We start from the raw sequence: 72,089 nt of genomic DNA, 5'->3' as shown, positions 1-72,089 counted from the left end.
GCTTCAAGTATTTCAAAACACCAAAACCCCCCATTTTATTTTTATCGTTATTTTACAAGTATTTTTACAAAGAGATTTTTCATAGAGTTAGAAATTGAACCAGTCTCCGTGGATTCGATCCCTTTACCACTATACACTATTTTAGTGTGTAATAATTAGGGTTATTATTTGTGTTGGCCTCGACAACCACCAAATTTTTGTTGGGATTATCAAATTATCCTATTGTTGTTGTTGAAACCATTTTACATTGTCAAAAGTCGGGTGTCATTATTTCTTGGATTTTTTTTTGTGTTCGGTCTAAAGATAGTTGCATTGATTTGAGAGTGGTGAGGTGAGGGATTACGTTGGTGAAGTTGTTTTTGATATTGTAGGTTTCGAAAATGGGCAAAACCACGGCTCGGACACGCACCCATGGATCATCGATCGATCCTAACCCGCAAAAGGATACCGGCGGTCCATCACGCAAAGCAGCCGGTAAACGAAAAAAAAGAGGAGAAGAGGGAAGCGATCCTTCCCTTACAAATGCTGAGATCAAAACCTATCGCTCCAATCTTCGGGGTCGTGCAATCCAGCCGACAAAATTCTACCACAAAAAGTCCATGAAAAAGCTTGGGGTGCATGATGGTGTATACCATTTGTTCATAAAACTCGGTTGGCGTGGTTTTCTTCGACTTTGTGACAGAACTTACGAAGAACCCACAATGGAATTTCTTAGCACATATGCACGAGATGATGACACGGAAATCCTCACATTCCAGTTGAAAGGGGAGCATCATTTTTTTTTTTTGAACAAATTTCCAAACAAATTAACCAATCTCAACCTTTCTCATATCAATGTTTCCAAATAAACCGGGCAACAACTAACGATCTTAGGCAATTTCCAAAGCACAATTGAATGCAATTACTGAATTGAAACAATGCAATGTAATAAAAACCAAGGAAAGAGAATACCCGTTTTATTCCAAAATTGAACTTGAACCCGGAATCCGCTACCGTGTACCCCAAGCTTTGGTTATTCGTGGGTGCCTAAATGCAAGTCTTGTTCATTGAAGGGATATTTTCAACTTGATTTGTGTGAAAAATCCGGCGGCGGCTCGTGGTGGCTCAACAATTATGGGAAATTTTTTTTTGTGAGGTTTTGAGGTTTTGTTTGGTTAGACGTAAAGATCCCCGAAAAAGAAACACTTTGGTGGTGTCGGAATTGCGAGAGGTGGTGGGAGTTGGCCGGAAAATGGCCGGAAAGCCGCGAGTTGGGTGGTGGTGGCGCCCCTAGATCCGGCGATGGATCGGAGTAAACTTTAGGTGGGGTTTGTAGAGCACGGAAAATGGTGAAGAATGGTGGTGGTCTCGTCGTATTCCGACCGGTGGAACTCCGGGAAATCAAATTTTTGTGAAAAGTGGGTGTATGTGTTCTTGAGAGTTTGAGAGAGAATGAGAGGGTTTTGAGAGAATGAAATGAAGAAGGAGAGTTGCTGGAGGTTTTCAATCCATATTCAAGTGTGGTCAACACCCGGTTAATGTTGGTCAACTCATTAAACCACCTGGTCAACGAAAGTCAAAGCTGGTCAACAAAATAGGGGATAGTCGTCAAAGCAGCACGCGGGCCGCGCAGAGGGGGCGCGCGGGTCGCGCACACGTTGCAGTTTGGATTTGATCTTTGTTGCATGCTGAAGACCGGCCGCGCACACCAGCCGCGCACCCGTGCGCGGGTCGCGCAGACTCCTGCTCCCGGAAATCGATTTTTCTCTGTTTTCTTCCGTTTATTCACTAGTTCTTGATCCCAAATGCCCCAAACACCTAGAAACTCTTGATTTCCTCAAAAATGACTTCAAAAGACGTATCAAAACATTTTCAAAACTTCTTTATTCGAACGTATAAACATGAAAGCATAAAGCTTTTCCAAAAATGCCTCTCTTTAACGTCTTAGGCGAGACGTCCTTCTAGCTTGGTTCGACACTCCGGTGCATCCAAGTGGATGACTTCAATAACACTTGCATTAAAACTTTCATAGAATGGCTTTAATCGGTGCCCGTTAACTTTGAAAATATGTCCCGTTTCTTCACTTTGGATTTCCACCGCTCCATGGTCAAAAGTCTTTATTACAACAAATGGGCCAATCCACCTTGATCTTAATTTGCCCGGGAATAACTTCAACCGTGAATGGTAAAGTAAGACCCTATGTCCCGGTTCAAAATTCTTTCGGGTGATGGACTTGTCGTGGAAGAGCTTCGTTTTCTCTTTATAAATCCTTGCGTTTTCCTAGGATTCGTTTCTCAATTCGTCTAGCTCTTGGAGTTGAAGTTTCATATGCCTTCCAGCCTCGTCAATGTCGAAGTTGCATTTCTTGACCGCCCAAAATGCTCGGTGCTCTAACTCGACGGGAAGATGACAAGGTTTTCCGAAAACTAATCTGAAGGGCGACATTCCAATCGGGGTCTTATAAGCGGTCTGATATGCCCATAAGGCATCGTCAAGTCTCAAACTCCAATCCTTCTTTGTCGGATTCACCGTTTTCTCTAGAATAGACTTCACTTCACGATTCGAGACCTCTGCTTGACCATTCGTTTGAGGGTGATAGGCAGTGGAGATACGATGAGTCACGTGGTACTTCTTCAATAGAGCCTCCATCATTTTGTTGCAAAAGTGCGTCCCTCTATCACTAATCAAAGCCCTAGGCACACCAAATCTCGCAAAAACATTAGACTTTAAAAACTCGATAACCTTTTTGGCATCGTCCGATCTTGTGGCTTTGGCTTCAACCCATTTAGAAACATAGTCAACCGCGAGTAAAATATAAACGTTGCCAAATGATACGGGAAATGGGCCCATAAAATCAATCCCCCATACGTCGAAAATTTCACAAACAAGGATTGCATTTTGGGGCATTTGGTTCTTTTGCGAAATGTTTCCTGTCTTTTGGCACCGCTCACAACTTTTGCAAAACATATAACTATCGCGTGACATGGTTGGCCAAAATAATCCACATTCAAGGACTTTTCTCAAAGTCCGGCTAGGTCCGAAGTGTCCCCCACAAGCAAATTCATGACAAAATTGCAAAATGGATTGGTGCTCTTGTTGGGGCACACATTGCCTAATGATTTGATCGGGACAATGTTTCCACAAATAAGGTTCATCCCACACATAATATTTTGCATCACTTTTCAACTTGTCTTTTTGAGAACGCGTGAATGTGTCGGGATACCTTTTTGTGACCAAAAAGTTAACGATATCGGCATACCAAGGAATAGATTGGGTAAGGGAAAAGAGATGCTCATCCGGAAACTCGTCCCGCAATGGGAGAGGAGTTTCATTTGAAGTGATCCGACTTAGATGATCGGCAACGAGGTTCTCGCATCCGCTCTTATCCCAGATTTCCAAGTCAAATTCTTGTAACAGTAGGATCCACCGGATGAGTCTCGGCTTTGCATCCTTCTTCTTCATCAAGTACTTAAGAGCTGCGTGATCCGAATACACTATGACCTTGGTACCAAGTAGGTATTGTCTAAATTTCTCCAAGGCGAACACTATGGCCAATAGCTCCTTCTCCGTGGTAGAGTAGTTGCTTTGGGCATTGTCTAGTGTCCTTGATGCATAACAAATCACATGGGAGGCCCTCCCATTCTTTTGACCCAAAACGGCGCCAATCGCATAGTTGCTTGCATCACACATGATCTCAAAAGGGAGATCCCAATTTGGTGCTTGCATGATGGGAGCGGATGTAAGCAACTCTTTGAGCTTGTCAAAAGCTTCTTTGCACGCCTCATTGAACTCGAAATCGACCTCCTTTTGCAAGAGTTGGCACATTGGTCTTGTTATCTTTGAAAAATCCTTGATGAATCTTCGGTAGAAACCTACATGGCCCAGAAAAGAACGAACTTCCCGAACACAAGTCGGGTAAGGTAAGCTTTGAATAACATCAATTTTTGCCTTATCTACCTCAATTCCTTTTTTAGACACAATGTGACCCAAAATGAGACCTTGACTCACCATGAAATGACATTTCTCAAAATTCAAAACCAAGTTTGTTTCAATGCATCTTTTTAAAATTTTTGTGAGATTAGTCAAACATTCTTGAAAAGAGTTGCCATGTACCGTGAAATCATCCATAAAAACCTCAATTATGTTTTCAACATAATCCGAAAAGATACTAACCATACAACGTTGGAAAGTGGCCGGGGCGTTACACAATCCAAATGGCATTCTCCGGTATGCAAAAGTACCAAATGGGCATGTAAATGTTGTCTTTTCTTGGTCCTCCGGAGCCACCGGGATTTGGTGAAAACCAGAGTACCCGTCTAGACAACAATAATGGGATTTCCCAGCCAACCTTTCTAACATTTGATCAATGAAAGGCAATGGGAAATGATCTTTTCGTGTGCTCGCATTGAGTTTGAGGTAGTCAATACATACTCTCCACCCGTTTTGCACACGGGTGGGAACCATCATACCTTTGTTGTTCTCGACCACCGTGATTCCCGTCTTCTTTGGAACGACTTGCACCGGACTCACCCACTTGCTATCCGAGATTGGATAGATCATCCCCGCATCAAGAAGCTTTAATATCTCTTTCTTCACGACTTCCATCATTGGTGGATTTAGCTTTCTTTGCGCGTCTCTACTTGGCTTGCATTCATCCTCCATTAAGATCTTGTGCATACAAGTGGAGGGGCTCAAACCCTTGATATCCACAATCGTCCAACCCATAGCTTCTTTATGCTCCTTCAACACCTTGAGGAGTAGCTCTTCTTCAAATTCGGTTAAATGAGTTGAGATGATAACCGGGAGGGTTTCATTCTTTCCCAAGTAGGCATACTTCAAGTGTTGAGGTAAGACCTTTAATTCCAATTCGGGTGGTTGAACAAGGGATGGAGACAATTTTGTATGAGTTTGGGACAATTCAATTTGCTTGACATCTAATCTTGTGGATTTTTTCATTTCCATTTTATTTACCAACTTCTCAACTTCCGGATCCAAAGAATAAAACTTTAATTGCTCGGCTAGCTTCCCACAATCGAATCCTTTGCTTAAGATCATCTCCAACATATCACCGTTAGATAACTCAAACAATTCTTGAGTAATTGGCTCAACAACATCAACAAAGTACAAAGATGAAACATCACTAGTGAGCGGCACTGCTATCTTGGAGAAGTCCTGAATAAATCTCCGATAATACCCTGCCAACCCCAGGAAGCTCCGAATCTCAGATGGAGACCTCGGGACCTCCCACTGCATCACGGCCTCAATCTTGGCCGGATCTACCAAAATACCCTTCTGGTTGACGAGATGACCAAGAAACTGCACCTCGCGCAACCAGAACTCACACTTGGAGAACTTTGCGAAAAGTCTCTCCCTCCTCAAAGTCTCCAACACCTCCCGCAGGTGCTCCTCATGCTGCCCCTGGGTCTTGGAATACACCAAGATGTCATCTATAAACACTATCACTGACCGATCCAGCATCGGTCTGCACACGCGGTTCATGAGATCCATGAATGCGGCTGGGGCATTGGTGAGCCCAAATGGCATCACCACGAACTCATAATGACCATACCGGGTCCTGAAAGCAGTCTTCTGTACATCCTCATCTCTAACCCTCATCTGATGATATCCAGAGCGTAGATCGATCTTGGAGAACCAAGACGCTCCCTGAAGCTGATCAAACAAATCGTCTATCCTTGGAAGTGGGTAACGGTTCTTCACCGTTACTTTGTTCAACTCCCGATAATCAATGCACATCCGATGCGACCCATCCTTCTTCCTCACAAATAAGATCGGCGCTCCCCAAGGCGAACTGCTCGGCCGAATGAAACCCTTGTCTAACAGCTCCTGAAGTTGTGTAGACAACTCTTGCATCTCAGGGGGAGCAAGTCGATACGGTGCTTTGGCTATCGGAGCCGCACCAGGAACTAGGTCGATCCCGAACTCAACCTGCCTCTCTGGAGGTATCCCCGGCAAATCCTCAGGAAACACATCCGGGTAGTCACGAACAATAGGAACATCATCAATCACCGTCTTGCCCTTCTCCCGGGCATCCAAGACGTAAGCTACAAAACCGGCGCAACCCTGCTGAACATAGCGCCTCGCCCTCGCGGCGGAACAAAAGATCGGTCCTCGCTGGGGCCTCTCGCCCTGAATCACTATCTCTCCCCCACTGGGGGTGCGAACCCTCACTAGCTGTAGCTCACAATCAATCACCGCCCCATTGGGGCTCAGCCAATCCATGCCCACAATAACTTTATTCCCACGCAGGGGAATAGGAACCAGGTCCACTGAAAACTGCTCATCAAATATCTGAAGGGAACACCCTCTATGTACTCTGTCAACCCTCACGGTCCTATCATCTGCTATCTCAACCTCTAGTGGGCAATCCAGCTCCTCGGGAGCTCTGCTAAGTCTCTTGCTAAGCGCAAGCGATACAAATGATCGGGTAGCCCCCGAATCGAACAATACCAAAGCAGGGATGCCGTTCACCGAGAACGACCTCGTCACCACATCAGGAGTCGCTCGCGCCTCCTCTGCTGTCATCTGAAATGCCCTGCTCTTCGCCACCGGCGCATCAGCTCGGCCCTGCCGGCCATCCGTAATCCTCAGGGTGGCAGGGGCAGGTGCAACCACCTTCCCTGCTGCAGCTAAACTGGGACACTGGGACCTTTTGTGTCCCCTCTGATTGCACTGAAAGCAAATCAGATCCGATGCTGTAACCGTAGTAGCAGGGGCCGTACAATCCCTACTCATATGCCCAGTCCGACCGCACTTGTAGCAGCCGGAACTCCCTGCCTTGCACGCCCCCTCGTGCAATCTCCCACACTTGCCACACCGACCGTGGCTCTGCTGACCCCTGGACCTATGATCTGAAACCTTGGGCTTTTTGCCCACACTGCCTGAACCCGAAACCGCCTCCGGTTTCCTCTTCCTCTCCATCTCGAGATCAATCTCCCTCTCTCTGGCTCTAGCAATCATGTCGTCCAGCGTTTTACAACTGGATCGGCTCACAAACATGCGGATATCACTCCGCAACATCTCATGATAACGGGCCTTCTTCATCTCCTCATCGGCTGCATACTGAGGAACAAGAAGAGCCCTCTCCCTGAACTTGGCGGTGATCTCTGCCACTGTCTCTGTAGTCTGGGTAAGATCCTGGAACTCCCTAGCTAACTGTTGCACCTCGATGACCGGTGCAAACTCCGCCCTGAACCTGGTAGAGAAATCAGTCCAGGTCATAGCATCCAACGCCGCATCATCCCCAATGGCGTGTCCGACCTCCTCCCACCAATCCCGTGCCCTGTCCTTCAGAAGACAGGACGCCAATCTGACCTTGTCCCCCTCGGGACATCTGCTAGAGCGGAATGCGTTGGCCACATCCGCCAACCACCTGGTACTCGCTATGGGGTCCCGTGCCCCATGATAGTCAGGAGCCCCGCATGCCCTGAACTCCCTGAACGTAAGTGTGCGCGACCCCATCACGGCCGCCATCTCGGCATGGAAAGTACTCAATCTCTCATCTATCAGCTCTAAAATACCCTCCTTGATCGAACCGAAGATCACAGGAGTCTGCTCTAGTATGATGCGGGTAACCTCAGAAGAAAGGAACTCCCTAGTCTGCTCATCCATCTGCCCGGCCTCCGGGCCTGATCCCGATCCTGATCCCCCTCCGGCATCTGAACTGCCGGCTGCTGGCCTCGGACGCTTACCATTCTGAAACATATCATAACAACATCAGAACACTGAAATATCTCAAGGGATCATGATACTACTACTAGCTTCCTGGTCTTGTCTTGGCCTTCCTTAATTCAAGTACGGATCCTCTGCTTTCAGTAGTATGGGCCCCTACTACCTTACACATCTATCCGTACTTTCCTCAAGAACTGCCTTGACTCCACCAAGTCACTTCTACTACTGCCATTCTCTGCTACTCTCATCCTAGGCTTGCCCTAGGGAAACTTCAAGCTCAACGCGACTGGTCCTCAGCTGCTGTAGGTATCCTCATAATGCCAGTTAGCCACCACCTAAACACCATCACATGTGATGAGGATCAGGTAATCCTTCAAGTAAAAGATCCGTCCCTACAACGGTTGGACTCAAACAAGAGCTGCGCAATAGGGCCAGTTCCAGCACTCTGGGATTATTCAAACCTGATCACATGTGGTGTGACGTGTTCACCTAATGGCTAACTCCCACTACTCAGAACCCCACCAAGCACGAAGCAAGCAGCATTCAGACAAGGGAAACAGACTCAGGCAAAACTATTCTTATAACAAGAAACTGCACTAACATAGGATGCTAAGCTCATACTATCAGGCATAACCTAAACAGGCTATCCTACTGCTGTCTACTCAATTCTAGCATGCAATACTCATAAAGCTGTAACACATAAGCAGGCACATAAGGCATTCTCCTAGATCCTTAGCCCTATACTAGCATGTTGTTCTACTGAAACTGAAACTGAACATATAACTTGTATGGGTAATTTGGGAGTACTTACTTGAGCTCGGCTGACCGCATGCACACACACCTCTACCTTGTTCAAAACAATTCTTTCTTTCTAAGTGCTTTCAAAATTCTTTTTGTAAAACGTTTTTATCTTACTAAAATCTTTTATTTCCCTTAGTTTGAGTTCAGATACACCCGGAAGTGTATCCGAATCCCTCAAACCAGGGCTCTGATACCAACTTGAAACGACCCAAAAACACGACCCAAAAATTTTCGTTTTTCCATATAATCAAAACCATAATATAAGTATCATAACATAAACACATGCGATGTATCCCCAAAACATAATAAAATATTGTGCGGAAAACTGTATCATACTACATCGATCCAAAACATCAAGAGACATCCCTAGGATAAAAGTTATGCTGCGGTGTGTGCGATGCTGTCACCCCGAGCTCTTCCCTTTGCTTGCGGAAGTACCTGAAACCAAAACTGAAACTGTAAGCACGAAGCTTAGTGAGCTCCCCCAAACTACCACATACCATACAATAACATATAAACACATATTGGGCCTTGCCCACTGCATCGGGCCGAAGCCCGGAAACTGCATCGGACCGAAGTCCGAAACTGACTGGGACCTTGTCCCCTGCATCGGACCGAAGTCCGGAGCTAACTGCATCGGACCGAAGTCCGGAACTGACTGGGACCTTGTCCCCTGCATCGGACCGAAGTCCGGAACTAACTGCATCGGACCGAAGTCCGGAACTGACTGAACATGGCATAGCATAGCACATCAACTAGCATAACACATATACGACATGCTACATCGGCCCGTGGCCCGGAACACATAATACTTAACACATAAAACAAGCACACAAATCCTGTTCGAACCACGAAGGCATCGAACATACTAACTGCTGCATCGGACCTAAATCCGGAAACTACTGCTAACTGAACGGGCCGGCATTGTGGCCTTAGACCCGTTCCTACTGGAAGGAAACTCACCTCGTAAGCTGGCTGCTGAGTGTGTGGCTTGGAAAGCTAACGGCGGCTGCTCCTGAATCTCCTCGGCTACAAGTCCATAAACACACTCAATCAAATACTAAACACTGCACTTGGGGTAAAATGACTCTTTTACCCTTGGTCAAAGTCAACTCTCTTTTGGGCTGACTCGCCGAGTTGGCCACCCAACTCGCCGAGTCCTACTCTCACTTTTCACTTCTACTCACTGCTACTCGTCGAGTCTGGCATCGACTCGACGAGTACCCTCTTGATCCAAGAACTCAGACAATCTTCATCCGACTCGCCGAGTCATATGAACAGACTCGACGAGTTGTTCTTGATCCCAAGAAGATTGCCTTGGACTCGCCGAGTTGTATGAACAAACTCGTCAAGTCCCTCCACCACTGAGTCCACTCTCAACTCGCTGAGTCCACTTCCTGACTCACTTCGTCCACTCGACACTGATAAAACTGAAAGACTCGGGACTCGCGACCCGACTCGTCGAGTCGTTCTTCCGACTCGCCGAGTCGCCGCCATGCAACTGATTTTTACTTGATTTTGTTTCAATCCAATGCATACAATTGATAGATCTGAGTCCAATAAGCTGTTTTACCACGTAAAGTTTCCAACTTTACGTGCACAACCCCATGAATAAGGGAAATAAGGCTAAAAGATGCACAAAATGAGTAGATCCATGGCTATTATGCAATGTAACTCCAAAAAGACAGTAGATTTGGGCTCTACAACACCCCAACATTCAGATCCAAAGGTATTTCGACTTATTAAGACATTCATGCAAACATAAGGCTTGGAACAAACATCAAATAGCTCTTAGAAGAGCTCTAATGGAAGTTTAAAGCATATAACAAGAAGGGAACTCCGAAAATACCTCAATAAACTCAGATTTGCCCTTGGATCTTTGCACTACAACTCGTTTCCTTGCTTCTTTCTTCTTCTCCTTCTTCACACCTTCGCAAAAATGGCACCAAATCACTTATAAGCTCTCAAGGGAGGATTAGGGTTCTCTCACTGTGTTCACAGGGTGAGGGATATAAATAGTGGGCAACCCGGGGATTTTAGGGTTTCACCCAAACAGATGGACTCGCCGATTTTAGGGTTTCACGCGACCCGACTCGGCGAGTCAGGCTAGAACTCGCCGAGTCCCTCTAGAAAACTCACTATAATTACCAATAAATCAACATACCAGGAACGGGTCGTTACAAATGGGGTCCTTCGCCCCGTGAAAGTCTGGTGCGCCACTCCCCTAGAAGTCCTTGAAGACAATGTGCGCGTACCCGACTTGCTGGACGCCAAGTCACTCCTAAATGCTCGGAGGCGATCCTCCATCAACTCAACAATCCCCTCCTTCATCGACCCAAAAATAGTCGGGGTCTCCTCAAGAATACCACTCGTGATCTCAGACGAGATGAACTCACATAGCCCGTCATCAACATGCTCAGATCCTGCACCCGAGCCTGATCCTGATCCTGACCCAGATCCTGCTCCATGTCGCGTAATAGCCATACTGAAAATAAACACAAAGACGTCAGAGTCATGCATACTCTCGAGAGGTCTTACACATTCTCTAAGTTTCCTGGTCCTTTCTCAACCCTCCTTGATTCGAGTATGGATCCTTTGCTTCCAGTAGTACGGGCCCATACTACCTTCCACGTCTATCCGTACTTTCCTCAAGAATTGCCTCGTCTTCACCAAGTCCCTTTTTACTAATACAACTTTCCAACTAATCCCATCATAGGCTTGTCCTAGGGCACTCTCCGACCTACTCTCTGCCATCAGTTGTACAATGAGTCCCTACCATCTTTCCCTAACTAGCTTGCAGATACTATTACATATCCACTTACTAGTTAGTTAACGCTAGCCGGAACCCCTATCAGCACAAAGCAAGCAACATTCATGCATTGAGTAACCATTACCAAGCATAACCTAATCAGGCTATCGTACTGCTGTCTAACCAGCCCTAGAATATAGCTCAATAAACTCATACAACAGGCATATAAGGCATCCTTCCTAGATCCTTAGCCCTAATCTAGCATGCAGTTCTCATAATCACATAACAGACATACAAGGAATCCTCCCTAGATCCTTAGCCCTAGTTTAGCATGCAGTTCTCATAATCACATCATATAACATAATATAACATGTATGGGTATCTTGGGGAAAACTTACTTGAGCTCGGTTGGTCGCACGCATCACACACCTTGTTCTTTCTCAAAACTCTTTATTTTAAATTTTAGAAAACTATTTTTCTTGTAAAAATCCTTCAAGCCCTTGATTTGAGTTCATACAACCCCGAAGGTGTGCCCGAATCCCTCAAACCAAGGCTCTGATACCAACTTGAAACATCACAAAATCGAGACCCGAATTTTTTTGTTTGTATATTACTTGTAAAAATAGTTTACGGAAAACATCATTGTTATCACTTCAAACATCAAGTTACAAATGATAAGTCTCAAAATCATATCATCAAATAGTAAAATGTTAGAGTAGAATCCCAGGGTTCTCAAATCGGAATTCATGTGTGTGCGATGCGCTGCTACCCTACCGGCTCCTTCCCCTTAGCTGAAGAGGTACCCGAAACAAAAACTAAAACTGTAAGCACGAAGCTTAGTGAGTTCCCCCATCATTCCACATACCATACAATCATACATACTTCCGGGCAATTTTGGGGTGCCCGACCTACCCATGTCAAGACATTATGGGGTGTTGACTACTCGTATGAAGCCATTTCGGGGTGCTGAATACCCGTGCAGACCATTATGGGGTGCCTGCCTACCCTCTGGTCTATCTCACCTGGTCATGGGGACTATTTCACCCCTATTACTATGACATAATAAAATATCATAAACATGCTGTCAGACATCTCTGGGGTGTCCGACCTACCCTTCGGTCCTAACAACCGATCGGGGGACTATTCCCCTCCTACTACCACAATCACATAGAACATAACATACTAGAACATAGAACATATCAAGTAATAGTAAACCATAAAATTATCACAAAGACAATCATCTTAACTGTAATCAACTACTAGTGGGTCGGCCTTGGTGCCTTAGACCCACTTCTACTGGAAGGTAACTCACCTCGATGTCGTGTAGTGTTTATACTGTCCTCGGTGTGAAAATCGACTCTCCCCGACTCCTCAATCCCTACACGACAACATTTCTAAGTTATCAACTCATACTCATAACCCTTACAAGGGTCACTCAATTCCAAGTCAAAGTCAAGGTCAACACCTTGGTCAATGGTTAATCATCTGGTCAAAGTCAACATCTGGTTGACTCGACTCGCCGAGTTGGTTCACCAACTCGCCGAGTCTCCACATGCACAAAATGCCATAATCCCATCCCTACTCATCGAGTCTATCAAGAGCTCGACGAGTTCGCCTTCAACAACACATTAGACTATCTTCAATTGACTCGCCAAGTTCCTCCTTGAACTCATCGATTTCATTTTCATCCATATGAAGGTGTTCAGTCTATGGTTCGCCGAGTTCTCCTTGAACTCGTCGAGCCCATCTTCATGTGGTTGGGACATTGCCTTGAACATGTCGAGTCTGTTCATACACTCGCCGAGTTCTATGATTTCCAGGTCCCTAATGATCCTAAACAACTGAGGGACCTTCAATCTTAACTTCTGGTCCATAATAGAAAGGATTTGGTGGAAAATACACCCCGAATCGCAGACTCCCATGAACGACTCGCCGAGTCCATCTTTGTCCAAAACTATACATTCGATTATAATGGTTCTTAATGCATTCAAATCATAGGTCCGGCCTCCTAGGGCCCCTTTTATACATAAAGTTGCAAATTTTACGTTCATGCATGGGCCATTCAACTCAAAAGGCCCTAAAATGGAGTCTTCAATATGCATGGGCTCTTATGGCAGTAAAGTTGACATCTTTATGCCATGAGAGCCACCCTATGATCCTGATCTGAAGCTATTTCTCCATATAATGCCCCAAACCTGAAGGTGACTTAAAATTCCCCCAAAATGACAAGATTCAAGCCCTAAGGAGGATCTATCAAATGGAAAAACCAAGGTTGGAGGTTTTTACCTTAAATGAACTGGAAATGGAACACAACCTCTGGATCTACTAGCTTCAACTCGATCTCTCAAGCTCCTTCCTTCTTCTCAAGCTTCACAACCACCAAAAATGCACAAAATGGCTTAATAACACTCAAACAATGCTAGGGTTTCGGTTTAGGGCCATCTAGAAGTAAGAGGGACGATGGAGGCTGGTTGGGAGAAGATAAGTTGTTTAAATAGGGTGCAAACCCTAAATTTTAGGGTTTCATCTGGACACCTCCTACTCGTCGAGTCGTTGTCGTTTCCCCGACTCGTCGAGTAGGTCACTTAAACTCCCCATGGATGTTGAGTCTACTCGACGAGTTGATCCTCCAACTCGCTGAGTCTCAGGGAAAAACATGAAATTACTAGAATTTAAGTACGTAATAGGAACCGGGTGTTACATGCGTGGAAGACCAAGAGGTGGCTCTTGGCACTTTTCCTTGAGACCGAGGGGGTGGCCCCAGCTTGGCAAGAAAGACCACGTGGTGGCCCGTGGCATAATGGAAAGACTATGTTTGGCACATAACATCTTTACTGATTATGATATATGTATGGCTCATGGTTATGTATGATAGTATGCGAGTTATGTGCTTATATGCTAGCTAGTATCCGGTTGAAAGAGACCGAAGGGGTAGGCCAGCACCCTGATATGTTAAACAGTATGGTGATATGTATGGTATGTGGTATTTGGGAAACTCACTAAGATTCGTGATTACAGTTTTTAGTTTGGTTTCACGTGCTTTGTTTTCAAAGGAAAGGAGTTGACTTGATCGCAGCGCATCACACTATGTTTTCCGCACATGAGATCTTTGGTATTACACTCTGATATTATTTCATGATAAGATGTTTCACTATTGACACTTATTTAAAAATGAAATTTTTGGCATTGGATTTTAGGATGTTACATGAATATATGTTTACTTCATTTTATTGAGTGTATGTTGTTCAATATAAAATCTAACTTAACAATAATTTACATTAAAACTGATAAGTACTCCAAACCACTCAAATCTTAATCCTACTTACTTATAAAAATTCAAGATTATGTTAAAAAGAAAATGTTAAAAACAAGTCACCTAACAATTAGAGTTCAATGTAAATGTCTGTTAAGAGATTTGTAGTCGAATATATTGAAATATATACGTTCAGCTTCATATATGTATAAAACTAAACACATGATTTAAATACACATTGAAACATATAAATAGATAACTTAATATAGTTTATGTTTTAGTGACATCCGGCGCAAGGTGCACAGGACAATACTATATATATATATATATATATATATATATATATATATATATATATATATATATATATATATATATATATATATATATATATATATATATTCGTTACATATTACCATTTTTTTGTGTGTCGTGTCCATTTGAATTCTCAGGATTTGCCCTGTAAAAAACCATGACACTAAATTAAAAAACCAAACAATTCATTAAATAAAAAAACTTAAAAATTAAATAACTAGGAAATACAAATGATATTTAGGAAATTAAAAACTATAGATGACATTTAAACAATTAAAAAATTAAAAAATAAAAAATGTTGTACCACCTATTTGCAAATTCTTTCTCTACACTCACATTACTCAAATAGTTTTGATCCTTCATTTCTCATGGTATTGTTGTGTCTTGGGTTTGGGTTCGGACTTGAACTCGGACTCAGGATCAGGTTGGGTAATGGTTGGTGTTTGGATTGGGTTGGTACTGAAATTAGGTTAGGTTTGTATTGGATTGATCTGTGTATTTATAGTTTTTTCTTTAAAATAATAATAATAAAAATCTCAAAGGCTAGTTGAGTGGTAATGCCAAATTGCCAACCATTTTTTCAATAATAAGCCTTTGATGTTCATGCATGTCATTGACACCGACTATTAGAGCTGTAAACGAACACGAAAAATAGGTTGTTCATGTCTGTTCGTTTAAGTTAACCGAACAAACAAACGAATAAACGAACATATTTTATTGTTCATGTTTGTTCGTTTAACAAATTGTCTTGTTAATATTCATTCGTTTATGTTCATTAAGATGTTAAATGAACATAAACAAATGAAATTAAATGATCATGGATAAATAAACACATATATCATAATATGTAGATTGTGAAGAAGACTATTTCACTTCATCCCTTGTTTATTTGCTTTTGTTTGTTGTTGATGTTTTTTTTAATAAAAGTTTGGATGATGTTATTATGTTGCTATTAGCATGTTAAAATGTTATAAAATGCATTTCAGTATAATAAAATTGAATTTGGCTAGATACTATACAAAAAGTAAACGCAAAATATATTTCTATGTTGGGTTAGTCAATTTCCTAGTATTCGACACAGGAGAGGGGTGTAGAAATTATTTTTCTTATGTCAAAATAACAATGATTCTTATTATTGTTCGTCAAACATTCTTAATGTTAGTTTCGATATTTTGCAGCAGATACAAGAACATATTTTAGAGTTATTATGTATAATGTAATATAATAACTAAATATAAACGAAGTTAAACGAATAACATGAACCAACGTTAATGAACATATATGAACGAATAAAAGCATTGTTCATGTTCATTCATTTATTAAATAAACACATATACGAAATTCTCGCTGAACAGTTCATTGAACGTTTGATGATTCATTTACAGTCTTATTAACTTCTTTTTATTTTCGACACATTTAATAAACACTTTTAATGTTTTGGGTTGCAAAACATTTTTTTTCTTATTTAGATGTGATCAAAACAATTGTTTATAACTTTGTTTTGTTTTAGCTTATCAAAAACATTTTCTTAAAGCTAAATTACACTTTTACACTTAATTTAAAGAAACAAATCCAGTCATTTTACACGTATTAAAAAATTTTGACAAATTAAAAAAATAACTTATCAATTTATTATATTTGATACGAGATAAAAACTAATTGATTTTTTTTCTTTCCAAAACTCTATTTTCAAAACATATAAACTAATCAAGATATTACGTTTTAAATAAACAATCAAACACTCCTAAAGATTATATTTAATTAATTGTTAAAATTATAATAAAAATACTATAAAAAATTCAAGTAAATAACATGGATGGATGATTGAAATATGAACACAGCCAAATATATTTAATTCATAGTTGACATGGGTAACAATATATACCTAAAGTCCAAGTAGAGTCGATAATTTTGTTTTTAGGAGAATTGAACTCATCTCCCCAACTGTTACAATACAAGTCCCCATATCACAAATTTGCCACACGCGCTAACTTCCACCGTGAAACGCTGACACTTCTCTCTAATCACAAAACCCAACTTCACCTCCACGTGTCGTCTATACACCGCGAGTACCATTAACACGGTTTCCGTGTAAACTAAACCACCCTTTTCTGCTTTTTCCAGCACATTGATTTGGCATCTATATGCCAGAACCGTAACTCACAAACCATTATTTGGCATATATATATATATATATATATATATATATATATATATATATATATATATATATATATATATATATATATATATATATATATATATATATATATATATATATATTATACAAACCTTAATATTTCTAAAAATATATTTAAGACCTTCAAGTGTTTAAAGTACTAGTACAACAAATCAACATTAAAATAATATAATAATTTAAATTCTACAAAATACAATGCTTGAAACATTCAAACATCATATCCTTATCTTTCCAGATATATAGGACATCAACAACTTTGACTTGGCTCTTCTTTTTCCTTCTTTTACTCTTTATCTCTTTTTATCTTAACATTTGAATTCCGTATCAATTCTCCTAATTTGAAATTTAAAAATGTGAATGAGGAATCATCAATTGTCATAACTTGATAATAACCCCTTAGGTCTACACGTTTTAAATTTTTATAAACTTTAATTGATAATGGACGTTATATCATAAAAATGATTTCTAATTAAATATGGGGCCTATAGAAAAAAAAATACCATATTAATATAAATTTGTTCCACTAACAAACTCGTTGATGTATTATGTCACAAATAACGTTAAAATATAATTATATTGTTCTTAGAGAATTAGACTTTACTTTCTATGGAACATAACATTTTTATAAAATAAACGTATCGCCGAAAAAAAAATTATTCGTGAGCCCAATATAAACAAAAATGACAAATACATCAAAGAATACATTGTTTCTCGAAAAGAAAAAAAGAATCAATAAATTGAAAATAATATGAAAAGAAACAATTTGCAGAAACAACCTATTTGTCACCGCCGCTTTGCGCGGGTAACGACTAGTATATGTGTGTGTGTGTGTGTATATATATATATATATATATATATATATATATATATATATATATATATATATATATATAGACGTAGGTTCAATTGAGAAAATAAAAAATGTTGAGAATGAGGGAATCATTCTCAGCCAATCGTTTATCTAACATGTGCAAATTAAAAAAAAATACGCGTGTCAATTTTCATTAAGGGTATCTTTGTAAATTAGCAACTTTTTTACATAGAACTTACATGTTCGTGTTATTAGGTTCCAATTTGATGATATCTTTATATCGTTTGAATCGGATATGAGGAATTCATTATCAAGATTATTTTCTTTATATAACTCGTTAGCAATTATACGTTTTCATTCCATTAATCGTGAAGTTTTGCATCTGTGTTTCACTTTTCTACTTCTTTTTCATCTTCCGATTTGATCAGGTATGTATATCGTTTGAATCGGATTGATCGGAGTTATTTATATAACTCGTTAGCAATCATACGTTTTCATTCAATTAATCATGAAGTTTCGCATCTATGTTTCAGTTTTCTACTTCGTTTTGAGTTTCCGATTTGATCAGGTATGTATATCGTTTGAATCAGATAGATCGGAGTTCATTATCAAGATTATTGCTTTTTATAATTTATTTGGAATTACGCTTATTATATTCCTTTTGGAGTTGTTTCATCGGAGTTCATTATCAAGATTATCAAGTGTTGAATATGTATTGGAGTTATTTCATCGGATTTTTGTTAAGTGGTTTGAAATATTTATTTCATCAGTTATATCGTTGTAGTTTTTACGTTATGTACTGAGAGAGATTGCTTAATTACATCATATGATCATATATGATTTAAGTTTCTTTCATATATTTTGTACGTTGAGGTGAGATATATTCAAAATTAACCAGGTTTTCATCTTTACGACTTTTTTTTGTGAGATATATTCGATATATTCGATATTAAGATTGTTTTTGTTTATTTATATAGATCATTTGGTGTATTATATCGAATTCTAGTGTTATTGATGATGATTTGTATTCTTCTATGAGTGAGAATGAAGAAGAAGATGTTGAGAACTCGTTTTTTGAAGGTATCAGTTATTGAATTATTTTGTTGTTTTTAATTTTGTTGATTATCATTTATTTACATATGAATATGTTAATATGAATAAATTGTTGTCTTATTCATATATGAATAAACGTGTGATAATTGTAATTTCGAATTTATTATTTTTTTTTCGTTTTATTCATATATGAATAAGTTATGGTTTATTTACATATGAATATGTTAAAATGAATAAATTGTTTTCTTATTCATATATGAATAAACGTGTATTAATTGTAATTTCGAATTTATTATTTTTTTCGTTTTATTCATATATGAATAAGTTATGTTTTATTTTATATATTTTGAATCCTCATGAATTTTATGTATTCATATATGAATGTTTTATTCATATATGAATGTTTGTTGTTTTATTTATATAAGTTTTATGTATTCATATATATTATTGTTTTATTCATGCATTATTATTTTAGGTGGTGAATCTTCAAGTTCAGTACATGATGCACAATATTTTGATGATATAATTGGAGAACATGTCTATAAGTCAGATGTACCTGTTCAACTTATTCTTTTTAAGGGTTTAATCTTCAAATCATTAAAGTTGGCTATCAAAATGTATTCTGAGTATGCTGAAATTGGTGGTTTTGATGTTAGACTGAGCACACAATCAAGGTTTGATAACAAGATTATAAAGAAGAAACATGTTATATGTAATCGTGATGGTAAACAGAAAAAGAAATCTTGTGACACATTAGGTAAAAATGGTGTTAGGAGGAAACGAAATTCAAATTCAAGAGCTATTGGTTGTCAAGCAAAGATTATATTTGAATCTGTGTATGGAACTCCAGATTATAAAGTTTTTCAGTTTGATGAACTTTACAACCATCCACTTGAGAAGAGAAGCGATTTAAAAAAGGCGAGACAAATGTCATATTCAGAAAAAGAGTTTATTGTGCGTGCTTCCACATCAAAAATAGGTCCAACTATGGCTCATAAGTTGAGGGCAAGTCTGAGAGGTGGGTATGAGTTTGTAAAGCCCAAAGTAGTTGACTATAAAAATTTAAGGAGAGATATCAACAGGGTTATTGGTTATAAAGATGCCCAAATGATAGTGAACACAATGAATGACCATCGAGCTCACTATCCAAATTACTCATTTGAGTTTAATTGTCAAGATGATGTTTTGGACTGTATGTTTTGGGCTGATGAAATGGAGAAGGCATATTATGCTGAATTTGGTGATGTTATCTCGTTTGATGCGACTTTCCGAACAAACAAGTAAGTTATTTTCTCTACTTTTTTTTATAGCTTATTCATATATGAATATTTTTATATTCACTTATTAATACATCAAAATTTGACTCTAATGAACATTTTTTTGTGTGTTAGGTATCAAATGGTTTTTGTTCCGTTTACTGCTATTGACCATCATAAAAAATTGGAACTGTTGGATATGGGTTGCTAAGCAATGAAAGCATTGAGTCTTACTCTTGGTTTCTTAAAGCATTTCTTAAAACTCATGGGAAAGAACCAACACTTGTTTTAACTGATCAAGATGCTGCAATAAAACAAGTTGTTGAGAATGTGTTTCATAATTCAAAGCATCGATTATGTATGTGACATATAATGGAAAAGTTGAAAAAAAGTATTATTTTAATATATTTCAAATATATTACTTATTAGTATATTCATTTGTGAATATTGATTGTTATTTTACTTATTATTATTTATTCATTTATGAATATTTTTGTTTTAATACAGATATCAGATGATTTATTTACAAACATAGACTTTAGAAAAAGGTTTTCGAAGCTTGTTTGGGACATTAATATGAAACCTGATGTTTTTGAGGTGAAGTGGGGGTTGCTTATGAAGGAATTCAATCTTGAAGACACAAGATGGTTTAAAGACATGTTTACAATACATGATTCATGGATACCTGGATATTTTAGTGATATTCCAATGTGTGGTTTGATGAAGACTACATCGAGGTCAGAGAGTATGAATTCATTCTTTAATACATATTCAAAAAGTGGGAACTTAGTTTTGAATTTCATGATGAATTACGACACTGCCATTCAAAAGCAAAGGAATACTCAACGAGAGCTTGATAGGGCATCAAAGAAAGCATCATATAAAATGCAAACACCTCGAGAAATAGAACTGCAAGCATCAAAGGTTTATACAAGTACATTATTTTTTGAGGTGCAAAAAGAAATATATAAAGCATGTTTTTTCTGTACGTACTCAGATGTTGGTATTGAAGATGGTTGGGAAGTTTACATTATGCAGCACAACAACAGTAAAAGTGATTTTAAAAATGAATTTAAGGTAATTTTACTTGTTTTTTTATGAAAAATGTAATAATATTCATATATGAATATTATATGAATATATGAATATATATGAGTGTTGATATGAGTATTCTTATATGAATGTAAATGTGTAAATTTTGTTTTTGTATCAGGTTGAAATAAAAGCTGAAGAGAAAGAAATAAATTGCAGCTGTGAACATTTTAAGTGTATGAGTGTTTTATGCAGACATGCTTTTACAATAATGATGAGATGTGGTGTTAATGAAATTCCTGAAAGGTACATTTTGAAGAGATGGAGAAAGGATGTGATATCAAGAAATTATCATTTTAGTTCTGTTCAATCCGATTCAGGTGATCGTGAGAATATAAAGCTAGTCAATGATTCATATTATAGTTTTGAATCATGTTTGGATATTGTAAGAGATGAAAAAAAGAGATTGGCTTTGTTTGCAAAGAAACAACAAATGTTGTTGAAGGAATTAGAGAGTGATTATATTTCTCCTAGATTGAAAAGCAAGATAGATGGTGAAGTCGTATGCAAGATTTTGTGTGTTACTATTCCTATTCCAGAAGAGATTAATATTCATGTTCCTGAAGTTCAAAGCAATAAAGGTTCTGGAATCAAGAAAAGAATTCCAAGTGCAGGTGAAGTAGCATATGAAGATTCTAAAAAAGAACATAGAATGTATTTAGGGTGTGGAAAGCGAGTTCCACACAATTTACGTACTTGTCCAAAAAGAGTTGGAGCTGCTAAATCAGCAAAAGAAAGTTATGGATTTTTTTTAATTCATTTATGAATATATGCAGATAAAAACAATAAACAATAATATTCATGTATGAATAATACAAATTTATATTGATATGGTAAATTGATATGTTGATATTTGTTTTTTAAATTATTATAAAATAAGTTATATTGATATTGTAAATTATTTATAAATGAATATAAATATGTGAAATTTGTTATACTAATAAATAAGTAATATTCATATCTGAACTTTTTTATGTTAATATCTGAACTTTGTTATACTAACATATTACTTTGAACTTATTCATAAATGAATATATCATATTCGTATTCATTTATGAATAAATAAAAATAAAATTTGAAAATATTTGAATATAAAAAAATGACATAAATAAGCAAACTTGTTTCTACTAATAAGTTAGTTATATTCATATATGAAATTTGTTATATTCATATATGAACTTTGTTATACTGACATATTACTCCTAATTTAATCATAAATGAAGATATCATATTCGTATTCATTTATGAATAAACATAAATAAACTTTGAAAATATTTAAATATAAAAAACTGACAGAAATAAGCGAAGTTGTTTCTATTACATAATCATTCAACACAAGATAATAAAAGCTGTTCATAAGCATTTCACAAAATATTAAAACGATGTTCAACAATATTTAACAAACCATTTAAAACTTGTTTCGCATAATCATCTTACATGTACTTCGAATCCATTCATCTTCAACACAAACTGTTCTATAGCATCACACTTCAACATTCTTTCATCTTCACAAGCAATCATTAATATTCTTTTAACCTTTTTTGAATTGTTTGCATAGCCTTGTATGCATGATCAGTACGCACTTTGAATTCAACTTTTTGATATTTTTCAGCAAGATCCAACACCTTAGCCTTCAACATGTTAATTTCAGAAGTTAGCATTATGTATGCATATCTTTGCCTAAGCTTCTCTAAAATAGTTTGCTGAACTGCACTTTCTTTATGAAGACCTGGTTTCCACTTTGAGAGTGGTTTTCCCATATAGGTCTCCATATGTCTCATTGCAAAGACCCCACAATCAACTTTGTTTTTAACTGTTCTCCATGACATTTCAAGTCGTTGGGGTTTGATACTTTCTTTTGAGATTGCATTTGCTCTTGGATGGTTTATTTCTTCAAAATATCTCACAAACAAATTTTTCTGATCATTAAATAAAATAAAAGTTAAATATGTAATAAATTGGTTCTTTTATGTTGTTGTGAACTGGGTACATACCAAAGGTTTCATTATTACTCCGTATTTCCCTTCATAATCCCCCTCAACTGCACTATTGTCTAGAATTTCAATTGACGGTTTCTTTAAGTTGAAGACAATCACAAAAATGTGAGCACTTCTAACAACTGGAAAGAATACCTGTTTTTATGTATATAATGCTAAGTATTTTGTTGATAAAATATATATAAAAAAACAACTTTAATTAACATACCATGTCAATATCTTTTATGTTCAAGATTTTTTTGTACCCATTGGTACTGTCATGAAAGTTCTCCTTGAATTTTTCATACTTTCTTTCATCAGACAATGTTGAAGTTAGATAAGCAGTTTGTAACCAATATAATCATATGTGAATTTCGGTTGAATATATATAATTATGTTAAAGAATACATCATATTTGTATAATCATATGTGAATTTAAGTTGTGAAAAAATATAATATTCATAATGAATACATCATATTGGTGTATTCATTTATGAATAAGGAAGGAATTAAGGTTAGAACATAAACTTACAAAAACTCCAACTTTCAAGAAGAGTCTGTATGGTGAATTTCCAAAATCCCTTTCCAGTTCTTGGTGGTTAAGTAAATCAGACCAAGTGTCTAAAACTTCTCCAAAAATCTCTGTGTTTGCATATAGACTTTCCATAACTGGTCTTTCGGCTATCTGACCATATTTTGTTTGGACAGCCACATCTCTGCAAATATATAATCAAAATTTCATAAATTATTATTTATATAATAATCATATATGAATGTATATAAAATAAAGTTACTTACGGTGTATTGCCTTGTAAGTTGAACAACCATTCACAGACAATACTCTCCTGATGTGTCAGTTTGGGTTTTGTGTCTGTTATTCTGCATTTGAAAGGTGATTTGAAAGCATCAACAAGCTTCTTCTCTCTTGGTTGATCCAGATCATGCTTTGATGGTACTTCAGTAGGAATTGATACAGAGATTGGATTTGGATTAAGAACATTTTTCTTTGCTAATCTGATAACAACCTTCTGATGGTCGTCTTTGATTTGTTTCTTTGTAAGTGCTATTTTTGGTGAAGATTCATTAGATTTTTTACTTGAAGTTTGATCTGAATCTTGACTGAGACCTAGACTAAAGCTTGGATGAGTATATGCATGCCAGAAGATTTATCATATAAATAGTTGTAAGTTAATTATAATATTTGAGTTTATATTTTGAAATGTTTATCCAAATTGTTACCTCCTTTATTTCCTTTTGTCTTGTCAACTTTTTCTCCTTTCTTGTTTTGATTTTCTAACTTTTTCTTTCCTGAAAGATAAAGAAATGTGATTAAGTAATTCATATGTGAATAAGTAATGTATTCATTTATGAATAAGTAATACATATCATTATTTATGAATAAGTAATGCTATATTTTTTATTTATTCATATATTGTGTTATTCATTTATGAATAATAAAACTTACTATATTCATTTATTAGTGAATCAACTATTTACCTCTATCTTCTTCATTTCCTTTTTCAATTTCTGTTTGTTTTTCTTCACCTCCATCTTTCGTGTTCTTAGCTTCCGTTCCTCCTTCATTTCTATCTTCAGAGTTTTCCTTGCCTGAAACATATACATCATATATGAATATTTTTTATTTTTTATTCATTTATATAGTATATTATTCATTTATGAATAAACAATGTTATTAAAAAAATCAATATAAATATTGTAATATATTTTAAATCATTCATTTACCTGTATCATCTCCCTTTGTTTTTTCAACTTTTGTTCCTTATTCATGTACATCTTCTGATTTTTCCTTTTCTGCAAGAGTATTAGTTTTACCTGTACTCATTGGTGATCCTGGTCAAAATTTAACAAACAAAATTGTTATTGTGTATTGATATTTTTATATATTTTTTTAAAATAAAATTAAGACAAAATTTACCTATATCAATATTATCGAAAATAGCTTTCATTTCAGGGTGATTCCAGATTTCATCTTCTTGACTATTTAAGCTTGAAACTCCAATTCCAAGGACATTGTCCACAATGTTGTCAACAACTTTATCCAACAAATTTTGATTTTCAGTTTGTTGAATAGTCTCTTCATGATTATTTGTTTCCTCAGCACGATCATCTTTTTCTTCTTCATCATTCTGATTTTCATTCCTCTTTGCATCTTTCTCTTTTACTCTAATTTCACCTTCTTTTTTATTCTTATCTGCATCATTCTTTATTCCTTCATTATATGCTTCATTTGAATCAAGCAAATAATCTACTTCTGGTTGACTTGCACCATTATCACTGTCTTCTTCACCATTTCCCTCTTTATCTTCATTTTCTGTTTGATCATTTGTTTTTCGACCCATTATTGGTGTCAAATTGATTCCTTCAACTCCAATTTCATTAATTGGAAAATTAAAAAGTTTTGTGCTTTCAGTTTTTTCTTCAACAATCATATTTTTCATCTTTTCTTTGAAAATTCTAAAACTTTCCTTTTCAGGGAACTTTGTCATCGCATCATTAAGCTTTGAATTCAGCTTTTCCTTCATCCTCTCAAAACTATTAATCATTTTTGATATTTTTGATTCATATGCTTATGTAACAAAAAGAAGTATATGATTAGAATTTAATATAATAATTTAATGTAATAATATATTATTAACATGTTAAAACTAATTACCTCAACAGAATGATCTTCATCTTTATCAGAATCACTGTCTTCGAGATCTGTATCTCCTTCATTTTGTTCATTAACAAATTCTTCGTTTAGTTCTCCAACTCCAAATCTACCCTTTTCTTATTCAAATGTCTCTCGATATCTAATCCTCTCTGAACTCCAATAACAAATTGTTGGACGTTTACGTGTTACTGTTAAAGCTTCTGAGTGGATGTTATCAGCATAGAACAAATGCACGTAAATGATAACTAATTGATATTCATATATGAACAAGTAATATTATTTTTTACTTATTCATAAATGAATAAGTAATGTAAAGCATTACGTGTGAACAAATATATTTTTCTTATTCAGATATGAATATTTGCTATTAGATTATGAATAATCAATATTATTAAAAATTGAGTATAAATATTATAATAACTTACCACCAAGAAAGCTGAAGGTCTAAAAAAGAAGTTGTTATCTGAGTATGGTATGTATGGGTTTTTTGTTCTGACAAGACAATCCTAAACATAGTTGCACCAGTCTATGTTGCTGATATCTGTTTTTCTTGAAATATAACTCAAGGGAAACAGGTTGCATCTTCCCATTGATGTTGACTCGCAAAAAGTGTTGACAAAAAGAACTAAGAAGTTTAATTTGAAATTGAAATCAGTTTGTGTGGTAGAAACAATAACATTTTTGATTGCACTCAGTCGGATGATTGAATCTTTTTTAAATTGTTGCTTCCATTCATCATAACTTGTATCATCCTTAGGCCATTGATCCAGTAGTGTAAGTTTGGTTCCACCAATTGGTATGCCCAACATGTCATGAACAGACTCTGCTGTTACTTTCAATTCCTTTCCTTCATTATCTATCACCATTCTCTCAGAATTAATTTTTTGAAGAACATAAAATCCCAGCTTCAGTGGTATATCCGTGAAGTTCATTTTTAACAAAGCTCCAAAACCCATAGATCTTACAGATTCTTTTTGTTCTTTTCTCATCCCAAGGATTATAGATAGTAATGCCTCTGGTGAACATCTGTTTTTCATTGAGTAAATTTTTTTTTTTGCCTTCTTCGATGGATGACTACTTTCAAAATCAGAGTCTGAATCTTGTAGTTGTTGTTTTTCAGGAGTTTTCCTTTTTGATGGACTTTTCCTACTTTGATGCTTCATTTTCTTTGGTACTTTTGTTTCTTTTTTATCTGTGAAATGAAAACATATAATATTTGAATAAGTTACTGATATATGAATATGATATATGCTCGTTGATTTATTAATATTTATTTATTTCAAAAAAATAACTAATATATACAATTTTATTATATATGAATATATTAGATATGATAGGAATTTTGTACCTTTCGCATTTTTCCTCTTTTGCATTGATCTTGTTTCTCTCATTGTTGGTAAATCTTTATCGGAAATGTTAGTGTTCTTACATTCATTCAATAGTAAGTAGAAGATAAATGAGTTTGATATTTACGAATGAATATTCGAATAAAACATATGTATTCATATTTTTTTATTCACATATGAATATGTTTTGTTATATTCATATGTGAATAGAACATATGTAAGTGATTCTTGTTGTATTCACATTTGAATAATGTATGTATGACAACAAGCTATGTTCTATTCATATGTGAATATAACATACATATTCACGAATGAATATTCAAATAAAATATATGTATTCATGTTTTTTTATTCACGTATGAATATGTTTTGTTATATTCATATGTGAATAGAACATATGTAAGTGATTCTTGTTGTATTCACATTTGAATAATGTATGTATGGCATCAAGCTATGTTCTATTCATATGTGAATATAACATACATATTTACGAATGAATATTCGAATAAAACATATGTATTCATATTTTTTTATTCACGTATGAATATGTTTTGTTATATTCATATGTGAATAGAACATATGTAAGTGATTCTTGTTGTATTCACATTTGAATAATGTATGTATGGCAGCAAGCTATATTCTATTCATATGTGAATATAACATACATATTCACGAATGAATATTTGAATAAAACATATGTATTCATATTTTCTTTATTCACATATGAATGTGTTTTGTTATATTCATATGTGAATAGAACATATGTAAGTGATTCTTATTGTATTCACATTTGAATAATGTATGTATGACAGCAAGTTATGTTCTATGTGAATATAACATACATATTCATGAATGAATATTTGAATAAAACATATGTATTCATATTTTCTTTATTCACATATGAATATGTTTTGTTATATCCATATGTGAATAGAACATATGTAAGTGATTCTTGTTGTATTCACATTTGAATAATGTATGTATGGCAGCAAGCTATGTTCTATTCATATGTGAATATAACATACATATTCACGAATGAATATTCGAATAAAACATATGTATTCATATTTTTTTATTCACGTAAGAATATGTTTTGTTATATTCATATGTGAATAGAACATATGTAAGTGATTCTTGTTGTATTCACATTTGAATAATGTATGCATGGCAGCAAACTATGTTCTATTCATATGTGAATATAACATACATATTCACGAATGAATATTTGAATAAAATATATGTATTCATATTTTTTTATTCACGTATGAATATGTTTTGTTATATTCATATGTGAATAGAACATATGTAAGTGATTCTTGTTGTATTCACATTTGAATAATGTATGTATGGCAGCAAGCTATGTTCTATTTATATGTGAATATAACATACATATTCACGAATGAATATTTGAATAAAACATATGTATTCATATTCTTTTATTCACATATGAATATGTTTTGTTATATTCATATGTGAATAGAACATATGTAAGTAATTCTTGTTGTATTCACATATTAATAATGTATGTATGGCAGCAAGTTATGTTCTATGTGAATATAAGATATATATTCATGAATGAATATTTGAATAAAACATATGTATTCATATTTTCTTTATTCACATATGAATATGTTTTGTTATATTCATATGTGAATAGAACATACGTAAGTAGTTCTTGTTGAATACACATATTAATAATGTATGTATGGCAGCAAGCTATACATATTCACAAATGAATATTAGTTTTGCTTGTGTTCAGAAGTAAACAAAACATATTTTATTTACCTTTTTGATTTGTTCTTGGTTTTCGTTTATATGTATTCTTCACTGTTGGTGTCGTTTCTGTAAGGGTAAGTAGTTAATATTAGGAAAACATAAGCAAAATGTTAAGTAACGTTTGTATTTTGATAGAATAGTTTTCAATAAAGATGAAAATGAAGAGATGATGTAAAATCATTTATATATCAAATAATAATGGATGATTCTTACAAAAATTTCAAGTAAATAAAGTAATAACGAAGGAGGGTTACGAGAATGAACGAATATAATAAATTTCAAGTAAAATTGAAGTAAACAACCTTTTTTGAAGAATGAACAGTGTGAGAACAATGTTTTTAGTTCTAAATCAACTAACAATTTTCGAACATTACGAGAAATTTCAAGTAATCAAGTGATAATTTTAGAAATGATTCGAAATCGTTAAAAACTCGAGAAAAAACGTCGATGGTTACCTTTCATTGTCAAGAGTGAGGAAATGGTCTCGTTCATGTTTTCATCGGAAGACATTTTTCTTCGTTTATGTTATTTGGTGTTTCTACAAATGTGTTTCTTCTTGTCGATTGTTCTTTAGATGGTTTTCGAGTTATGGTGTATCGAAGAGGGAAATTGTGCTTTTCTGTCGAGATTTGACGTGATATCAAATTACTCAAGTGCCCTGATGGTTTAATGTTTTTTGATTATTTACAAATTTGCCACCGCTCATTAATGTATTTGGATTATTTACAAGTTTTCCACCATGCGTTTTTTAAGCTCATTAAATGATTGGCTGAGAATGGTTCCCCCATTCTCAACCTTTTTTTTTCTCAATTGACCCCTCTCTCTCTCTCTCTATATATAAATATATATATATATATATATATATATATATATATATATATATATATGGCATCTATATGCCAGAACCGTACCTCACAAACCATTATTTGGCATGTATATATATATATATATATATATATATATATATATATATATATATATATGTTCAGGTGTTTAAAGTAAGTATTGTGTTATTGTATGTATGATTAAGAACCAATCAAAATTTAATAGAAAAAACAATAATTAAATAAATCAATAAGGGTAACTAGGTAATTTGAGAAATAACTTCCACAAATACTCCCTATAATTTGACTAGTTACTTTTGATTTTAACCTAATCCCCCTTTTATATACGACGGATCTGATCAATTGTTGTCGAATCAATTTTAAGCTAATCCCTCTTTAAGTCATCTACTTACATCGCCTCAAACGATTGCAATTGGTCATCATCTTCCCGGTGGTTCAAAGATTGTTGTTGACGCCAAGCCTATTGTTGCAGTGGTGGTTTTTGTAATGATTTTCAAAAATCTGGTGACGGGGATGGGATTTTTGGTTTCGGGGTGACGATAATAGGAGTAGTTCTTTACAGCGAGGCAAGGTTGAAGAACGAGGGGGGGGGGGGAAGCATCGAGGCTTTAGTGGTGGTTTTTCTACGGTTGATATGAGGTGAGTGGATCAGATAGTGGTTCAGTGATGGAGAAGACTAGAGATGGTGGTAATGGTTGGAGGTTGCTGCTATGATCGCTAACATGTAAGTGTTCCTCTATCTAAAATGTAGATGGTTACTCTGTCGGCCAACCATAGCACCTCTATCTCTTCAATTTGACATCAGCCCAACTTCGTCCTCCTTCTTCTTCACCGCCGACCACTTCTGCCTCCTTCATATCACCATAGTTTGGGTTTTTTCTGGTGATTCTGGATTTTTTAGAGTTGCTAGGAATCTGGAAACTGATTTCCTTTATTGAATGTTTGTTGATTTCGGGTTTTAGTTGACTGGAGATTGAGGGAAGGTCAGTTCTTTGCACAGAATCTCGATGTGTTTAAAATTAGTTTTCTTTTTCTTGAGTTTGGTAATTGTCATGTGATCTCATGTTTTACTTCTGATGATTGTCATATGATCTCATCATATAACATAGCAACTTTTAAACATGCAAGTTTTAAGCCATTTGGTTGTTTGGTGATCAAAGGAGCTTATTAGATTGCTCTGTGTTGTTTTTCTATTACAGACAGGTAGTGGCCACTTTTCGCCTATTGGTGGTTATCATGATGGAAGAGACACGTCATTTGTTTTAGATGTTGCTCGCTTTAAGTATCCTCCTCATTGGGTCCCACTAAAAACACATTCTGTTCAAGTGATGTGTTTATGCCGAAGCCCGATGGTCTTGGAGAAGATGATGGTTGGGTGATCTCGTTTGTACATGATGAACATTTGAATATATCTCGGGTAAGTTTATATCAATCTCTTATTACATGTATAGATATTATTATAAAGCAAATTGGACTAATGTTTCTTGGATATCAATGGGACACAAATTGGCTTAATTTCACAGGTTATCCTAGTAGATGCACAAAAGTTTACCAATGAGCTAGTTGCAATTATTACCTTGCAATATCGAGTGCCTTATGGTTTTCATGGAGCTTTCATGCCAATAATCTCCTATATATAGACCATCAATTCGATTAGAATGGAATCATGAATTCTAATTCTATTGGAATGGAATGACGAATTCCAATTCTGTTGGAATCACAGAAGTTGATGGTTGAAGAACGGACTACAAAATCGAAACAGACCACATTATTCTTTTAGAATGTATTAGTCGTTGTTAGATTTTGATGTTTTCTTTTCCGTTTTGAAAGTTTTTTTTTAGTTTTATTCTTTAACAATAAATGTAATTCTTAACAATTGTTACCCGTATTCTATAAGAAATAATGTATTTTTGTTTTTATTCTTAAATTGTTTGTTCAATAATTTGTTATTCTACAAGAAGTTTTTAAAGTCATGATCAAGAAATAGGTTCAAGAATATATTTATTATTTATGGTTCAAGAATATATTTTTTAATATACCCATAAACATATTCTGTCAGAATGTCCGAATTAAAAGAATTATAATTCGTAAAATCGGATTTTTAAAATTAATAGAATCTATGATCCCTTAAAAAAATGCAATTTCCCTTGATTAAATCTAATATTAATCTACTAAAATACCATTTTAATTAATTAAAATGATATTTTTCAATTATATTTAATTCAATAATATATATTAATCACTTTCTTAAACTAAGTAAATTTGATTGGCTCACATTATGCATACAATAACACAATAATTATTTTGAATAGAATAACCTAAGCCTATATATATATTGTGACATCACTATTTTCACGGTCAGAAAATACCGATTTGTTTATGCTTTGTTTAAAAATCAGAGTAATCTTTTAAAGAAAGTGTTGCAGAATTTGTTCCCAAAAGAAAATTATGATAAAGATTTATCAAATCATTTCCGAATAAATGTATTTCATTATATTAAAACCTCGAGATGTCATGTTCGATACATATCAAAAGCATAAACAGAACAACATATGTCTTACAACATTTATTTATATCTACAAGCCTATAATTTATAATCCATCATTGAGTCATCTAATTATGCTCTTATGTCACAACCTGTAATACAATAAACTGAGTGGGTCAGGCTTGGGAGCTTGGTGAGCACATAGGGTTTTCAACCCACAATAAATAAGTTTATTAATTTAATCAAACCAAACAACCCGATTACCCGTTCCCGTTATCCTCACTTTATGTCCCTAAAACACCTATCATAAGGAACCTACCTTAAGGATTATCATCAGGATGGACACTACTGCTAAGGGGGTTCCTCAGCAATAAATGTTCGTAAGGCAACCATGAGGGGGATGGAGTACACACTGGTGAACAAATCGTTCACAAACACCTACAGGTTGCAAGCCTGCTTGTAACGACCCAAAAACACGACCCAAAAATTTTCGTTTTTCAATATAATCTAAACCGTAATATAAGTATCATAACATAAAATATACGCGATGTATCCCCAAAACATAATAAAATATTGTGCGGAAAACTGTATCATACAACAACAATCCAAAACATCAAAAGACATCCCCAGGATAAAAGCTATGCTGAGTCGCCGCCATGCAACTGATTTTTACTTGATTTTGTTTGAATCCAATGCATACAATTGATAGATCTGGGTCCAATAAGCTGTTTTACCACGTAAAGTTTCCAACTTTATGTGCACAACCTCATGAATAAGGGAAATAAGGCTAAAAGATGCATAAAATGGGTAGATCTATGGTTATCATGCAATATAACTCCAAAAAGACAGTAGATCTGGGCTCTACAACACCCCAACATTCACATCCATAGGTATATCGACTTAATAAGACGTTCATGCAAGTGTAAGGCTTGGAACAAGCATCAACTAGCCCTTAGGAGAGCTCTAATGGAAGTTTAAAGCATAAACAAGATGTAACTCCGAAAATACCTCAATTAACTCTGATTTGGCCTTGGATCTTTGCACTACAACACTTCTCCTTGCTTCTTCCTTCTTCTCCTTCTTCACACCTTCACAAAATGGCACCAAAACACATATAAGCTCTTCAATGGAGGTTTGGGGCTCTATCACTGCGTTCTCAGGGTGAGGGAGGCGAGAATGGGGGCTATAAGGTGGTATAAATAGTGGGCAACCCGGGGATTTTAGGGTTTCACCTAGACAGATGGACTCGCCGAGTCGGGGATATGGACTCGTCGAGTCCCCGGCTCACGCGTGCCCTCAGACGCGACCCTACTCGGCGAGTCAGGCTAGAACTCGCCGAGTCCCTCTTGAAAAACTCACTATAATTACCAATCAATCAACATACCGGGAACGGGTCGTTACAATTCTCCCCCACTTGTCTCAGACTTCGTCCTCGAAGTCTGCTACGGCTGGATCTGCAAATAACTCCGGGTAGTGCGCTCTCATCTCCTCCTCAGCCTCCCACATCCATTCAGACCCCTTCCGGTGCTGCCACTGCACCTTTACTAACTGAATTACCTTGTTCCTCAAGGTCTTGGTCTTCCGTTCCAGAATCGCGACCGGCTTCTCGATATAATTTAGGCCGCTATCAACCTGAATGTCCTCTAAGGGAACGACTGTTGTCTCATCCACCAAACACTTCCTCAACTGCGACACGTGGAAGGTGTTGTGTATCAGACTAAGCTCCTCAGGAAGATTTAACCGATAAGCAACCCGACCCACCCGGGCCAAAACCCTGAAGGGACCAATAAATCTGGGGCCCAATTTGCCCCTCTTCCGGAACCTGACGACACCTTTCCAAGGTGAGACTTTCAGAAGAACCATATCTCCCACCTGGAACTCCAAGTCCGAACGCCTCCTGTCGGCGTAGCTCTTCTGCCGACTCTGCGCAGTCTGCAGCCTACTACGGACCTGCTGGATCAATTCCGTCGTCTTGAGCACCACTTCGGTGCTCCCTATGACTCGCTGACCGACCTCGCCCCAACAAATCGGGGTCCTGCACTTCCTGCCGTATAACATCTCAAAAGGAGGTCGATCAATGCTCGCATGATAACTGTTGTTATACGAGAATTCCGCTAACGGAAGATACGTATCCCAACTGCCCCCAAAATCTAGAACACATGCCCTAAGCATGTCCTCGAGAGTCTGAATCGTCCTCTCGCTCTGCCCGTCAGTCTGAGGATGAAAAGCGGTGCTGAAATGGAGACGAGTACCCATCTCGTCGTGGAATCGCTTCCAGAATCTGGACGTGAAACGAACATCTCGGTCCGACACCACCGATACCGGCACTCCATGACATGCCACAATCTCTCGCACATAGATATCGGCTAACTTTTCCGCCGATATACTCTCCTGAATCGGAATAAAATGGGCACTCTTCGTCAACCGATCCACTACTACCCATATCGAGTCCACCCCGCGTGCGGTCCTAGGGAGTTTGGTGACAAAATCCATGGTGATGTCCTCCCATTTCCACACGGGAATGTCTAACGGTTGCATCTTGCTGTGAGGTCTCTGGTGCTCCGCCTTGACCTTCCGATAGGTCAAACATCTCTCCACATACCAAGCGACATCTCGCTTCATGCAGGGCCACCAATAATCAGATCGAAGATCTCGATACATCTTCGTCGCTCCTGGGTGGATAGAAAACCGAGACTTATGAGCCTCGTCCATCAATACTTTCCGTACCCCACCCCAGTACGGTACCCATATCCTACCATGAAGTGTCAACAAGCCCCGACTGTTGTAATCAAATAAAGCTACTCGGCCCACTATCCTCTCACACTTCTGCCTCTCCTCCTTGAGGCCCTCCATCTGAGCCTCCTTGATCCGCTCCAACAACGGAGTGATCACTGTCATCCTCATACACAGATCTCTGATAGGGGCCGTCGACACCTTGCGGCTCAGGGCGTCGGCCACCACATTGGCCTTCCCTGGATGATAAAGGATCTCACAGTCATAGTCCTTCAGCACGTCTAACCATCTCCTCTGTCTCATGTTCAAACTCGGCTGATCCATAAGATATCGCAAACTCTTGTGATCCGTGTAAATAGTACAGCGGACCCCATAAAGGTAATGTCTCCAAATCTTGAGGGAAAACACAACCGCCCCCAGCTCCAAATCGTGGGTAGGATAATTAGCCTCGTGAGGCTTCAACTGTCTCGAGGCATAAGCTAGTACATGGCCTTGCTGCATCAATACTGCTCCCATACCTGTGATCGAAGCATCACAATAGACTACGAAATCCTCTACTCCCTCTGGCAAGGTAAGGATCGGAGCCTCGCACAATCTCTGCCTGAGAGTCTCGAACGCCGCCTGCTGCTCAGGCCCCCAACGAAAAACCACCGACTTCTTGGTTAGCCGGGTGAGCGGCACTGCTATCTTGGAGAAGTCCTGAATAAATCTCCGATAATACCCTGCCAACCCCAGGAAGCTCCGAATCTCAGATGGAGACCTCGGGACCTCCCACTGCATCACGACCTCAATCTTGGCCGGATCTACCAAAATACCCTTCTGGTTGACGAGATGACCAAGAAACTGCACCTCGCGCAACCAGAACTCACACTTGGAGAACTTTGCGAAAAGTCTCTCCCTCCTCAAAGTCTCCAGCACCTCCCGCAGGTGCTCCTCGTGCTGCCCCTGTTTCTTGGAATACACCAAGATGTCATCTATAAACACTATCACCGACCGATCCAGCATCGGTCTGCACACGCGGTTCATGAGATCCATGAATGCGGCTGGGGCATTGGTGAGCCCAAATGGCATCACCACGAACTCATAATGACCATACCGGGTCCTGAAAGCAGTCTTCTGTACATCCTCATCTCTAACCCTCATCTGATGATAACCGGAGCGTAGATCGATCTTGGAGAACCAAGACGCTCCTTGAAGCTGATCAAACAAGTCATCTATCCTCGGAAGTGGGTAACGGTTCTTCACCGTTACTTTGTTCAACTCCCGATAATCAATGCACATACGATGTGACCCATCCCTCTTCCTCACAAATAAGATCGGCGCTCCCCAAGGCGAACTGCTCGGCCGAATGAAACCCTTGTCTAACAGCTCCTGAAGCTGTGTAGACAACTCCTGCATCTCAGGGGGAGCAAGTCGATACGGTGCTTTGGCTATCGGAGCCGCACCAGGAACTAGGTCGATTCTGAACTCAACCTGCCTCTCTGGAGGTATCCCCGGCAAATCCTCGGGAAACACATCCGGGTAGTCACGAACAATAGGAACATCATCAATCGTCGTCTTGCCCTTCTCCCAGGCATCCAAGACGTAAGCTACAAAACCGGCGCAACCCTGTTGAACATAGCGCCTCGCCCTTGCGGCGGTACAAAAGATCGGTCCTCGCTGGGGCCTCTCGCCCTGAATCACTATCTCTCCCCCACTGGGAGTGCGAACCCTCACTAACTGTAGCTCACAATCAATCACCGCCCCATTGGGGCTTAGCCAATCCATGCCCACAATAACTTTATTCCCACGCAGGGGAATAGGAACCAGGTCCACTGAAAAACTGCTCATCAAATATCTGAAGGGAACACCCTCTATGTACTCTGCCGACCCTCACGGTCCTATCATCTGCTATCTCAACCTCTAGTGGACAATCCAGCTCCCCTGGAGCTCTGCTAAATCTCTTGCTAAGCGCAAGCGATACAAATGATCGGGTAGCCCCCGAATCGAACAATACCAAAGCAGGGATGCCGTTCACCGAGAACGACCCTAAATAAAACGTATCATCAAGTAATATTCAAACGATATAATAACAATTAAAGATGAAGGAAAGATTCATACCCGACACCACATCAGGAGTCGCTCGCGCCTCCTCTGCTGTCATCTGAAATGCCCTGCTCTTCGCCACCGGCGCATCAGCTCGGCCCTGCCGGCCATCCGTAATCCTCAGGGTGGCAGGGGCAGGTGCAACCACCTTCCCTGCTGCAGCTAAACTGGGACACTGGGACCTTTTATGTCCCCTCTGATTGCACTGAAAGCAAATCAGATCTGATGCTGTAACCGTAGTAGCAGGGGCCGTACAATCCCTACTCAAATGCCCAGTCCGACCGCACTTGTAGCAGCCGGAACTCCCTGCCTTGCACGCCCCCTCGTGCAACCTCCCACACTTGCCACACCGACCGTGGCTCTGCTGACCCCTGGACCTATGATCTGAAACCTTGGGGTTTTTGCCCACACTGCCTAAACCCGAAACCGCCTCCGGTTTCCTCTTCTTCTCCATCTCGAGATCAATCTCCCTCTCTCTGGCTCTAGCAATCATGTCGTCCAGCGTTTTACAACTGGACCGGCTCACAAACATGCGAATGTCACTCCGCAGCATCTCATGATAACGGGCCTTCTTCATCTCCTCATCGGCTGCATACTGAGGAACAAGAAGGGCCCTCTCCCTGAACTTGGTGGTGATCTCCGCCACTGTCTCGGTAGTCTAGGTAAGATCCTGGAACTCCCTAGCTAACTGTTGCACCTCGATGACCGGTGCAAACTCCGCTCTGAACCTGGTAGAGAAATCAGCCCAGGTCATGGCATCCAGTGCCGCATCATCCCCGATGGCATGTCCGACCTCCTCCCACCAGTCTCGTGCCCTGTCCTTCAGAAGACAGGACGCCAATCTGACCTTGTCCCCCTCGGGACATCTGCTAGTGCGGAATGCGTTGGCCACATCTGCCAACCACCTGGTACTCGCTATGGGGTCCCGTGCCCCATGATAGTCAGGAGCCCCGCATGCCCTGAACTCCCTGAACGTAAGTGTGCGCGACCCCATCACGGCCGCCATCTCGGCACGGAAAGTACTCAATCTCTCATCCATCAGCTCTAAAATACCCTCCTTGATCGAACCGAAGATCACAGGAGTCTGCTCTAGTATGATGCGGTTAACCTCAGAAGAAAGGAACTCCCTAGTCTGCTCATCCATCTGCCCGGCCTCCGGGCCTGATCCCGATCCTGATCCCCCTCCGGCATCTGAACTGCCGGCTGCTGGCCTCGGACGCAAAACTACCATTCTGAAACATATCATAACAACATCAGAACACTGAAATATCTCAAGGGATCATGATACTACTACTAGCTTCCTGGTCTTGTCTTGGCCTTCCTTAATTCGAGTATGGATCCTCTGATTTCAGTAGTATGGGCCCCTACTACCTTCCACATCTATCCGTACTTTCCTCAAGAACTGCCTTCACTCCACCAAGTCACTTCTACTACTGCCATTCTCTGCTACTCTCATCCTAGGCTTGCCCTAGGGAAACTTCAAGCTCAACGCGACTGGTCCTCAGCTGCTGTAGGTCTCCTCATAATGCCAGTTAGCCACCACCTAATAACCATCACATGTGATGAGGATCAGATAATCCTTCAAGTAAAAGATCCGTCCCTACAACGGTTGGACTCAAACAAGAGCTGCGCAGTAGAGCCAGTTCCAGCACTCTGGGATTATTCAAACCTGATCACATGTGGTGTGACGTGTTCACCTAATGGCTAACTCCCACTACTCAGAACCCCACTAAGCACGAAGCAAGCAGCATTCGGACACGGGAAATAGACTCAGGCAAAACTATTCTTATAACAAGAAACTGCACTAGCATAGGATGCTAAGCTCATACTATCAGGCATAACCTAAACAGGCTATCCTACTGCTGTCTACTCAATTCTAGCATGCAATACTCATAAAGCTGTAACACATAAGCAGGCACATAAGGCATTCTCCTAGATCCTTAGCCCTATACTAGCATGCTGTTCTACTGAAACTGAAACTGAACAAATAACTTGTATGGGTAATTTGGGAGTACTTACTTGAGCTCGGCTGACCGCATGCACACACCTCTATCTTGTTAAAAACAATTCTTTCTTTCCAAGTGCTTTCAAAATTCTTTTTGTAAAACATTTTTATTTTACTAAAATCTTTTATTTCCCTTAGTTTGAGTTCAGATACACCCGGATGTGTATCCGAATCCCTCAAACCAGGGCTCTGATACCAACTTGTAACGACCCAAAAACACGACCCAAAAATTTTCGTTTTTCAATATAATCTAAACCGTAATATAAGTATCATAACATAAAACATACGCGATGTATCCCCAAAACATAATAAAATATTGTGCGGAAACTGTATCATACAACAACAATCCAAAACATCAAAAGACATCCCCAGGATAAAAGCTATGCTGTGGTGTGTGCGATGCTGTCACCCCGAGCTCTTCCCTTTGCTTGCGGAAGTACCTGAAACCAAACTGAAACTGTAAGCACGAAGCCTAGTGAGCTCCCCCAAACTACCACATACCATACAATAACATATAAACACATATTGGGCCTTGCCCACTGCATCGGGCCGAAGCCCGGAAACTGCATCGGACCGAAGTCCGGAACTGACTGGGACCTTGTCCCCTGCATCGGACCCAAGTCCGGAACTAACTGCATCGGACCGAAGTCCGGAACTGACTGGGACCTTGTCCCCTGCATCGGACCGAATTCCGGAACTAACTGCATCGGACCGAAGTCCGGAACTGACTGGGACCTTGTCCCCTGCATCGGACCGAAGTCCGGAACTGACTGCATCGGACTGAAGTCCGGAACTGTCCGACTGAACATGGCATAGCATAACACATATACGACATGCTACATCGGGCCGTGGCCCGGAACACATAATACTTAACACATAAAACATAGCACACAAATCCTGTTCGAACCACGAAGGCGTCGAACATACCAACTACTGCATCGGACCTAAATCCGGAAACTACTGCTAACTGAACGGGCCGGCATTGTGGCCTTATACCCGTTCCTACTGGAAGGAAACTCACCTCGTAAGCTGGCTGCTGAGTGTGTGGCTCGGGAAGCTAACGGCGGCTGCTCCTGAATCTCCTCGGCTACAAGTCCATAAACACACTCAATCAAATACTAAACACTGCGCTTGGGGTAAAATGTCTCTTTTACCCTCGGTCAAAGTCAATTATCTTTTGGGCTGACTCGCCGAGTTGGGCCACCCAACTCGCCGAGTCCCACTCTTACTTTTCACTCTTACTCACTGCTACTCGTCGAGTCTGGCATCGACTCGACGAGTACCCTCTTGATCCAAGAACTCAGACAATCTTCATCCGACTCGCCGAGTCGGATGAACAGACTCGACGAGTTGTTCTTGATCCCTAGAAGCTTGCCTTGGACTCGCCGAGTTGTATGAACAAACTCGTCGATTCCCCCCATCACCGAGTCTACTCTCAACTCGCTGAGTCCACTTCCTGACTCACCTCGTCCACTCGACACTGATAAAACTGAAGGACTCGGGACTCGCGACCCGACTCGTCGAGTCGTTCTTCCGACTCGCCGAGTCGCCGCCATGCAACTGATTTTTACTTGATTTTGTTTGAATCCAATGCATACAATTGATAGATCTGAGTCCAATAAGCTGTTTTACCACGTAAAGTTTCCAACTTTACATGCACAACCTCATGAATAAGGGAAATAAGGCTAAAAGATGCATAAAATGGGTAGATCTATGGTTATCATGCAATATAACTCCAAAAAGACAGTAGATCTGGGCTCTACAACACCCCAACATTCACATCCATAGGTATATCGACTTAATAAGACGTTCATGCAAGTGTAAGGCTTGGAACAAGCATCAACTAGCCCTTAGGAGAGCTCTTATGGAAGTTTAAAGCATACACAAGATGGAACTCCGAAAATACCTCAATTAACTCTGATTTGGCCTTGGATCTTTGCACTACAACACTTCTCCTTGCTTCTTCCTTCTTCTCCTTTTTCACACCTTCACAAAATGGCACCAAAACACATATAAGCTCTTCAATGGAGGTTTGGGGCTCTATCACTGCGTTCTCAGGGTGAGGGAGGCGAGAATGGGGGCTATAAGGTGGTATAAATAGTGGGCAACCCGGGGATTTTAGGGTTTCACCCAGACAGATGGACTCGCCGAGTCGGGGATATGGACTCGTCGAGTCCCCGGCTCACGCGTGCCCTCAGACGCGACCCTACTCGGCGAGTCAGGCTAGAACTCGCCGAGTCCCTCTTGAAAAACTCACTATAATTACCAATAAATCAACATACCGGGAACGGGTCGTTACACTGCTAGCGTTCAACATCGAGACCTCTCATCATTTTATTTCATCCACGCGTTTTTATTTACGATTACTACAACTTGTATGTAGACTCCGCCGCCTAATTCTCATTCTATCTCAGATCTACAAAACTGTATCAGTATTTATCGTGCTCGAAGAGTAGGGACTAAGTTTCATCCATATCTTTAACATACGAGCTCTATTTGGACTTTCTTTATATCCAAGTGTTGGTATTTACGAGTACTACAACTTTCATTTAGACTCCATTGACTAATTCTCATTCTATCTCGAATTTACAAATCTATATCGAATTCATCGTGCTCGAAGATTAGGGACTAAGTTTCGTCCATATCTCTCGCGTACGAGCTACGTTTTTGACTGTCTTTTTATTGTTGGACTCCTATTAATGAGATCTTCAATTATCGTTTAGATTGTTTTGGCTAAAAATCTACCGATCTAAAAATTTAATTTCCAGACTCTGCACTGCTATGATAAATCTTAGAAAAATCATAACTTCTCATACGAAGTCATATTTTGGCGTTATATTTATGCATGCTCTTGGTTTAACGTATACTACGACTTTCGTTTAAATCGTTAAGGCTAAAAAGTACTTGATCGTAAACTTACCTTTTACGTCACACAGCGTCGTGCCGGTTTTGTAATGAAACTTCGACGGGTCATAATTTATTCGTTATAAGTCGGAATTTAGTGTTTCTTATATCCCTGTAATCCTTATTACGACTACTTCAAATTTCATCATAGATATTGGGTCTATCTATTAGTTTATTTTTTCACTTATTTTTATTACTATTTTATTACGTCGTTATATATAAATATAATGCGCATAAAATCACATAAAACACACAATACTCAAATAATTCTTCTTTATTACTTCAAAGTAGGTTACAATCGTTGACCCTAATGATTACATTATAATACTAATGCTTAGCCTAGAAACATGGACGTTATAATTCTCTCCCCCTTAGGATGATTCCGGTTCTGTCCCGGAATCATGCATCGGCAAACAGATGTGGATAGCGACTCATCATGTCGCTCTCTATTTCCCAGGTGAGGTTCGGCCCATTCTTATGTTTCCATTGCACAAGCACTAAGTCGACCATCTTGCGTCACAACTTCTTTCTCTTACGGTTAACAATTGTCTCAGGCTCTTCGATTAGCCTCTTATTTTCATCCATCTTTAACTCTGAAATTGGAATTATATCGGGAACTTCTCCGGTGAACTTCCTCATGTAACATACATGGAAAGTGTTATAAATACCAATTAGCTCTTCCAGCAATTCCAGCTTGTAAGCTTGGTTCCCAATCATATGAAGAACTTTGAACTCCAATAAACCTTAGACTTAACTTTCCTCTCTTCAACATGTAATATGTAGTGATTACTTTTCTTAAAATAACTAAAATGACTAATCCACAATGAATCCTACATGCACACAATAACCTAACCCTCTCTCTCTATATATATATATATATATATATATATATATATATATATATATATATATATATATATATATTATTTGTGAGACTCATGTATTACAAGAGTTAATTAAAAAAAGTTAAACAGAAAAATCAAAATATTTAAGAACTTAAAATTTATAAGAAAATAAGAAAAATAATGAATTATTATAATAGAAATGTTTTCTTATCTTTTAAATTTTAATAAATAAAAGAAACTAATGATCTTTAATTTTGAGAATCTTGAAATTAAAAAGTAAGTTATTTAATGAAATTGACATCCATTTATTACTACATTTATTGCAATTATTACATTAAAATATTATATGAAATTTAATAAAATAGAAAAAACTCATAAAATGACATGTGGAAAAAAAATTAATTCAAAATAACCACAAAATGATATTTGACAAATTAAATGAGAGTGTGACAAATGGCAAAACAACATTCACTTATTAGAGATGATATATATATATATATATATATATATATATATATATATATATATATATATATATATATATATATATATATTAGTTTATAACCCGTAGGATCCACAGTTATAAAATTAATTAAACTTTTATAATAAAAAATTATAATTATTAATCAATTGTTTTAAATAAGTCATTTTAAATAAATTATTAATTAAGAGATATATCAAAATTTTAAATTTATTATAACTTGAAATTTAACATATAATAAGAAAGAGAAATTAAATTGCTTCCTACTTTTTATGCTTACAAATATTCCTACCCAATAAAATTATGACAAATATCATCATTCCATATTTTTTTAACTAACACTTTAAGGCTATATTAGGAATATATCAATCACAATTAAATTAAATGGTGATTTGTCATAATTTTAGTGGGTAGGAATACTTGTAGGAATAAAAAGTATGAGGTAATTTAATTTCTCATAAGAAAATGTAAATTTGAATTTTGAAATGAGTTGCCTAATATATGTACATGGCACATGTCATAATATTAATGGGAAGTTGTATTAAAGTGATACCTATCAATAAGAAATTAAAACTATTCATTTATTAGAATAATATGGATATATATAATAAACCATGATATACATGGTTATAAAATAAATTAAAATTTTATAGTAAAAACTTAAAATTACTAATCAATTATTTCAAAAAAATTATTTAAATACATTATTAATTCAGAAATATTTTTTTAGTTATATAATTTTAATCATTGATTTAAAGAAATACATGAAATTATATTACCTTATAATATATATATAATTTTATTTTCTATTCTAATGTTATTAATTTAATTTAATTAGGTGTGAAATTAAAAATTTTAAATTTGAAATGAATAATCAATTATTAATCTAAGGTAATTAGAGTGAAAATTTTAAAATTTAAAATTTAAAATGGAGAATTACTAGGTTGACATGTGACATATAATATTAATGAGGTTTTCTAATATTATGACATTCGTCAATAGGAGAATAAACTTATTTATTTATTAGAATAGAGAGGGATATATATATATATATATATATATATATATATATATATATATATATATATATATATATATATATATATATATAGCTATGTTCAAATGTTTTCAACAAATATTGTGTGCCTCTAACAATCAATCAAAATTAAACAAAAATAAATTCAATAATAAATCAAAAAAGGTTATAATACTAATTTTGGCTACATTGAATTTTGGTAAATATTTAAAACATTTAATATCCTTCAAATTTGGGAAATTAGTTTGTTAACCCTAGAAAAACACCCACTATTCATCCTTAAATTGCTTCTTCAATCTTCACCATCGACTCCTTCGTGATACCAGGAGAAGAAACCCACCATGTCGACCATCATCAACCTGACGCACAATACAAACATGAACCCTAATGGTGCCCAATTCCAATTCACATCGAGTCATAAACTTTCTACGATTCGAGCCCTAAACTCTCCACTATCAATCATCAAGTTTCCAGACCCATGACCACAGATAAATTTCTTCTCTAATCAACTCATAAGTTTCTTTTCTTCTAATGAACTAGTTTTTTTATTTAATTGATTTTATGTATTTGGTTTTGGATAAATGATTTTGTGAATGTCATTTTTGAAAAATCGATGATTGTAATCTGTTTGGATGTATATCTTTGCATTTTATTTGAATCAAGCTGGTAAGTTCTTTCGAATTAAGATCTCCTGGTTCTGAAAATTCACTAATGGAATCAGATATGCGCTCTCTTAATTCAAGTTTGGTATAGTTGCATTTGATTTCTGATTATCTCCACATCTGTAATCGATTTCTATCAATTCCCCATGATTTCATGAATCTTTCTCATGCTTTCGGTGTGATTTTTAGTGTTGTGAAGGTGTTTGGTGTTTAATACAACTTGTTGAAGGAGTTTGACATTGTATTTCAAGGTTAAGTTAGGACGATTGGATAATGCACATAAGGTATTCGATAGAATGCATAAGAGATGTTTCAAGCCAAATTCTCGATAATTGACTAATTTCATATTTAAAACATAGTTTCTAGTAATCTTAAACATGGATTCTGTCATATTCTATGTATTCTATATATTCTGTCAAAATGTATTCTATGTCTTCTGTCATATTCAATGTATTATGTTATATTCTGCGAGAATGTATTATGTATGAATTACTAGTAACAGATATTTTAGTAATATTTATTCTCATAGAATGAATAGGCCTTAATTTTCATATAAGAAACTCAGTATATAACAAAATGTGTGATAAATCATTAACATTGACTCTTCCCACTCAATCGTTTTCGTTCTAAAGTTTTTTAGGAAATCGAATGGATGAATGTTTGAGTGTGTACACAAAATAGTTGATTATTTGACATTAAAAAGTAAATTGAGTAATTGCATCTGATTTTATAGATTAATTTTGATCAAATTACATACAATTCTTTATTTTCTACCATATTCTATTGTAATTTAGTTTTATTCTTTTATAATGCACATAATTTAGAATGTTCATGGTGAATGTATAGAATTTTACTCTTACATATTCGATTTCATGGCAGTTGTTCTCATAGAATTCTCGATTTTAAGGAAGTTATTCTTAAAGAATGTGTGAAAGGAACATGATGATCAAGTGCTTGAAGGTTTGATGATGGCATGTGTGATGAAGATGAACAATGGACAATGATTTTCACAAAAGAAAGCACTGACAGAATAATTTACAATATAATTATAATACTATATGTTATAGTATATTCAGTTAGAATAATCTACAAATTGTGTTTGTTATTGATAATGTATCTCTTTGGGGAACGTCAAGATAGAAGTTAAACTAACACCGAGATTGGCCTAGTTAGAGCCTAGTCCAAAGCCATGTTCGAGCCTTCGCTAATGCAAAGAGCACTAATATGGCGGTTAAGGTGCAGAACCGTGCCTTAACTCCTTCTCCAGGAAGTTACATCCCGACAAACGTGGGACCAATCAGAGAGTCCCACTCGCCCATTAGATGATAGCCATGATCTTCGTAAACGTTTACAAGATCCCATCCCAGCCAATGAAGGGATAAGGAAAAAGACGTGATGAAGGATCCTCCAATATGGGTCCACCACGTCGTACCTCATGAGGGAATCCTCAACAGAATCGGTTGAGGGACATGCCTCTAAAAAAAGGTATAAAAGGGTCATTCTTCCTCACAAGGAAGGGGACGAAATTATCTCTTTCCTAAAATCTTCTACCATCTTTCTTAGATCTCATACTGACTTAATTGTCGGAGCTTCGTCCCGGGAACTCCACCCGGACATCGAGTAACAGTCATTTATCTCTTTTGCACTGTGATAACAGTAGAAGATACTCACACGAATCCCTCCAGCAGTTTCGACTCCATCCTCTCCAACATATCACAAGATTTGGCACCATCCGGGGGTATCTTTAGAACGATACATCCATGAAACAAACCCGGAAAGCAACAATGACAGGCGATATCCCAGTGACATCAGGAGCAGTGACGAAAAGCCCGTTGCACCTAATGCAGTCCCTTGATGGCTGGAAGACTTCCGTTCAGGAGGAGCACACGTCAAACCGTACACCGGTCTCATAGACACCGTCCAGTTCTGCGGTCGAAACGGCGACAACTTACATTGCCAATCTATGGCGTGCAACGACTAGAACAACCCCACAAATAGCAATTGTAATAACAACCCCACAAATAATCGCAATGCAATAAACAGAGATCCATGCATCGCAACAACAGTCCTTCCCGCACGTTTCAGGAATCAGAACCTGGATCCCTCTCACCATTCAGCCGCAACCAAAATATCCCTCGATGGTCCACCCACACACCGCTATGACAGGGTTGTCTCATTTGCCGAAAATTTCACAGCAACCACCAAGATTCAAACAACTTGCACAACTAACGCCAATTCCAACCCCTGAACTCTCTCAGCCGCAAGTAACATGTGTGCCGACTTCATCCAGCCAGGGACCTGGCCCTTATGGATCCGGCGTCCAGTTCTCGGTAACGTCTGAATTCAACCCCTTCATGACAGCCGGTCAACCATTCAATCCGTACACACAAAAATACATAGGAGCAAGCACATATCTAGTTCGCCCGGCAAGGAAATATGCAATCCAGAACTTGGGATTGCACCCAAACCTACAACAATATCATCCATACATCTCACAGATGGCCATGCATAACCAGATGTATGTGAACTCCTACCAGATGCAGCAACACATAGCTTATGGTGGTATGCTATATTCATACATGGACAACCCCATCCGAAGCGCAAGTTCCAAGTTCACCCATGAACTCGTGCAGTACGAGATCCCGCACACTGCGATGATTCCAAACATGCCAAAGTATGATGACATTACAAACCTAGATGACCACATGGACAATTACGAATGGACAATGACATCTCTTAAGATGGATCGCTGCTTCACCTGCACGTATTTCCCGTACCTTAACAGGAAACACAAGCAAGTGGCTCAAGTTGTTGGATTAGTTGTTTGTCTAAGCCCATAACTATTTTGGTGTGTACTTGACCCGATTATGAGCATGGTCCTTTTAGGTTGATTTCACTCATGCAACTTGATAGTATGACAAGAAGATAGAGAGTAGAATTTATTATATGTATAATAAATTTGTACTCAAAATGGTTCTATTAATATATGTTACACGATTAATATATCATTTGGAAATCCTATTATTTAATTAGTATTGATCGGAAATTAATTTGGTGATCGAAAGAGACTGATTAAATTAAGGGGACTGATTTTGGAAATCACTAATAGTTGAAATTGGGCTAATGGATCACCTTAGAATTAAGGTTCGACAAATTTTGTGGGAAGCTCATAAAGAATTCGTCCAAGGGATATACTAGAAGCAGGCTATGGGTTGCTTAAGGCTTAAGCGGTCATATTAGGGTTTTCATCTAAAACCCTAACAGCTACAAGTATAAATAGACCCCTTGCCTTGTGAAAATTGGGGCTATGCTTTAAGAAACCCTAGAGGGCCAATTTCATCCGCTCTCCTACGTCTTCCTTTGCATTGAGTGTTTGTGACTCCATTAGAGGTGCAACACCTTGGGCTTAAGCTTTCACAGGTCAAGGTGATATTGTTATGACTACATAACAAGTTGACGTAATCATTCTAACTTGTTTATTATGTCAATTTCGAAATAAGCATGCTAGATAGGGTTTATTGCTTTGTATTCAATGTTGTAACACCCAAATTTTTCAAAGCAATTTTTACATTTTCCAAAAACTACTTTCATTCATAAATATTATAAAAATGTCGTTGTATCATATAACATCCATAGAACACAACCCAAGATCATAATACATAAAAACTCCTCGTGTGTGTACTGATCATGTCGGCGCCTTCCCGCAATCCTCACTGGTACCTGAAACACATAACACAACACTGTAAGCATAAATGCTTAGTGAGTTCCCCAAAATGCCACATATAACACATATTAGCCACTCGAGGCTATAACTCTATGGACCCTCTGGTCCTAACTCTGTGAACCTTCCGGTTCTAACTCTGTAAAATCTGAAACATCCATAGCATAAATCATATAGAAATAATGCAGTGTATCACGTCATATAAATAACATACAAAATACTATGTCACCTAACTCTAATTACCACTCTAGGTAAAGTATAGTGAGAAGACTCACCTCGGGTATCTCGGATAATCTCGCACTCGAACACACTGATCTAGCCCCCGCCTAAACACATAACAACACTCTCAAATAAATAATGGCTCTCAAAGCTAGATTAAATCCACTCTATAATTCCACAGAAGGGTAAAAGACCATTTTACCCCTCCCTGACCTTAAAAGTCCAAGGGTTGACCAAAACCCTAAAAGTCAACAAAAGTCAACAGAAGGCAGTACACGACGCGTACCTTCTCTGTACGCGGGGCGTATGCCGGCGAGTCACAAACGGGGTCTCAACCCCTTACGCTGCACGTACTGAGAGTTACGCCCAACGTAAGTCTCAGTTTCAGCCTTTCCTTGGTTTTTGGTCTTAAACGGTTAGAACACTCACTCAACTTCCAGATCTGACTCTTTCTAGACCTCTTATCCCATAAAGTCGGAACCTTTAAGCCTTTGCATGGCTGTAAAGGTCCCTATACCCTCTAACACTTTTCCGTCCTCCTCAAAAGGTCTAGATCTCATGCATGGCTCAATATCCACGTCCAAGATTGCATTTTTATGAACATACAATTCTTATAGTCTTGAAATATGATAGATCTAGGCCAATGGAGACCATTTGCTCATAAAGTCTCCATCCTGGGACTACAAACCCTAGAAATTGGTCCAAGAGGCACACCACACAAATGACAAGTCAAGATTTGAGCTTTTTACCTCAGGAAGAAGCTCCAACCTCTGAAAAGATCGGATCTACTCTTGCTCACAACTCCTAGCCTCCAAAAAGGCCTCTTCTTCTCTTCCACCACCTAGAAATGACACTTTGAAGCTTAGAACACCAACACACTAGCTAGAAACAAATGAGGACTCTCTATTAGGATTTCACTCTCTGAAATGGGGCTGAGGTTAAGGCCATAACATTCCTTTTATAGTGCACAAGCCCCAAATTAGGGTTTACACTTGGGCCCGCTACGTCCAGCATAACCCTGGGTACGCCCAGCGTACCCAGAAGAGTCCGCATCCAAAATTATGCTTGCGAGTACGCGCAACGTACCCTTCAGTACGCTCAGTGTACTCAGAAGCCTAGTAATTCATTTACGAGATTACTTTGACAACTTGGGAAAAGGAGAAGGGTTTAAAAGACACACCTGAATTTGGGATGTTACAATTCTCCCCCACTGCAACCAGAATTCGCCCTCGAAGTCTCATGTTGCAGACAACTCTGGATGTTGTTTCCGCATCTCTGACTCCGAATCCCAAGTCAGCTCAGACCCTCTCCGATGCTGCCACTGGACCTGAACCAAAGGCACGTCCTTGTTCCTCAGAATATTGACCTTCCGATCCAGAATCGTGATCGGTCTCTCAACATAATTCAGGCTCGTATCTACCTGAATATCCTCCAACGGTACCACTGTCGACTCATCGGCAATACACTTCCTTAGTTGAGACACGTGGAAGGTATCATGAATCTGGATCAACTCCGCAGGTAGATCCAATCGATATGCTACCCCGCCCACCCTCACGATCACCCTGAACGGTCCAATGTACCGGGGCCCAAACTTGCCCCTTTTCCTGAATAGGATCACTCCTTTCCAAGGAGACACTTTCAGAAGTACAAAATCTCTGACCTGAAACTCGAGCTCGGATCGTTGCCTTTCCGCGTAACTCTTCTGGCGATTCTGAGCTGTCAACAATCTCTGTCTGACCTGTTGTATCTGCTCTGTCGTCTGAAGTACTAATGCAGTGCTACCCAACACTCGTTGCCCAACCTCTCCCCAGTAGATGGGAGTCCGACATCTCCGCCCATACAATAACTCAAAGGGAGGCATACCAATACTCGAATGGTGGTTGTTGTTATAAGAAAACTCATCCAAAGGCAGATACATGTCCCAACTCCCTCCGAAGTCCAGCACACATGCCCGAAGGATGTCTTCGAGCGTCTGAATCGTCCGCTCACTCTGTCCATCCGTCCGTGGGTGGTAAGTGGTACTGAAATGCAACCTAGTACCCAACTCCTCATGGAACTTCTTCCAGAACCTGGAAGTGAAACGCACATATCGATCTGACACAATCGAGATTGGTACACCATGCCGCGATACCACCTCCCTCTACACCTCTGCCAGCCTCTCTGCGGAAGAACTCTCACTGGTAGCAAGAAAAAGAGCGCTCTTTGTCAGCCGGTCAACGATCACCCAAATTGCATCGACGCCTCTCGCAGTCCTCAACAATTTGGTGATAAAATCCATGGAAATCTGTTCCCACTTCCACTGGGGAACCTCAAGTGGCTGTAACTTGCCATGTGGACACTGGTGCTCGGCCTTAACCCTGCGACAGGTCAAGCACCTCTCTACAAACCACGCTACGTACCTCTTCATACAGGGCCACCAATAGTCTCTTTTCAGGTCCAAATACATCTTAGTGGCCCCAGGATGGATCGAAAACCTCGATCTGTGTGCCTCCTCCATCAAAGTGGCACGTGCCCCACCCTTAAATGGCACCCAAATCCAGCCCTGGAAGGTTATAAGCCCCCGAATATCAGTAATCAACTTAGATATCTGCCCGATCACCCGCTCTCGCTTGTGGTTCTCCGGTCTCATGGACTCCACCTGGGCCTCCCGAATGGTGTCCAACACCAGGGTCATCACTGTCAACCTCAAACAAACATCTCGTAATAAGGCACCCTCTACCCTACGACTCAAGGCATCGGCTACCACGTTAGCCTTGCCCGGGTGGTATAGGATCTCATACTCATAATCCTTTACCACATCCAACCATCTCCTCTAGCGCATATTTAGATTGGGAAGATCCATCAAATACTTTAGGATCTTGTGGTCCATGTATATAGTACACCGAACCCCATACAAATAGTGATGCCAGATCTTGAGGGCGAACACTACTGCCCCCAACTCTAGATCGTGGGTGGATTACCTCGTCTCATGAGGCTTTAGCTGCCTCAATGCATATGCTATCACATGTCCCCTTTGCATAAGCACCACACACAGTCCCGATATCGACGCATCACAATATACCACAAAGTCCTCCATTCCTTCCGGAATGGCCAACATTGGGGCTTCGCACAATTTCTGGTGAAGTGTCTCAAACGAGGTCTGCTGCTCTGGACCCCAATTGAATGCTACGCCCTTCCGGGTCAGCTTGGTGAGAGGAATCGCAATCTTGGAGAAATCTTTGATAAATCTCCGATAATAGCCGGCCAGCCACAAAAAACTCCTGATCGCCGAGGGGGATCTCGACACCTCCCAACTCATCACCGCCTCGATCTTAGCTGGATCGACCAATATATTGTTCTGGTGGAAGAGGTGTCCTAGAAACTGAACCTCTCGTAACCAAAAATCGCACTTGGAGAATTTGGCATAAAGCCTCTCCGATCTCAGAACTCCGAGGATCACCATCAAATGCTCCTCATGCTGCTCTCTAGATCTCGAATACACCAATATATCATTAAGGAACATGATTACTGAACGATCCAACATCGGCCTACACACCCTATTCATGAGGTCCATGAATGCCGTCGGTGCATTGGTGAGCCCGAAAGGCATCACCACGAACTCGTAATGCCCATAACGAGTCCTGAATGTTGTCTTCTGGGTATCCTCATCACGCACCCTCATCTGATGATATCTAGACCTCAAATCAATCTTGGAGAACCAAGATGCTCCCTGCAACTGATCAAACAAATTGTTGATCCTCGGTAAGGGATAACGGTTCTTGACCGTCAGCTTGTTCAACTCCCGGTAATCAATGCACATCCGGTGTGAACCATCCTTTTTCTTTACAAAAAGGATCGGCGCTACCCACGGTGAGCTATTCGACCATATAAACCCCTTTCCCAGCAGCTCCTGAAGCTACGAGGATAACTCCTGCATCTCTGGAGGTGCAAGGCGATAGGGCGCCTTCGCGATAGGCGCTGCCCTCGGAACCAAATCGATACGGAACCCCACCTACCTCTCGGGAGGCACACCGGCAACTCCTCAGGGAAAACGTCTGGGAACTCACGCACTATCGGGACCTCATCGACCGACCTCGGTCTCTCTGCACCTACTCTCGTATCCACCACATAAGCCATAAAGCCACTACAGATCTGCTGGAGACTCTGCCTCGCTCTTGAGGCTGAACAAAATGCTAACCCCTAACAGGTACCCTCGCCATAAACCGTAAGAACTCACCCACTAGGGTCTCGTATGGTCACCAGCTGTCGCTCGCAGTCGATAACCGCTCTAAATCTACTCAACCAGTCCATACCCACAATGACACAAACATCACCCTTAGCAATCGGGACCAATTCAATCGGAAACTCAATGCTGAAGATCTCGAGTACATCCTCGAATCACATTCGTGGCATACACTGCTCTCTCATCAGCTATGGAAACTCGCAAAGGTCGACTCAACGCCTCTCGACGGATACTGATGTGCTGACTAAAGGCTAACGATACAAAAGACCAACTCGCACCCGAGTCAATTAACATTAAAGCAGGCACATAACACACAAGGAAAGTAAATATGCATAACATAATATAAACACCATATCATAAAAATCATAGAAATATGAGAAAGAATACATACCAGCCACAACATCGGGCGCCGCGCGGACCTCCTCCGCGGTCAACTGAAAAGCTCTCCTTCGTGTCTTCGGTGCCTCGTCCTTCACCGGTCAACTCTCTGTAGCTCGAACAACAGCAGGGGCGGATCCCTGCAGCTGTGGACACTCAGCCTTCCGGTGTCCGGTCTGGTTGCAGTGAAAACAGACTGCAAATCCCTTGGGGTAATCCTTAGTCATATGCCCCTCCTTGCCACACTTGTAGCAAGACCCTGCTCTACACACTCCCTCATGACCCTTTCCGCACTTGCCACAAGTACGGCCCTTCTGGTTCCCTGATCTCGAATTGGCGGGATTGGCCCGCTTGGCTGCCAGTAGGGACTGAGCTGGTCGCCGATCCCTCCCCTGAGACTCTGCCTCCTCCCTAACCTGAGTCTCCAGCTCTATCTCCCTCTTCCGAGCATTTGCCCGAAGCTCAGCAAATGTCCGGTATGACGATTTCGCCACGAACTCTTGTATGTCTCTCCTCAGATGACTGAAATAATGACTCATACGTGCCTGCTCGGTAGACACATGCTCACGGAAGAACACTGCCCTCTCATGTAACATCCTGGTGATCACAGTAACAGACTCAGTATCCTGCTTGAGGGTCAGAAACTCCTGGGCCAAACGCTCCCTGTCTACTGGGGGAACGTACTCATCATGAAACATAGTGGTGAACCTCTCCCATGTCACCACGGCAAGCTCAGCAAAGGAAAAGTGTGCCGTCACAAAGTTCCACCAGTCCTTCGCTCCCAAGCGAAGCTGGTTCAGCGCGAACCGGACCCTCAGATGCTCTAGACATGAACACGTATAGAAGCATCCCTCAATATCAGAAACCCATCTCATCGCAGAAATCGGATCCTGTGTTCCATCAAACTCTAGTGGCTTTGTGTTGCTGAACTCCTGGTACAGCAACGAATCGCCACCCTGAGGTCTGGCAGCAACAACAACTACGGTAGCTATAACGGCTGCAGCCTTAGTAACCGCCGCGTATCTCTCATCAAAAGTCTCGATCAGAGTGGTCTTGATAGACCCAAACATCTCTGCAATCTCTACATGGATGGCCGCAACCACCTCTTCATGAATCATCTGGCAGAGCTCCTCATCGCTCACCATGCTAGTCCCCGGTCCGTGGTGTGTCCTAACCATGATGTCTCTGAAATACAACATAAAACATATCAGAGACTCACTCGGATATACACGCACTCGATAACTTGACCCTACTCATTCCTTGGTACCCCAAGGATTGTTACATGGGCTGCACATTGCTCCGGTGTCTTCAGTAGTACGGTCCCAATACTACCGTCCACACCGCATAAGCATTCATCCCAAGTCCTCCTCCTAGGATCCCAAGTCCCAAGTACTCTACTCTCTCAATACACAGTCTACCCTCTAGTAGATCTCTCAGAAGCTCCTCGCTGCCATCTATTCACTCTCAAGCATCTCCTAGCAGCAAAATCCCTAGGCTAAGGCATCACAAATCAGGCCACTCAATCCTTAATAAGAATACCTAGCCTACTCTAGCATGCATATCATATCATAACATATCGCATAACTCATAATGTAAGGATATTTTGGGAAATCACCGTTCGGGCGCTGGTTGATTGTACACACTACTCTGCTCTGCTCTTTCAAAAACCTTTTAGTCTTGAGAAAATTTTGTGAATTTTATTTTGAACATCTTTCAAATCCTCAGTTTGAGTTCAGATACGCCCGCAGGTGCACCCGAATCCCTCAAACCAAGGCTCTGATACCAACTTGTAACACCCAAATTTTTCAAAACAAATTTTACATTTTCCAAAACATACTTTCATTCATACATATTATAAAAATGTCATTGTATCATATAACATCCATAGAACACAACCCAAGATCATAATACATAAAAACTCCTCGTGTGTGTACTGATCATGTCGGCGCCTTCCCGCGATCCTCACTGGTACCTGAAACACATAACACAACACTGTAAGCATAAATGCTTAGTGAGTTCCCCAAAATACCATATATAACTCATATTAGCCACTCGAGGCTATAACTCTGTGGACCCTCTGGTCCTAACTTTGTGGACCCTCTGGTCCTAACTCTATGAACCTTCCGGTTCTAACTCTGTAAACTCTGAAACATACATAGCATAAATCATATAGAAATAATGCAGTGTATCACATCATATAAATAACATACAAAATACTCTGTCACATAACTCTAATTACCACTCTAGGTAAAGTACAGTGAGAAGACTCACCTCGGGTATCTCGGATAATCTCGCACTCGAACACACTGATCTAGCCCCCGCCTAAACACATAACAACACTCTCAAATAAATAATGGCTCTCAAAGGCTAGATTTAATCCACTCTATAATTCCACAGAAGGGTAAAAGACCATTTTACCCCTCCTTTACCCTAAATGTCCAAGGGTTGACCAAAACCCTAAAATTCAATAGAAGTCAACAGAAGGCAGTACGCGGTGCATACCTTCTCTTTACGCGGGGTGTATGCTGGCGAGTCACAAACAGGGTCTCAACCCCTTACGCTGCGCATACTAAGAGTTACGCCTAGTGTAAGTCTCAGTTCCAGCCTTTCCTTGGTTTTTGGTCTTAAACGGTTAAGACACTCATTCAACTTCCAGATCTGACTCTTTCTAGTTTCTAGACTTCTTATCCCATAAAGTTGGAACCTTTAAGCCTTTGCATGGCTGTAAAGGTCCCAATACCCTCTAACACTTTTCCTTCCTCCTCAAAAGGTCTAGATCTCATGCATGGCTCAATATCCACGTCCAAGACTGCATTTTTATGAACATACAACTCTTATAGTCCTGAAATATGATAGATCTAGGCGAATGGAGACCATTTGCTCATAAAGTCTCCATCTTGGGACTAAAAACCCTAGAAATTGGTCCAAGAAGCACACCACACAAATGACAAGTCAAGATTTGAGCTTTTTACCTCAGGAAGAAGATCCAACCTCTTAAAATCTAGGATCTACTCTTGCCCACAACTCCTAGCCTCCAAAATGGCCTCTTCTTCTCTTCCACCACCTAGAAATGACACTTTGAAGCTTAGAACACCAACACATTATCTATAAACGAAGAAGGACTCTCTATTAGGGTTTCACTCTCTGAAATGGGGCTGAGGTCAAGGCCATAACATTCCTTTTATAGTGCACAAGCCCTAAATTAGGGTTTACACCTGGGCCCGCTACGCCCAGCGTAGCCAGCCAAGTCCGCATCCGAAATTAAGCGCGCGAGTACGCACAACGTACCCTTCAGTAAGCCCAGCGTAGTCACAAGCCTAATAATTCATTTACGGGCTTACTATGACAACTTGGGAAAAGGTGAAGGGTTTAAGAGACACACCTGAATTCAGGATGTTACAAATGTTGTATGTTCTAATTAGAAAAACCTAGATCAAAGTAATTAGGGTTGCATGAACATTATAGGATTGATGTTATGCTCATAACCCAACAGTGGTATCAGAGCCTGGGTCGTTTTTCTAGTTGAATTGATGCAAAAGTGAACTGCGAAAGGATCAAAAAGTCGAATGTTTGTGGACTACGAAGCCGACTCGGCGAGTTTATGCATGGACTCGACGAGTTGCATGAACTCGGCGAGTCCATGTTGCTGTTGCCGGGATTTTCGATTTTTTGAGCAGTTTTTGATGAGGATAGTTACCAAAACTCGTTTTTCTTGCCTAAAATCAATTTTTCATGATTGGTATGTTTATCCTTATCAAAATTAATGGATTTTGGTTAAATATGGATAATACAAGATTATTATGATTCAAATATTTAACCTAGTAATTTTGATAAAAAAAATAAATTACACCCTTAAGGTTTCATAGTTTTAAATCTGAACTTAAAAGTTTGGTTTTTGAAATTTAAATAGTTAAACCCTAATGATTTGAAAGCTTTCAAAACTTGTCCTCAAGTTTTGGAATTTAAAATTTAATTAAAAGTTTTAATTTTGAAATATTAAATTTTAAAACCCTAGTAATTTGAATAGTTCAAATTGGACCCTGATGATTATATTGAATTGATTAAGTGTGTAATTAATAAATCCATAATGTAACAGTTTATATTTAAAAAAATTAAAGGTATTATTTATTAAAATTAGACCATCTAGTATTTTAAAAGTATAAAATACACCCTTATAATATATAGAATTAAAAGTTTAATATTATATATGTATAAGTAAAAGTCAGTCTTACTGTTAGTAGGCCTCATTCACGAAGATGATCTATAAGGGGTGTTTAAGGAAATTGCCTATAAAATGGCGATTGAATGGGTGTCCACTCTCACCCACAACACTCTTGACTAGTGGAGGGTCGTTATCCGAACGGGTAGGATAGGAACAACCGTCCATTATAAGTATAATGAAGTACAAAGTAACTAAACACCTTTTATAAATTCCCAAATCTTAGTTACTTTAGGAAAAATGTGAATTTGATGCTAATCCATGAAATTGCACATTGCACCTTGTTGGTCATTAGTGGAGTGTGTGTGGTTAACCGGCACACTAATCTAGGACTAATGTATGGTGGCAATGGGTGGCTCGTTAAATATCATAGATCGATGAAGTGTGTGTAGGTAACCGGCACATTGATTAGGTGATCAATATCGAGAGTACCAAGCAAATTTTCATGGTTATTTACACCTTGTTTGCGATCCTCGGTATCCTAGTCACAAACTTGAAGGGCATAATCGAGATTAAACATGACATTGAAAAGTTCAATGAATCTCAAAAAGATATAGGAGTTTCAGTTCCTTTAAAACTTAAACTTCTTTTCAGTTTTTCATGGTGGAAATTGGTAAATCGTCATTTACCTACCTTCAAATACTCTGCAACTGGATTACGACATCCCTCTTCCGAGTTGTAGAATGTTATATTGGGTCCTAGCATTAATGTTTCATTTGGGTGTAAGATTAAGGACTCAATCAACTAACTTGAATTTTCTCCCTTAATTAGTTGTCCAGTTCTGACAACTATGGTCTTCCTGAATCCTTTGGAAAAGGTTTTCCACATGAAGATGATGTTTCACGATTGGATCGTGCAAATCATTCTTCACTTCCTACACCTCCTCCAATAATTATGCCTGACCCACATGTTCAAATACTTGAAAAGTTCAAGGTCACTTAAGCCATATTGGCAAGAAAACACGAAGATAGAAGGTCTGTGTGTGCACACGTCATGGAGATGAAGTCACACATTGACAAGTTGGGAATGTTGGATGTCGATGTTTCAAGGAAGTTGGCTATTCATTTGGTTCTTCAATCACTTCCTGAGTCGTATAGTGAGTTCATAAATGATTACTATATGACAGACCTCGACATGACCCTTATTGATCGTACCTATTTGCATATTGTTGCTGAATATGCAATGATTTAGCGCACTCGTAAAGAAAAGTTGATTGGTAGATTGACTTCCCAAACTTCCATGGACATAGGCAATGACAATGATAGTCCAGAAAGGGTTTCTTCTCGTAAGGGAAAGAAATCTGCCATGGTCAAAAAGTTTGATCATAAGAGAAAGACAAGTTCTAAGATAGTCCCTTGTGTAATTCCCAAAGAGTCCATATGTTTCTACTGCCAAAAGAAGGGACATTGGTTGTGCAGTTTCCTTAACTACCTAAGGGATCTAATAGATGGGAGAGTCAAGATGTATGACTCTACTTCAGGTAAAGTTCACTATCTAACTCTATTAACTTCATGTTTGTAGATTCTCAATACATGATGTAATAAGATTACGTTTTGATGTTTTGTAGGATCGAAGAAGAGAAAGGAAGCTTAAAGGAAGAGTGAGCTGAGTCTGATCACGAAGAAATTGATTTCGATCGCATGGGCAATGATCGGATTTTATGTTGCTACCTAGGAGTTATGATAGATTGCTTAGGAATATTTACATAGTTTTTCAATTGTATTGTAAGGATAAGTTTTTCCGCATTTTTTTAAATAAAAGAAAATTTGATTTTTTTGTTTTATTTATGTTTCCTTGCAATGACATTCGTGAAAATTGGTGTTTATATATTTTTTAGCAATATTGTGAATGGGTTTGATTCTTTCGTTTGTGGTAGTGTCCAAGGTTTACCAAATAAGGAAAGATTCTCATCATCCAAGTTTTAATTGGACAGAAACTTATATTGTGTGATGAATGAGAACCTTCATCTTGGGCAAATTTGGACTAATTCCTTGTTCACATATAGATGTGAGTCAAGTGAAGTACTATGGGATCCATTACACATTGTTTTGCACTGGTCAAGTCCACCTCAAGGAATGATAATATTATTCGTCATGATTTACTAAAAGATTAGTAGATATGATTATGCTTACAAGATTAAGTGTAATTATGAATCATTGGAAAAGTTTCAATGTATGGCAGAACAAATAAGAAGAATCAATTAGGGAGAAATATAAAAGTTTCTCCAATCTGAAAAGATGGGAAAGTACTTAGGCATCATGTTTTATGATCGTCTTAATGATTATGAAGCCATTCACGATTGATCTTCTAATGACACCTTAGTGCACTAGTATGGCTAAGAAAAGGAGTCAAAATTGTTGGAATGGTTAAATCAAAAGGTGAATAATACTTCGTTCCAAGATCAAGTCTTAGAGTTAAACTCCAAGATTATAACTTGAGTGAAATAATTGTAAGAAGGTTTATAACAGTAATCGAATGTGGAGGAAGAAATGTTTGTTACTCTTGCACATTTGAAATTGGTAAGTTGTGATGTCTTGGATAAGACAAAGACCAACTAGGACCAACTGTGAGAAGTGTTTTTGTCTTGATAAAAACCCACACTAACTCTTAAATATTTGTTTGTCAATGAATGTTTCTTGACAAGAGTATCTTATATGTCAAGAAGTCAGTGGGAGTGTTAAAGATCTTGAAAAATTTCAAGAACAAATCAAGAATAAACCTAGTTGATCATCACTAGCACACAACTTGAGTTTTATAACCAATCGTGTTGACATATTCTTATTTCTGTGCCATTCTAGTTGAGTTAATTATGCATGTGAGGTCTATGAGGTCTCATTTGAATGCATAAAGGCAAAACACCTTAATCGGCAATAAGTTCGTTAAGTTGTATGGGTGAGCTGCCGAACAACTTCGAAGACATGGTGGGCACTTATGCTGCCAGGTGGCAAGAAATTGAGATTGAACGAGTTTAGTCCATATGAGTTTGATTTTGTCATAGACCTTGTCTTATGATAATGGTTGGAATTGACAAATTTACATGGATAGGAGCACATACACAATACAATCTAAGTGTCATAAGGTTTCTCTCCAATTCATGAAAATGATTGTGAGGAAACGCTTTCACTAAGAATGTTTTAAGGAGATAATGATTGTGATATTTGTAGTCTCAAATTCGATTATGATTAAGGTATCCATCTTCATAGTTCGAATTGTGAGATTTGACAATTAGTTTGAACATTCAGAACTTACTGCTGTGAGTTCTGAAATTGTTTAGACACACATGAGCTTTCTAATAAAAGGTTTATGAGCTTAGATAAAGCTTATCGAAGCATCTCGTATTAGAAATATGAGATTTGGTAATGAAATTCAATAAGTATTGATTTCTAGAAGTTCAACTGATTTCTGAATACATGTCAAAGTTAGTGGGAGCTAAGTGTTATGCTGGTAAGAATCTAATTATCATGTAGTGGGAGCATGATTATTATGTAAGTTAGCAATGTTAGTTATAGAAAACAAAGTTTCAATTCACAGAGTTACAGAGGTTGAAACGTTGTTTTTGCTATAATTAAGGGAGAGAATATTATACATCACATCAAATATAAAAACTTAGATCGAGAAATTTTAATCAAATTTAGTCAAAGGACATATATGAATGTTATGTTGAAAAGGTTTAACATAAGGGAATTCTATATATGACAATATTATAGCAAGAAACTGGTAAAATATCATATCTTTATGTAGGACATTGTGTATCGTATCCCATACGCTTTGAGTATAGGATCGATTGCATATGTTGTAATATTCAACCATTCTGATTTTCCAAATGCCTAGGGCATTAAGAGGGAAAAATGACCAGAACCGAATATGAATAAAATAATTAAACAACTGTCAAGGACGATCTAAGGTTCGCTGAGGATTAGTCGTTTGTGGGCAGTTGGAAGTAAAATATTGAGTGGAACATATTGGCATTATTATAAATAGATATGATTTTATTTGGAATGAGTTGTCATATGGAAAATATGGAAATGTTTCCATAATGGGAGTTGGGTATTAAGAGTCTATCTAGATTAGAAACCTTTATGCAAGAAGGATGTTCAAAGGAATGTACTTTGAATGTGAGACTTCATGTCTATGGAGTTGTCTTGTAACAATCTCCAAATGGAACATTTTGTAATTTCATTGGAAAAGTCTTTGTGACTTAGGTGCTATGACATTACAAAAGAATCATTGCATAAAATGTTAGAATCTAATATATTCTGATAGTGGCAAGAATTTGGTATTCTTACACTTATAATAAGGGTTAGGAATTTTGAAATAAACATCATTGAAATAGTTTTCAATTGATATATTTCACAAAGTAAGGACCATAAGTAAACATAGTATGTATGCTTGGAGCATGGAATAACTATTGTTTCAATTCAAGTAGTAAGTTGATTACTCGAAACAATATACAATGAATAATGTGTAATCATTATGGTGATTAAATAATAAGTGTTTTATTTATACTCACAAGTTTGAGACCATATTTGAGTTGATTATTCTTGTGTTTCACTTTGCATGTTTTGGCTTCCAGAATAACTAGGTTATTCAAACATCCACAGTCGATTATACGTTAGAAGTAGGTATTAAGGCAAGACTGTTATTAATTCTGTAGACTGCCTAAAGTGTTTAGAAATAGCACAAGTATGCTACAGAGTTCATGAGTACTTCTGTAATAAGATTAGAGTATTGGAATAAACCCACGCTCACCTGAATCACTTCATGGATTTTATCATGAGTGATTGTGAGACAATAATATCTTATATTCTTAAAACGAAGAGATATGAGTTGCAGTTTGCGAGTCGGTTGCACATTAATAATACGTAAACGCACCAGTAACATGGTGTTATAAAACGTATTGTTGTGTGTGATCTAATGAGTAAATAGAGAAAGCATATGAGTCAGCTTTTATTTGTTCCTTTTACCCTAAGGGGATACAAGAGATATTTGTGGTCCCCTCGATGATTTATTGATGAAACCCCTAAGCACTAGGCCAAGCCTGGACTAAGTTGATGTGTTCAATTGGAGTTTGTTCTCAGTCATCATAAATCAGAAATCGGGAAACAACAGATGAACATAGAGAATGATTAAAATCTATGTCTCAATTCATATGATATCTTGTAGAATGGAGGAATATATGATCTCTTATCTAAAGGACATGTTACTGATAAGATCAGAGTTCGACAACGGCTTTTGAAAGCTATGATTGCCGATCATGTTCTGAAGTTGTATTTTCAAAATAGTTATTAGACTTATCCAAGTGGGAGACTGTTGGATTAGGTGTCTAAGCCCATAACTATGTTGGTATGTACTTGACCCGATTATGAGCATGGTCATTTTGGGTTGCCTTCACGTTACTGATTAAATTAAGAGGACTGATAGTGAAAATCAATGATAGTTGCAATTGGGCTAATGGATCACCTTAGAATTAAGGTTGGACGAATTTGTGGGAAGCTCATAAAGAATTCGTCCAAGGGCTATTCTAGAAGGAATCCATGGGCTGCTTAAGGCTAAAGCAGTCATATTAAGGTTTCCATCTAAAACCGTAGCAGGCACAAGTATAAATAGACCCTTGCCTTGTAAAAATCGGGGATATGCTTTCAGAAACCCTAGACGGCCGATTTCATCCTCTCTCCTACATCTTCCTTTGCATTGAGTGTTTGTGAAACCATTAGAGGTGCAACACTTGGGGCACTAAGCTTTCAAAAGTCAATATGATACTGTTATTACTACATAACAAGCTGAGGTAATCATTCTAACTTGTTTATTATATCAATTTCGAAATAAGCATGCAAGATTAGGGTTTATTGCTTTGGTATTCAATGTTGTATGTTCGAATTTGTCACACCCCCAAACCAAGGATGGCGGAAATGTCTGGGGGTGGAGGACTTCATGTACAGTATCACAACAACGTGTATAATAGTGCTCAAAGTAAAAACAACCACCATAAATATAATTGCAAAAGTTACACCAAAGTATATGTTTACATGTTTCAAAAGCAATTACATTATGATGACAAAATAAATTTGTTGACGGTTTAACGTCCCATCCTCAAAGCGATGAAGTTTTCCTGTTTCACTGATTTCCTGAGAATACAAGTAGTTTTAAAAAGTGTCAACACAAAGGTTGGTGAGTTCATAAGAGTTTTGTTTGAACTAGAAACCGTTTTTCCTTGTAAGATCGATATAGTTTGATTTCCAGAAAATCCAATATTTTCTTAGTTAAGTGTGCATAGAAATATTCCTATATGATGCATTAATGAACCCTAGAATGACCCGTAGAGTTCCTCTATAATCGTCCAGTGTATATAAGTTATATAAGATTTAAATTAGATAAAACGTTGAATATAGTGGGTCTGCCCTAGGTCCACAACCCAACGAGGAACAGGAGATGAGGCGGGCACCACCAATTCTAGGCCAACCAAGACTAAATTCTTATATGACTCAAACATATACGCTTAGCGACTATAGTTGAAGTCTAACAATTCTAGAGGAAGTATAGTTTTAATATCATAATAACTTTGTATAGAGACCCGGCACTTTGTATATACGTAGTCCTAAATTAGAGGACTGAGAAATAACAAATATTGACCATACACAACAAATATTGACCATACGTAGTCGTAACTACCAAAACCAAAAGTGTACAGTAATATTTGTACTCATAGAGATAAAAAAAAAGTGATTTTAAATCGACATAAAACTCATTTAGATTTTTAAAATAAAATCCCGTAAACTTATGAATTGTTATATCTTTATGTGAGTCGTTATAATCATACTATGACTATGTGAACCTGCCACGACGTTCTCAGTGTCGCGAAAAATGAAATGACATTTGTCACCCGTAGACCTGCAGGTCCAACTGTAGCTAGCAGCAAGGTGTGGGGTGTCAATCCCAATATAGATCTATATACAAGTATCACGTTCTCCCTCAAGGAGATTCTGATTATAACTACCAGGAATTATATCCCGCACTCGGACGTACGGGGAGAGAGAGAGAGAGTCTCACAATATAGGGTAACAAGTTTACGTGAAATGTGTGTGAATATAAATATTTCTTGTATGAATGTACCCTTCTTGTACGAGTGCGTAGAGTGATGTATCATAAACTATACCTATTATAGTTTATCTAAAATGTATGTAATATGTATGAACTCTTTTATGGAAATGTATTAGTGTTGTGAATTTATCAAACCATAGATTAACAAATTTACGTGAAATGTGTGTGAATAGAAATCTTTCTTGTATGAATGTACCCTTCTTGTACGAGTGCGTTGAGTGATGTATCATAAACTATACCAATTATAGTTTATCTAAAATGTATATAATATGTATGAACCCTTTTATGGAAATGTATTAGTGTTATAAATATATTCAAACTATACTTTTTATAGTTAAATAATACGTGTTCCAAAATGAATGAATAATATTTAATATGAATGTCTTAGTTTCTGTTCATAATGATAAACTAATAAGGAAACATATTCAAATATTAGAACTTATGATTATACACTTTGCTCAACATAATACAAAGTGTTATGATATTTACATGCTGTTGGCTAACTTTAGCCATTCTGCCCTGTTTTTGGAAAAATCATAGAAAAATCATACGAAGTCGAAAACTAGATCCGTAAATTCTGAGAGTTCAAAAAATGTGTCTAGTTTACTCATAATTTTTATCACGATTTTTAATGACCTCCAACTTGGGTGAAAAAGTCCAAAATCACAGACTGGTCCGGATTGTTGTTTGAAATGATAGGCAGTTTTGTAAAAATCACCATAAATTGTAGAAAAATCGTATGGAGATGTGCAAGTAGCCATTTTAAAGATAAAAACTTGAACTATTTGCACCTTGTACAGTTTTGAAAACAAAAATGTTTAAGATGCCCAAAACAGTCCGTGAATGGAGTTGAACTTTTCTGATGAAGGCTGTTAGAAAAATTTAGTTATGTTCTTAGTATTTTAACTTGTATTCCCCCCCTGAAAACTTGAGAAAACATGAAAATGTAGGGGTATGAACTCACCTTGAGTGATTTCAGTAGATAAGTGTTGAAGAAGAGAAGTGTTCAACCCAAGAACACTTGAAGAATCACTCGAAGATTCGAAGCTCTAACGCTAATATGATGGAGTTTGTGTAAGATATTCATGATTTGAGTAGAATGAAGTGAAATAATCATAAGGAGGATGAATTTTAATTACTAAGAGTGGAAGAACACATGAAGATCAGCCTTGAATCTCGAGTTTGGAGTGGGAAAAGTTTGAGAGAAAGTGGTGTTTGATACTTAGTGAAATGAGGGCAAATGAGAGAAAATGAGGAGAAAGGATGTTTGTTCCAGCTCTAAAAACGTGGGAATGAGTGTAAATTGGGTGGAAAGGACTTTGATGTGACCTAGGTAAGGTGGAGAGGTGTGGTTAGTCAAAGAGTGGGTGTGGGGTGGTTGCTTGTGACATTGGATAAGGCAAAGTCAACACTCCACCTTTAATAATTCACCCATTTGATTTTTATTATTTAAATAATGATTTTCATCAAAATATGTTTAAATTATGAATATTTAGAGTTTATTATGTTAAAATATAATTTCTGGAGAAAATCCCGCTTTAAAATCATGAAAACGGGCTTAAAATGTTAAAAATATCAAAAATGGGCTAAAAATGACAAATATGCGAATTTCTGGCCGAGGCTCGGCCTTCTGGTGCTGAACCGAGAGAGAGAGGGAGGCAGAACCGAGAGGGAAGAAGGAAGAGGGAAGGAACCGAGAGGGGGAAGGAGAGAACAGAGGGTGCGAGACAGAGGCAGAGCGAGAAGAAGGGAACAGAGGGCGCGAACAGAGACAGAGGGGCGGAGTAGCGAACCGAGACCGAGAGAAGCAGAGCGTGAGGCGACAGAGGCAAAGGCTCGGTCTCTGGTCTCTTAGCCACCAGAGGCTCGGTCTCTGGTCTCTTAGCCACCAGAGGCTCGGTCTCTGGTCCTAAGAGGCCTCTCACTCCGGTTTCGGTTCCTAAAGCCTATTTTTCTCGTTTTCGCCCCGTTTCAAGCCGTTTTTGACCCGGTTAAGGGCCGGAATGACCCGAATGATTCCAAAAAGTTACGAGAAACTTTTGAGAGAGATTTGGGAGAGATTTCTCACACTTGGAGAGATTTGGGAGAGATTTGACATTCTTGGAGAGATTTCTCATACAGACAGATATTTGAGAAAGATTTCACATGCCTAGAGGGATTTGGGAGAGATTTGACATTCTTGGAGAGATTTATAATACAGAGAGATATTAGAGAGAGATTTCACATACTTGGAGAGATTAGGGAGAGATTTGACATAGAGAGGGATAGAGTGAAAACGATTGAGAGAGGGTCCATGTGTGACAATTGTGAGTGTCCGGCATCGCAATGCATGGTTCGTAAACCCTGTTAAGCCTTGTTTAAGGATCTTACACACTCCCGATGAGTATGCATCATTGTTTTATCAGTTTGGCTTGCCACTTACCGCAGCTTTTAGGTTAAAGAGATCTAGTTGTACGTACTTTTCGATTTATGTTTTCTTATCAGAATAGCGAGTTGTTTAGTAAATACTGAACGTAAGTCCAAGTACACAAGGGTTAGTTGAGCTGACCGGTTTGACTTGTTGACTTTATTTGACTTTGAATTGACCAGAATTTGACAGTTGTCACAGAATTAGAAAAACCTAGATAAAAACAATTAGGGTTGCATGAACACCATATGATTGATGTTATGCTCATAACAAGGCCAGGTAGTATCTTGAGTTTTTAGCAGCTGAAATACCTTTTCCTCAACAACTTCATGAAATTAAGAAAAGGAAAAAGAGACGCCAACTTCGTGATGGCGTGAAAACAAAAAAAAGGAGAATCGATCCGTGACTACTACGACCAGTTCATGCTAACTACCCTAAATGTCTCGGGACATGAAAAGTTCCAGGTGACAAGCGCCTTTGCCCAAGGTATGATTCCTGGATCCCTATCAAGAAAAATGCAAGGAATAATTCCCAGATTCAGGGACAAACTCAAGTTTTGTGTGGAAAAATACATGCGTCAAATCGAGGGGGAGGAACAAAAAACAGACAAATCTCAAAGTCGTGGCCAACGCTTACCTCAAACAGGAGGAAATGGCTCCCCGACCAAGCCCGATTCAGCAAGAAAAGCAAGATGGCAACCAGCAGAAACACAACTGTCATTCCAGGCACATGTCATGACGGTATAGACCATTCAAAAGGGATGATAGCACAAGTAGCCACACCGATGTCCACACAATCAATAAGACTCCAGCCAGGGAGAACAAAGAAAACACCAAGTTCTGTGAGTACTATCGAAGCAAAACACACCAGACCAGTGAGTGTACAGTATTGAAGCGTGAGATTGATGAGAAACAACTAGTGGGAAATATAGTCGATATAGTGAAGGACCTCAGGGCGAGATTGGATGGAGACAAGCACCAACCCAAAATCAAAAGATGGGGGCAAGGATAACGAAAGAAGGGTCGGCATACACACCATTACAAGGTGTCGCCCATGTGACAACCGCCAGAACCAGCGCATGGGCACACAGGTATACCATAAAAACATTATTAACATAACATTTTCAATGCACGATCCCCGGGTAGAGCACTGGGATCCAAATGACCCTTTACACATCACCGGTTTCATTAGCAAAAACTGTAACGCCCGTAGATCCGGGCTAGTCAATTTAGAGATAATAGGGGTCGAAAATGACTTTTGACAAAATAATATTTAGAAAAAAATAATCTTAACTAAGTTGTAGAATACGTCTCAAGGGTTCCGTACATATAAATAACATTGAAATCCGAGTTATATCGAATAAGTTATGGTCCGTCGATGTTTTTTGGCAAAATCGGCACGACACCGGGAGACGTAAATAGTAAATTTATGATAGATGACCTTTTAGCCTTAGTAATCTAAACAAAAGTTGTAGAATATGTTAAACTGAGATCATCCATAAAAAGAACGCCCAAATTAGACTTCGTATGAGTAAGTTATGAATTTTCTAACATTCGGCAAAACAGTACATGACCCGAAACTCGAATTTTAGTTCGAGTGGTTTTTGGCCTACGCGAACTAAATGAAAGTTGAATATCTCATTAATAGGAACTCAGAAGTAAAAAATAGATGAAAACGGGGTCCGTATGTAGAAGTTATGAATTTTAAGCGGACATTTAACAATATAATCTCCTCGTACTGCTAAATTTCAAATCGGTCGAGAATTAGCCGACGGAGTCAAAATTAAAGTTGTAGATCTTATTTTTAACTACGTGTGGATATAAAGAACGTCAAAAACGGAGGTCGTATGTGAAAGTTACGGATTTTAGAAGTCGGGAGTGTGCTGTGCAAAAATGGGTGATGTGGCACAATCTTGGCCATTGCTTTCTCCCCAAGTCTTGCCACTAGATGGTGACAAGTGGCACCAAGTTCAGCTATTTTTCACCCTATAAATAGAACCTCTCCCACCCTCATTTTCTTCACACCTTCCCTTTCTTTCTTCTTTATACTCTCTCTCTCTCTCTAGAACCTCTCTCTAGCCCAGAAAACCCCCGAAAAGCCTAGGGAACCTCCCTAGCACGAGGCGGAAGCCCCGGAGTGCTCGACGGCTCCGAGAAGAATAGCTTTTTGGCACGGGAACGCTACTCCAACCAAAGCTTGGTTTTCTATAAAACCCGTTATAAATGAGCTACACCTACGCTATTTTTAATATAGCTTTTATTTAATTATAGTAACGTTATTGGGAACTTATAATAAGTACTTGGGATATTATTATGGGTTACATAAGTATTGTTTAATGCTTATATAATATTAATAATAGCTAGACTATTAACTAGTCTTGGCGAATAATGTACTAAACTCTAGTGGTAATAATACTAGGTTTCGTCGAAGGAAATTATTTTAAAGTAAACGATGCATTGTCCGAGTACCGAGTCACCACCTTATCAAGTGAGTGCATAGTTACTTTCATCTTACACATAGATATGAAGTATTTTATATAAATTACGTGATGTGTGTGCATATTATCTGTATACTTGCTATCTATGTTGGATGACCAATTTTATTCATGTTTTAAATGATTTAAAACTGTATATGTATTTTATATCTACAAAACGTGTTGGGTAAAACATGGGTAGATGTAATCGTTGCTGTGTGACGAAATAAAATAATAAGAGGCCTCAATATAGATGTTATTGATGATCCAGTCATCTAGCGGAGTATAGATGATGACCACAGACTATTCTAGACAGTCCAGTGGAACGCTAGCAGGCTCTCAACCTGTAGGTGTTTATTTGAACTGTGTGCTCACCAAGAGTACTCCATCCCCCACATGGTTGCCTTATTTGACATGAATTGCTGAGGAACCCATGAAGTATGTGTTGTCACCCCGATGAAAGTCCCTTAGACTAGGTCCCTTATGTTAGATGTTTTAGGTACGTAAAGTGAGGATAACGGGAATGGGTAATCGGGTTTGTTTGCTTTGATAAAGTTAATAAACTTATTTATTGTGGGTTGAAAACCCTATGTACTCACCAGGTTTTCCAACCTAACCCACTCACTTTATTTATATCACAGGTGTTGATATGAAGTCACATTACACTGAGAGATTAAAGAGATATAAATCACTACTGATAATGAATGTAAGTTCTGTTGATGATTATGTTTCTGTATTGACGATGACATCCCAAATGTTTTAAAATGAATAAAAATACTTTTCTTCAAAAATGCTTTGATAACATATTTATCATGTTTTACTGGGAACAAATTCCGCAAATGTTTTTATTAAAAGAGGTACTCTGATTTTTATAAAGCATAAACAAAATCGGCCTTTTTGGCCGTGAAAATGGGGATGTCACGGTTGGTATCAAAGCATTAGTTTAAGAGAACTGGGAATATGGATTTATTTATAGACATAAACTTAGAATTATAAGCAAGGATTGTGAGGAGTGCGTCTAATAAAATTTAGGTAAAGCACCTGAATAGACAACACTAGCTAATTTAGAGAAAATGCCTAACATGCTTTTATGTGTTGAATGATTTATGATATGCATTGTATGATCGGATATATGGTCTGATGCCAACCGGATCTGGAAACTTTGTGTGTTCAGATTTCTAAACGTTTAATTACGGTATTAGAACCGGCATATAACTTTTCGGAGAAATGGGGAGGATTACACGTCAATCGTAAATAACATCTTTCCTATCTTAATTCTCGCCATTGCACACCGAACGTCTGATTTGGTATATAGATCGAAATGGAAAGAACCCGTAGTGGGGCTGGAAATGAAAATGGGAACAGGAATCAACCACCAGTGATTGAACAAATAGCTATTGTAGCAGATGCTCTTGAGCCAATTACAATGTTTGGAGTACAAGCCATGATATGGGCTATGTTGGTTGAACAACGAGAAGAGATGAGGCAAATGTTGCATGAAAATAGGGACGAACCTACAATGCCAGTTGACCAGCCCGAATTGAATGATGGGCAGTCAGAAGGAGGGAACTACAGTGGGACCGTTGGTCAAGCCAACCCACCAATAGTTCGACAAAACAACCAGTATGACGGAGTCGAGAGGAATGGATGCAAGTACAAGGATTTTCTGACTTGCAAGCCATTGATTTTCACTTGAAAGGAAGATCCGATCGGAGTCATGGATTGGATCTCGTAGATGGAGTTAGCTCTCATGATGTGTGGTTGCAGAGGCAAGTTACAGACCACCTTTGCAGTACGTCAATTCAAAGGAGGTGTTGTACGCTGGTGGAATACCCTGGGGAAGACTCTAAGCCCCAATGAGCCCCTGGAACTGACATGGGCAGAGTTTTTGGTGCAGTTCCAACGCAAATACTGCTCAGCCCAAAACCTACTCGAGCTAGAGAACCAGTTCCTGACCTTGAAGAAATGAAGCATGTCAATTGACGAATACACCAACAACTTTACATAGAAGATGGATTTCGCCTTGCGTCTTGTTCCGAATAAGCTGACGAAAATCGACAAGTACGCAAAGGGACTACCATGGGAGTACGCGGTGCCAGTGCGTTAGGCACCTACTCTAGAGGCAGTTATCTGGGCTGCCAAGTCTGTGGAGGATATGATTAAGGGAAGAGCTGCCAACAAGATTGAAGTTGGTGAAAAGAGGAAGTTTGAGGGGTCTACGAGGCCCAATAAGAAGACCAAGTCTGGTTTAAAGGAGTTTAGCGGAGGAGGAAACAAAGTGAAATGTTGCGAGAAGTGCAA

At 38.4% G+C, this 72,089-nt stretch overlaps 1 protein-coding gene across 1 annotated transcript; it reads left to right on the top strand.

The window, feature by feature from the left end:
• Positions 1-18,305: 18,305 nt before the first annotated feature.
• LOC145046140 (protein FAR1-RELATED SEQUENCE 5-like) lies at positions 18,306-21,978 on the top strand. The gene is made up of 9 exons (XM_078994444.1): positions 18,306-18,365; positions 18,775-18,877; positions 19,326-20,130; positions 20,242-20,309; positions 20,357-20,436; positions 20,614-21,030; positions 21,104-21,154; positions 21,320-21,852; positions 21,975-21,978. The coding sequence occupies exons 1-9, from the start codon at positions 18,306-18,308 to the stop codon at positions 21,976-21,978; spliced, it is 2,121 nt and encodes a 706-aa protein (XP_078850570.1).
• The last annotated feature ends 50,111 nt before the right edge of the window (positions 21,979-72,089 follow it).

The sequence above is a fragment of the Lactuca saligna genome, chromosome 5 (assembly GCF_052625555.1).
Source record: "Lactuca saligna cultivar CGN05327 chromosome 5, ASM5262555v1, whole genome shotgun sequence".
Taxonomy (NCBI): domain Eukaryota; kingdom Viridiplantae; phylum Streptophyta; class Magnoliopsida; order Asterales; family Asteraceae; genus Lactuca; species Lactuca saligna.
Note: the sequence above shows the minus strand (reverse complement) of the source record. Positions and strands in the feature narration are given on the sequence as shown.

Coding starts and splice junctions, on each gene's coding strand:
- LOC145046140 (XM_078994444.1), top strand. CDS start 18,306: ATGAAGTTTCGCATCTATGTTTCAGTTTTCTACTTCGTTTTGAGTTTC. Junction 18,366..18,774: donor TGAGTTTCCGATTTGATCAG/GTATGTATATCG, acceptor TTATTTATATAG/ATCATTTGGTGTATTATATC. Junction 21,031..21,103: donor TAGAACTGCAAGCATCAAAG/GTTTATACAAGT, acceptor GTACGTACTCAG/ATGTTGGTATTGAAGATGGT.